A 72,089-nucleotide genomic window follows, 5' to 3' on the forward strand; every position below is an offset into this window, starting at 1 on the left:
GTCAGGACTTCCCTAAGAGATAATCTGTGACAAAGAAATAAGCAAATTATTAACCTCCGAGGATTTTAAATAATAGCTGAATTCATTTGAAGTTTTTGAAAAAGTACCAAATGAGAGCCTTAATGAGAATAATAGAATGCCTCCTTTCATAACTGCTCACCTACGTTTATTACAGTTATGTCTGTGCTCCTATGAGGCAATTAGACGTACAATATTACCCTACTTTCAAATAAGTAGCTTCATAAAATAGTACCTCTCCCCAATCATGCTCTTCCCTTCCCCACTGCCCCAGGGAAGGGGCCACCAAACATTCAGGAAGACAGCTAACTAATTAACTTTTAAACTTGATTTCATCTTCTTACTCGCAGTGAGGCTTGAAACATCCCTCAGCTACCTGGGTGCATGCTGCAGGTTTTAAAGCAATCTTTTAATATATTCACGTGGTTTTAAAGACAAAACCTTCCCTGGAACATTTAACCATGGGCACTTTTTTGAGTGGCTGGCTGCTCCCTGAACTTCTCTGAAGCTGCCGTTAAAGATGGTTGGGATATATTTCCAAATATTCAAGTTCTTTGCTAGGCCATTAAACCTTTGAGGTCCAAGAAAAACCACAAAGGATTGCTGGTGTCAGGACTGAGGGAGGAACAAGCTTTGAAATACAGGAGAGGATAAAAAGCAAAGTCTCAGCGGGTATGTCATTCTCAATCAGATAAAAATACAAACCAAGTGGACAATAAAGGCGGGCTTTGCAAGGCTGCTGCCCACAGGGTGGGAAAGATGGGGAGGGGAGGGTCAGAGAAAAGGGTTTGATAAAAACCCTCCTGGTGCATTTAAACTTGAAGCCTGATGTTTAATTACAGTAGTACCACAAAATTCTTTCGAGCCCATGTTGGTGACCAAAGAAGAACAGAGTGACAGGAGCACACAGGTAGACATTTTAGAGGATCCTGGATATAGAACCTCTGTTCTCTGTTTAGAAAGTTCTCAAAACCCTCAGTTCCAAATCACAGGTTTCACCTGCATGGCTCATCGAAAGATCACAAATTTCAATGTTTCCTCCAGGATGCTGACAAGTACATTTAACCAGAAGTAAGGTCACTGGCAAAGTGATTTAGGGTTTATTGGATTCTTTAGGTTGTTTTCCAGGGATATTTATAAGAGAAATGTAATTTTGGAAGGAAAAATAGGTTGTGAATTGATGGCAATTCTTTCTGGCTTCACATCTTTATTAAGGCAAAAACGTTGCAGCCACACAGAACTTGAATCTCAGCTTTAACTTGTTTTCACATAAAAATGCACCAACCACAGTATTCTGCAGAAAGATCTGGAATTTTTAATTCCTTTAGTTTTGGGGCCTCCTGATTTACATGGGGCATTGTGCATAAATACGCAGCACCCCACTTCCTTGATGAAAATAGGCTTTCCTGGTTTCTGGGCCTGTACTTTGTCCCTCCACAAGGGACAAAATTTATGCTGAGGGCTGATCCAAGGAAAATGGACTTGAAAGAATTTTTCCAAAAGTAGCAGAAGTGCCTGCCTTAATCGTTGTTCCTGGTAGATGAGCTGAGTAGATAAGATTGTGAGATCTATATTAATGACAGTAATATGAACAGTTTTATTAAAAAATCAATTTGGGAAATTATAGATCACAGAGAACACTACCTATTTATCACGACTTTTTATATAGAATTTTCTGTTTCCCTCCACTCAAGAGCTTTGTCATGATTTAAAATGTCTTCAAAAACATAATTTAGGAGATGACCTACACATTTTCCATAGTCTCAGCCTTGCTTTCTAAGTTTGGGCATGCTGAACACAGATCTTTTTTAATGGATAATAATCAGGACCACATGTGGCTTCATTTTGCTCTACTCTGTGTTTCGTTTCAGCTCTTATTATAATTTCTTTGAGTAAGATATTGTTCAAGCTGAAAGTTTTCCATCATACTTCCTTTCCTTTCATCATCCTTCCTTCCTTCCTTGCCCTCTTCCTACTCCTCCTTTTCTCATCCACTTCCTTCTCTTTTAGTCCTGCTATGGAGCGGCTTCTAACGTAATAAAATTCCACACCAAGATACTTCAATCATTTCAAGTCTCAGCGCAGACTTGTGATATAGCAGCAGTGATATGGAGGCTATTAGAGGAGATTTATTCATCAAACAAGAGCTGTAGGCCAGTGTCTGAGGTCAGTAGCTTTGGGAAACATAAAGCAGGCCATCTGCATCCAAAGAATTTACCGACCAGTAGGTTGTAAAGACAGGGTAGTAGGAGACTAGGGGAAATTGTTCAAAATCCTTCAATACTTTCTCCCTTATTTATGAAGAGTTACCTCACCCCACCCACACCCCTAAGGGAGGAGAGTTTAAGGATTTCGATTTTATTTTTGTTCTTGTCTGTTTGAAATTTTTTTTGTTTCTAAACAGAAATTATCTTTCAACATGTAGGAATTTATATTAGAATCATCCTATTCACAATGTGTCAGAAATCTAAAGTATAATCTTCCTAAACCAGTTTGGGAGAAATACTGAAAATCAGACATGTGATGATATGAAAATAGTATTTGAGTAAAAACATCACCATGGAAGACTGGTGGGCATGAGTGTGACATTTCTCATTTGACCAGAGTTGACAGTAGAAGCAAGTTACATTATGTTGGGTCTACGTGGTTCAATTAGAACAACAGTTTAAAAACCAGTTGGATTTCACGCCTTTCTTTTCTTTTTTTAACTGAGTATTGTTGAGCAAACTGACTGGCTGAAAGGGTCAGGGTGGTTGTGTGGTTCACGTAAAACAACTCCAGACCCGTAGTGCGATTTGAGCACGTGGCCCGTGCATTGCCCCCATTTGACTTTGACCCCACTTTTGATTTCCCTTTAGTTCTTTGCAGTGGTTTGGGGTTTTGGTGATACTCTGCATTGGTGAAGCAACTTGGAATATATTTGGCACAGTAAGACCATTTTTCTTAACCAACTTACTTCTCCAACACAGTCTTTTTTTCACGTGCTTAGAGAACCCTACTGTTTTAAAGGCTAATCTCCTGACCTTGGCTTTCAAGGCTTTATACAACTATCTGTGATAAATGTCTGAGGAGGGAGTTGGGTACTCAGCACTCATCCTTATGCCTTTTCTGCTTTATCCTGTGTGGCAGAGTCTACAAGCCTGGGAACTACATTTTCTAGACCACCTTGTCTCTTGTATTTTGGTTGGATTGACCTTTTGCCTAGTAGACTTATTTAGATTTAGCAGATTTAGAAAATAGACAGAAGCTATTTTATTCTTACTCTGACAGTAGACTATGGGCTTTACAGAAATAAGTTTTGTAATGATCTCTGTTTTCATTTGCCATTCACCTGCCACAGGTGTGTGGGTAACTGTGATGTGTTACTGGTTTTCTGCAGGTTCTTACCTCTCTACATGAAATTCTGACTCTCTGGGCCTTTGCATGTGCATAAGCTGTTAATTTCCTGTACTGCTATATTCGTTTCTGTTTTAAATACATTCAAATACAATTTTTTCTTTTTTTCTAACCGAACCCTGATTATGTAATATAAACCCTACTCTAATAAAGTTGCCTAAAACCAAAGGTGGAACATGGACTGACCCCATGCCCTGGTACACTCTTATCTCTCCTTTCCTTCTACCCATTCAAACCCATCTGAGCCTGCTCCCGTGCTGTATTTCCTGCTGCTGAGCCTCCACTAAACCCGTATTTCTTCACTCTTTCAGTGGTAGTAGCCCATAGAGAACAGTTTCTCAGTTTTAATTTTAATTCTCTTTTGTATTGTACTTTTTTAAAATCACATTTATCTCTTTAGCATCCCCTATAAATTCTAAGCTCCAAGAGAACCAATTTTTAAATTTTCTTTCTGATTCCTTTACAGAGGCAACATAGTGTGACACACATGAGGGACTTACTTTAAAAAAAATCCTTTGCAGTTTTGTTTTATGATTGTAAAAGTTATGTATGCTTATTACACACACATACATAAAGAAGGTAATAGATAATATTCATAGTTTCCTAATTCAGAAATGATCATTATTAATGTATCAGTTAATAATCACTTTATTCATAAAAATTTAATATAATTTAAATTGTATATTAGGACTAGGAATAAAGTTTTGTATATCATTTTCCTACTAATATTGTGAAATGAATATTTTGCCATCATTAAAAATTTCATATGAGCATTGAGATTGTTTTATAGCACTTTATTGTACACATGTGCCATCATTTATTTAACTGTTCCTCTACTGCTAAATATTTAGGTTGTTTCTACATTTTTTACTATAAATAATGCTGCAGTGAAAATAATTGCACACAAATCTTAGCATCACAAAAATTTCTCAGTATGTTATTTCAAGTTTAGACATATTTAGAGGTTATCTATTAAAAATAAATATTAGTTTAAGTGACTTGTAAAGAGCTAAGAGAGTGTAGAAGAGAAAGCAAAGAATTCAGTGATAGAGTGGCCCTCCTCAGATACTGATTTAATAAATAAGTGAATGAATAAAAGATTGAATGAGCAAAATAGTACTATTGTAAGTCCATTTCACATAAATAAAATAGATGAATGCTGTATTTAGAAATGTACTTTATATCAGCATGTGTCATTTACACATACACAATTAGTTTTACTCTGTCCTGCATCTGCTACTGATTTTGAAGCTTCTCTTGCATAAAAAGTTGATCAAAGTCTAGTACATATTAGCACTATCAGGTAAAGAATCCAGTCAAGGACATTATTTCACCACTCATTTTAATTTAAGGACAAATCACTTAAGTTCAGCGAAATCAGGCTAGGGAGGATACTGAGGCCCTTTGAAAGACTGAAGGTGGCACTTTGGTGGTGGGGTCTGCCTGAGCAGAGGAGACTGCCTGGAGAAGGGACGGGAGGGGCGCACCGTGGGGCACTGCTGTGGGCCAGCGCAGGTGCTCTGGGCTAGAACAGAATTATTTGGAGGTTTATTCATTTTAGGGGACTGCTTTCTGAACTATATCCTAGATGAGCAGTATGATGAGATCGTTTCTCAACTGAGGGAGTTGCAGTGGGTAAACAAAGATAGCTGTTCCCAAGTTAGCCTCTGGGCAGTCAGTTCCCGGAATTGGCATTTAGCATATCAGACACTGATAGTTTCTTTATACCATATTGGTGCTTTTAAAAATGGAAAGCCACATCAAATATCAGTATAATATGGGGGAAAGTAAAGGTCAAATTTGATACAATAAAGAAAATCAATTTGTTCTGCTGACCATGTCTAGAACTTCAGGGCTCTGGAAGTTCAGAGATAGCTGCATGATGGAAAAACAGCAGAGAAGGAAGCTTCTTAAAAATCACAGCAGATCTGATGAGCAAGATTTCTTTCAAAAAGTGTTTCAGAAGGAAATCCTGAAGGAAGCTAAGCACAGGATAAAATAATGTTGGTGTAGGTAATGGAGAAAAGGTTCACCTTGCAGAAACTTGTGGACAGCCTTCTCTTTGGTTTGGCATGAGTGATTAATAGCTGATCTGCCCATAATTTGTCATCTCGCACTCTGGCACCCTGATGTATGTGCAGCCAGCACAGCTCGTACTCTGGCACTGGATCTTGACAGGGACCGTACACAAACAGAGCATCTAGTACTGTTCTGGGTGACCTAGGAGGAGGGAAATAGTAGATCTTCCAAAAACGCCATGACAGTGGGTCACGAATGAGAAGTTCACTCTTGAGATGATAGTAAGAGATATTTTTAAAGAAGACGTAATATGAATCTGGCACTGTTTTAAGTACTAAATGAGCATGTATTAGCTCATTTAGCCCTCACAACAGCCACAAGAGAGAGGCACTGGTATGATCTCTTACCGATAAGGAAACTCACTTATGAAGGTAGAACTGAAGGAATCTTCCCAAGTCACAGAGCTGAATTTTCTGGAATATAGCACAACATTCTTTTCCTTAAAATCTCTCTGATGACTTCCAATGCATGTGTCAAGTAAATCTTTGTCAGTCTGGCCTCAAACATCTTCTCTGTCTCCTCGCCTGTTACTGCGTAGTACACCCTCCATATTCTAGGTACCCAGATGACTTGCCATTTCCAAAGTTTGCTTTGTCTTACCCTCCCCACATCTGTCTGACATATACTTTACTCCTTCACTGCTTGTCAAATTTCAGCTTAGAAATGTCTCCCATTTCTAAAGTCATCAGGGATGTCCGTGGTAGGAGAGTGTAACAGTTCTCTTCTCCTTTCGCCAATAGCCTTTCTTCCTTGCCCAGATTAGCATTTACCATGTTATATTATTTGTCATTTTGAACATTTTTATCTTTCAAGTGGCATTCTTTCAGAACGGGGGCAGGAGCAGTGTGCCATTCATTTTCTTGTTTTTTAAGAACGTCCTCCATCTGTAGCAGAGTGCATGGCATCATATATGTGCTTAATAGGCCTAGGCTGAATTAATAACGGCAAATAAATGGTTAGTCACATAAGTGATTACCAAATACCAGAAGAGTGGAAACATTATCAGACACATTAGGAATAAATGGTTCTTCTTTACTGAAACTTGAAAGTAGTACCTGGTTCTCGTCTAATTAGATAGTACCTATATTTGTATGTATATATCTGGAATTGGCAAACTGCTAGTACATGCAAAATTGACCCTGAGCCATTCTTCCCAGAAAGCATTCCCCTGATTTTTGCTTAACTTTGCTACCTTCAACTTGTGCTGATGCTTTCAATGATCCCTGTCCCCCTGGTGTAGTCATTTTCCATACTGATCATTGACCATGAGGTCAGAGGAACAGCTGCTGGTGAAGGCTCAGCGTTCAGTCCCCACCCTTGTCTCCCTCACTGGCCTTCGCTTCCCTGTGCAGTTTATTTCAACCTTCCATAAATATTCGTGCACACCTATGAGACATCATTTACGGGTTTGGTAAAGAGATGTGAACAAGATGCAATTCCTGCCTTCATGAGGTTGGGGGAGTGGGCCCTGGAAAAGTGGTCAAATAGCCACTGTTTTCAGGTCTTGGCTTATCCACCTCCACGCCCCTGATTCCACTTACTCAGTTGGTGAGATCTTTTGCCAAGGGTGGAAACTTTGGTTGTGATCAGCAAGTGTGAAGGGGTTAGGAGAGAGTCTAGTATGACCCAGTGTAACAGGTGAAATGGAATGGAAGCAGTGTGTAAAAGTAGAAATTCAGTCAGAATACGGCTGGACTCTCTTCTAAATGAAAATACTCATTACTTTGAAAATAGAGACAAACAAAATGCAGGAAATAAAAATAAAAACAATAACAAAGGGATAGCATTAATCTTATAATACTGTTCTAAGTATTTTTCGTACCTGACCTCATGTAATGTTCATAAAACTGTCATATAAACAATAGTATTATTCCTGTTTTACAGGAGAGAAGACTGAGATACAAAGAAGTGACGTAAGCAAATGAGTGACGAAGGTAGGATTGGCAAATGATCCTTGTTCTGAATTATTAAATGATAATGTCTCTTAACATAATACTTCTTTAAGTACGAACTTAAAGTAAGTTATCTTACTACATTATAGGAAAACCAAGGACATTTTATTTGCCTTCAGAGCTGTTGCAGCTAAATATTAGTTATTATGAGCTGCTTTTCTGGTATAAGGATTATTGAAGTGTTTCAGCTTTGCTTCCTCGCCAATGTCTTTTGCTCTGCTGATACGCCTTGTAGAAAAGAGAACAAAGGAGAAAAACTAATTACACCATTTCACATAGACCTAGCCACTCACTGCTCCTCCATGCCTTGCTACTGGGCAAATTTTAAAAACTAACACCATATATAAAAAACAGTTTTCTGTAGACATTTTGTAGAACTTATTACTAGAATGCTGGATGGTCACTAGGGTGCACTGTGGAGAGAGGGGGGATGTTGGTGAAACTGAAGACAAGATGGCCCTCGTATGGAAAATGGGTGCGGAGGTTGGGACATAGCAGGTGTGGAAGGGAGCTGGGTGGAGTTCCAAAGGCGCTAAGCATAGCAGGCGTTTACTCTGTTATACGTGTGACTACCAAGAAAAATCAGTCTTGATGATGGTTCAGAAATAGGGTCAACAAATGTTCCCTGTAAAGAGCGGTGTGGCAAATATTTTAGGGTTCTGGGACACGTGGTCTCAAGTGTCTGGGGCAACTGCTCGACTCTGCACGGCAGCACACATGCGGCTGAGAAAATGCCTGAGTGAGTGGGTGTGGCTGTGTTCCAGTAAAACTTTATTAAGAGAGATAGTGTACCAGATTGGCTTGTGGGGTTCTTGGTTTAGGACCATAGGAGAACAAAAACATTTGCCAGTGAAGAGTATAATTTTCTCCCCACCCTATACTATGCTTCTCTGAAACAGTGCAGAATAAAAAGATACTGGTAACTCCTAATTTATCCCTCCCCCCTTTCCCATTTGGTAACCATAAGTTTGTTTTCTCTGTCTGTGAGTCTCTTTCTGTTTTGTAAATAAGTCCATTTGTATCATTCTTTCAGATTCCACGTATAAGTGATGTCATATGTAGTTGTCCTTCTCAGGCTGACTTACTTCACTTTATATGATCATCTCTGGGTCTATCCATGATGCTGTAAATGGCATGATTTCATTCTTTTTTATGGCTGAGTAGTATTCCATTGTGTGTGTGTGTGTGTGTGTGTGTGTGTGTGTGTGTGTGTGTGTGTGTGTGTGTGTGTGTGTGTGAGAAAGTGTAAGATGCATAGAAACGGCTTCATGATCCAAGGCCTGAAGACCTGATTCCATGGTACTTAGAAGGAGAAAAAAAGGAGGCTGCTCGGGAAGCCTCCATTGCTAGTTGCAGTGCCACCCCAAGTCTGCTGCAGGAACAAACAGAGATAGGACAGAGGCCAGGAAAACCTGTAGGACATAAGTATCTGGTAAAGTATGAGGCCAGCATAACTTTACCTTATGGTACATATTATCTAGATTCATTGGTTTCTATTTCTTATACATTAGAAAATTCTCTCTTTTTCAGATGTTTTCCTTAGTACTTTTTTTAAGGATTCTTTTGGAAGAACTTCAGGATTTATCTTTCCTGGATATACCTTTGCTTAGTCTCCTTTCTGTCAACCATTACTGCCTACATTCAGGCTCTCAAGTTTCTAGGATGGATTATCTAAACAGATTCCCAGCTGGTCTTGCCTCTGGCCGTAGCCTTGAATGCTGTCCTCCACTCTGAAACCTATCTAACATGTGAAATCTAACCATGTCACTTCTTGCTCCAGGACCCTTCAGGCTCCCCACTATGTACAGAAAAAAAGCTCAACATTCTTAAAGTGAGAGAGAGGCACCTCACTGTTTTGCCCTTGTCTACTTCTCCAGAAGTCCTTTGTCACTCATCACTTTGAACTTCCTATTGGAGCAACATCTAATGGCTTTTACTTTCTTGCCATGCTGAGCTATTTCTTGCCTCTGTACCTTTGGTCATGCCAAGATCCTCACTCCTTGACCTGCTTGCCTGACTCCCATCCATCATCTAAGACTCAGATCCCATTACTTTCTCACAATCTGTAAATATTTCTCTTGTGTTAAAAATATTCTATTTCCTTACCTTCTTCTCCACTGGATTGTGAGCAGGACCCATATTCTCATGTCTGTAGCGTAGGGCCTGGCATATCCTAGATAAGTTTTTCAAATCAGTCACAAATGAATAAATAATCTGTGATAACGAGGTGAACAGAATGTTCTTAGGGATGAGGTTCAAAACAGGGGAAAAGGAAAGAAGCCAAACCTTGGAACACAGAAATTGGATAGAGCTTACATACTAATTGCTTTCAATCTAGGATGGGTTATGGATTAACAACAGATGCAGGGTAAATAAGCCAATAAAATACAAGTCATTCCACCTCGCTCCTTCCTAATTATTTTTTGAAAAAATAGCATTTACCGTAAGAGTTTGTATGCTGCAGTCTAAGGAGATTTTGGCAACTGAATGAACCCTGATCAACACAGGTACTGCTAGGAATGCGCCCATAATTTTTCCCCTGTGTTAACTTTCAATGATAACCTCTGCCCTTGGATGTGCAAACATTAAAAACAATTTGGTTGGGCATTTTAATGTGCAGAAAAAATATGTATGGACACATTTTAAGAAGCCTAATCCTTGAGCCTTTTCTGCTTATCTGTAGCACTTGTCTGTGGCTGTTGCCACACTAGCTCATTACCATGGTGATAAATAGTTGGTGGTGCTTTTCCTAAAGTTCCCTGCATAATTCAATAAAAATATCAATAATGACTATTTTTTATTGGTTGTGCTTGGCATCATGCTAAGCACTTCAAATGCAGTATTCCAATTAATCACAATAGCTCTATGATACAAATTAGGAATCTGAGGCCCAAGGCCACCCAGTGGCAGAGCCAGGATTCTGACTCCCGTGACTGTGTGCTTTATCATCACACTCTGCATTTGCTCTAATTTATTAGTTCCTTTAGGTCTTTTTCTTCCAAAAGCCTTTAGTCAACACAGCCACTGGGATCCGCACATACTGGAAACAGTGTGGTCTGCTAATTCCAACCCTCCAGTGACTGTGTAAGTCAGTTTCTAGTTTCAAGCTCAGGCTCAAAGTGTAGACTCTTTTATGAGATTTCTGGCAGCAAGCAGGTGAAAGGAAGAATTCAAAAAAATCATTTCCTTTGTTGGGAGAGACACATCAAGTAGTTGGGAGGAAACGGGGCTGCCTTTCTGACATAGGTCTGTTCAGCCCACAGTCAAGTCTCTTGGAGAGCAGCACTGAAGTCTTTCCCATAATTGCCTGCCTGGAAGGTGGAAGATGGGATGTGTGATGTCACAGCAAGTGTGGGCGTGCTGAACCCACTATTACACAACAGTGAAATGGCTCACAGATCAGCTAGGCACCCTCAGCCCATTTTCTCATTTAGTTTTTCTTCAGAAGAGTACGGCATAAAATACACAACAATAACCCACGGCTTATTTTAAAATGCTTTCTTCTGACAGCACTTACTAGCACATGATTAGAGTTGAAAACTGAGGAGCTCATCCTTCTTCAGTTGCTGACTTGCAGTGTGAGATGCAGTCAGGTAACTTAGCCCAGTACCAACAAAGCCACAAATTTTATTAAGTATCTGTTAGCTGTCTGGCATGAATTTTTGTGCTTTGGGTACCAACAGAGTATTGAAGACAAGATTTCTGCTTAATCTGAGCAATACTCAAATCAAAATAGTGCATTTCAGTGCTTAAATGGTGGTCTGAACTATGGCAGTTGAGAAGACAAACAGATGAATGACAGCTGAACGGGTTCAGCATAGTGGGCAATTGCTCATACTGCCCACAGTCTACTTATTTTTTTTCTCATAACATGACACAGATTTTTCCCTGAGGAATCATGCATCCCCCACTCTAAGGCCGTTTAGTTTGGGTGATGATTAAGACAGTTAGGGGCACATAACTGACTACAGCCAATGAGGGCTTTTTTTTTGTTTTTGTTTTTTTTAATCCATAGATTGGCTGGAGCCAGCTTTACACATGGACTTTTCAATTAGATGAAACAATATATTCCTTTCCTCTGAAGCCAGTTTGCATTGAGTTGCTTGCTACTTGCCACCAAAAGATTCCTTACTTGAGTCTTTCTTCTTCTAGATAGAGTGTAACAGATTTCCAAGTAGGATACACACATGCGGACAGGGTGATGCTCACACTGCAACAACGTGAAATAAACAGATAAATTACAAAATTCGTATTTCTCTCATATTCCATGAGAGAGCTGCGGAAGTAGCAGAGATGAAATAAACCGTAACTCTTGAGAGTGGAGTAGTCAGAGGACTACCTCTAGCCACTCTTCAACCTGAGTCATCTGTCAGTTTGGGGCATAACCCGAATCTTGCTGAAGCAGCAGGACTCTGCTGAGGGTACGAGTAACCACCTAAACTTTTAGCAGTTAAATGGGGCTGATACCCAGTTTGGAAACTTGAAGGGACCCAAACACTTGTTCTCCCCAGACAAGTTCTGGAGCTACAGGGGAACTAAGCTGAAAGCTTCTAAATTGCACAGTAAAGTATCAAGAGTTTCTTGGTGCTTAGGAACTAAGACCTGCTGGTGAGAGAGCTTTTGCATCCAGAATATTATCTGTCAGGAGTTTAAGACGTTTGCTTGAGGGCAGGATATATTGACTGAACTTGAAGGAATGGAGGTGGAAAACATTTACTGTTCTGGGGCTTACTAGACAGAGCCCTATCAGGGTTCTTTTCAAAAATCAAGGAGGTTTATGCCCTTGAAGCAGTGAAAATCAGAAGTGGACTAAATAACATAAATATTGCAATCTAGTTTTGTCCCTAATGAATTTCTTACTGGGTTGAGATGATCATACCTCACTATATTTACTTAAATATATAGAGAACATTCTATAGTAAAAGATAAAATGATCTGAACCCTCTATGATTCTTCTATTCATTATATCTGGCATACCATAAAAATTAATAGACCTGTGAAGAGGCAGGAGAATACTATAAATAATATATATCAGAACTAAAATGACATGCAGAAAATTCCTGTCATTAAAGTTGATTTAACAAGCAAACAAAAACTCAGTAACGGTATGGAAGATCTGAACAACATGTGTAGAACATTGAAATAAGCCTTGGTAAAATTTAGATCATTTTCATGTGCATATGCCAAAATTCACAATATGCTGAGCCAAAAAAGAAAGCCTCAAAAATTTCAAATAACTAAAATTATTCCATTTCTTCTATGACTATATTGAGATTTCACCAGAAACCAAAAACAAAAGCATAATGAGGAAAACCCTAAGTTCACTGAAACAGCAAACGTTTAAATGATCCATAGGTAAAAGAAGCAATCAAAATGGAAATAAGAAAATACTTCATGTGGAATGACAAAGAATATTAGTATATCAAAACTTTTAGAAACTAAGTCAGGGCTTGCAGGTAACTTCTTAGCATTTTAAAATGCATTTAAAGGAAAGAGGAAAGATAAAATATTTATTTTCGCCTTTCGTTTTAAGACACTAGAGAATGAAGAGCAAATCAAAACTAGGTAAAATAGAACAAAGAAATAATACAGTAAGGGTAGAAATAAATGATACAGAAAAAATCATACATAGGAGAAAATCAACAAAGACAATTTTTTTCAAGATTACTGAAACTGATAAGCCATCAGGCAGGATTAAGGCTGGAGGGAAGGATAGGAAGGGGGTTGGGGGAGCCACAGATTTTATTTTACAAATAAAGAAAATGTTATGAACTTCAGGCAAAATATTCAAAAATTTGAATAAAATGGACAATATCTATGAAAAATACCCCATACCAATGCTAACAGAAGTAGAAATAGAAAATCTGAATAATCTTGTATCTGTTAATGGAATGGAAGTCTGGTATTTAAAAAATCACTTTCCAAAGATGTATATGGCTTCCCCAGTGAATTTTCTGTTCACTCAAGCCCACTCAACAGTGAAGCCCAGCATATGGCCCTTCCTCATTGCTGAACAAAGCCTGCAGCCTCGCCACCCAATTACAGACCATAGCCTGAGGCACCATCAGACCAGGAAATTGAGATAGACCTTGCCTGACTGCAGAGCACAGTATTCAGCCCTGGAGGCCCCATCCAGACAGAGACCACAGCCAACAGCCTACCTGAAAGCGAAGCCCAGACTGCATTTCTCCCCATGCCCCCAACTTTAGGTACAGCCTGTGGCCCCTCCTGAATGTGGAGCATAGCTGGCAGCACCATGGCCTGGGAGCACAGTCTGAGGTCCTACCAGACTAGCAGCAGTTATGGAGCGAAGCACACATCCCTGACCAATTGTGGAATCCAAGCGGTGGTACTGCTCCGGTAGGAAACGTAGCCTGCAACCCCACCTGACTGAAGGTGATTGCAGAGACCAGCTGCTGGCCCCACCTAACCACAGAATATTGTCAGCAACCCTGCTTGAGCAGGGAGCCCACCCAGTGTGCCCACTTGAATGTGGAGCCCAGCCAGCTGGGGATCTAATATACAGCATGGTGACTACAATTAACAATACTATATTGTTTACTTGAAAGTTGCTAAGAGATTAGATCTTAGAAGTTGTCACCACAAAATATACATTTATCAGTTACCATATTGTACACTTAAACAATGCTGTATGTCAATTATATCTTAGTAAAGCTGGGAAGAAAATAAGAAAAAGAGAAAAAAATTACATGGTCCTCTCTATGTAAACTCTGATTAAAAACATTAAAAGAAATCCTAACTTACCCATCAGGGAGATCCTCATGAAGGAATTCTTGATTTGGATCTTGAGCATTAATAAGAGCAATGCCTATTGCCTGAGCTACTAGGATTTTCCACTGGGGATGTTACAGATGAAATTCTTGCATTGGATTCAGGGTCTTACAAGAAGATGACTAATGTGGCTGCAAATTCCCTAATTCATGTTTTCAATAACAAATCAAATTATAACTGTATTAACGTTAAGTAAATTTATACTTCAGAGAAATATTACAGTTAAATATTTATTTGATGGTAGTTACCCCCAAATAACGTGTGATAAGAGACTTTTAAAAACTGATCTATGTATGAGCTTAACATCTATCTGGACTATAATGTCCCTTATTGTTGATTTATCCAAACAATGAAACAACACTGTAGGGCAGTCCTTAAGATTATGAGCTTTGGTATCAACATACTAGTGTTTTGAGTCTTTGCTCTGCTTTGCATTAGTTGTTATCTAAGCTGTTGGATCCTCAAACTATTTTTTTCACTTTTTTAAATTGAAATACAGTTAGTTTACAATGTTGTATCAATTTCTAGTGTACAGCATAATGCTTCAGTCATACATGAACATACATATATTCATTTTCATATTCTTTCTCACCGTAAGTTACTACAACATACTGAATATAGTTCCCTGTGCTATACGGTATAAACTTGTTAATCTATTTCATATACAGTAGTTAGTATCTGCAAATCTTGAACTCCCAATTTAACCCTTCCAACCCCCTCCCCCTTGGTAACCATAAGTTTGTTTTGTATGTCTGTGAGTCTGTTTCTGTTTTGTAAATATGTTCATTTGTCTTTTTTCTTTTTTAGATTCCATGTATAAGTGATGTCATATGGTATTTTTCTTTCTCTTTCTGGCTTACTTCACTTAGAATGACATTCTCCAGGTCCATCCATGTTGCTGCAAATGGCATTATTTATCATTTTTTAATGACTGAGTAGTATTCAATTGTATAAATATACCACAACTTCTTTATCTAGTCATCTGTCAATGGACATTTAGGTTGTTTCCATGTCTCGGCTATTGTGAATAGTGTTACTGTGAACATTGGGGTGCAGGTGTCTTTTTGAATTAAGGTTCCCACTGCATATATGCCCAAGAGTGGGGTTGCTGGATCATATGTTAAGTCTATTTTTAGTCTTCGGAGGAATCGTCATACTGTTCTCCATAATGGCTTCACTAAACTACAATCCCACCAGCAGTGTAGGAGGGTTACCTTTCTCCACAGCCTCTCCAGCATTTATTGTTTGTGGACTTTTGAATGATAGCCATTCTGACTGGTGTGATACCTCATTGTAGTTTTGATTTGCATTTCTCTGATAATTAGCAATACTGAGCATTTTTTCCTGTGCCAATTGGCCATTTGTATGTCTTCATTGGAGAATTGCTTGTTGAGGTCTTCTTCCCATTTTGGAATGGGTTTTTTGTTTTTTTTTCTTGAGTTGTTTGAGCTGTTTATATATTCTGGAAATTAAGGCCTTGTCAGTCTCATCTTTTGTAAGTATTTTCTCCCATTCCATAGATTGTCTTTTTGTTTTGGTTATGGTTTCCTTCGCTGTGCAAAAGACTTTGTTTAATTAGGTCCCATTTATTTATTTGTGCTTTTATTTCTATTGCCTGGGTAGACTGCCCTAGTAGAATGTTGCTGAGATTTATGTCAGATGTTAAGCCTATGTTTTCTCCTTGGAGGTTTATAGTGTCTTTTCTCATGTTTAAGTCTTTAAGCCATTTTGAGTTTATTTTTGTGTATGCTGTGAGGGAGTGTTCTAACTTCATTGATTTACATGCAGCTGTTCAGTTTTCCCAAAACCACTTGCTGAAGAGACTGTCTTTACTCCATTGTATGTTCTTGCCTCTTTTGTCAAAGATTAATTGACCAAAAGTTTGTGGGTTTATTTCTGGGCTTTCTGTTCTGTTCCATTGATCCATATGTCTGTTTTTGTACCAATACCATGCTGTTTTGATTACTGTAGCTCTGTAGTATTGTCTGAAGTCTGGGAGGGTTATTCCTTCAACCTCATACTTTTCTTCAGTATTGCTTTGGCAGTTCTGGGTCTTTTGTGATTCCATATAAATTTCAGGATTATTTGTTCTAGTTCTGTGAAGAATGTCCTGGGTAATGTGATAGGGATGGCATTGAATAAGTAGATTGCTTTGGGTAGGATGGCCATTTTAATAACATTAATTTTTCCAATCCAAGAACATGAGATATCTTAACATTTCTTTAAGTCATCTTTAATTTCCTTAGTCAATGTTTTGTAGTTTTCCACATGCAAGTCTTTCACTTCGTTGGTCAGATTTTTTCCTAAGTTTTTTGTTTTTGTTTTTGTTTTTGATGCAATTTTAAAAGGATTGTTTCTTTACTTTCCTTTTCTGATATTTCATTGTTAGTGTAAAGAAATACCACTGATTTCTGTATGTTACTCTTGTATCCTGCTACCTTGCCAAATTCTTTTATCAGCTCTAGTAGTTTCTGTGTAGAGCCTTTAAGGTTTCAAACTATTTTTGCCTTAGTCATTTTATAAGGGAGATCTGGGCTCTGATGAACTCTATTATCTACAGTGTCTTACAGATCAATGGAATAACTCTCTCCAAAAAATCCCCCAATTATTTTCTCATCTGCAAAATGAGAATCCTAAAAGTAACATACTCATTGAATATTTATGAAAATTAAGAGAGAAAATTCATGTAAACTTTTAACACAAAGGCCACCAAATATATATTATGTGGTTAGTAAATATTAATTTATATAATAATATCCCTATTTTCTTTTTTATGAACAACAAAAGAAGCATAATTTTTGCCATCTCAGAAGTATTGAGGACATTTTTATTTGGTTCTAGTAACCACTGCTTTCTTAACAAAAAAAATTTTTTTTTACACTTAAAGGTCATTTCATCTTGCTGACTACTGTGCCTACTCCAGCCACCAGGCTGTTCTAAAGCACAGTCAGCGACCACGATGGAGAGCTCCCCTTCCACTTAAATCTAGTTGAATTTCTAACAAATGAGGACAAAATTGAAAGGGTGTTAACTAATTTTTATTGTTTTCCCTTGGTATAAATTATTAAAGCATACTGTTCTAGAGGGGAAAAGCAGGCTTCACATGTGGCCTAGAGCTAGGTGGTTGGGAAATCACTGTGGTAGGATTTTATGGAGGTCAGTTTCTCCGTGGGCCGAGAGAATCCCTGGCCCAAAAGGAGGCAAGTGTACACGCGATTCCATATAGAGAAATCTGATGTGGATCCCTTTATGTGTGTTTATTTTCTCTAATCAGTTTCACTTTATGCATCAACATTTATTGTGACTCATGTGCCCAGCATTGGTCCTAAGATAGGGAATATGTTGACTTAAATCTAATCCAGGATATAAATGTCAATCAGCAGCTAATTTCCTGGATCACTTTTTATTTATGGATGGCCCATGGGACCTGACAGTAGAGTACCCTCAAGAGAGGAAACAGTACAGTCCCAGAGGAAACATTTATCATTTGATTTCATCCAGTGTCAGCTGCTGTACTGACTAGAACAATGTTTCTTAAAGTTTGGAGGAGCTTTAAAAATTCACATTTCTGAGTCCCTTGCACATGTACTAAATCAGATCTCTGATGAGAGTAGCAGTGAGGTGGGCAGGACTCACAGTCTGCACTTGTGTCAGTTCCCCTGCGCTCTTTTGCACACTCAAATTTGAGCATCTCTGCCTTAGGGTGTTCACGTTGTTATGCACAGCCATGGAGAGAGAGGAGACAGCAGAGGACTGCTGGGAGTAGGCTCCAGTTCAGCTCTACCTGCCTGCTGGGGTAGGATGCCATTTAGGGGGCTGTACTTGAGCAACTCTTCACTCGTTGCCTCTGCTCTCCTTATTTATAGCTCCCAGCGTGGCTCAATGCAGCCGCCAGCTCCTTCATCATTTTAATATTTTTTTCTGGACTCTTTGCCCACTGATAACATTTTTCTGTTTCAAACTATTTAATTTATTAATGCTTCCCTGATGAATGCAGCAATTGTTATTTGCTTCACCTAGGAAAACACACACACGTACACATGTACACTCACACACACACACACGTACACACACACACACACACACATCCACCCCTCAATGCCACAAGCCACCATGTGAGAGATGTGAGCTAATTAATCCTTGCTACTCCAATCCTATTGGAAAGTCTAGTATTCATGTACGTTAATAAAAATAAGGTGTCACCATCTTCTATCCCCTTTCCATTATGCTTGCAGGTACAGCTGACATTTGCCTGGAAATTTTTCAGTAACAGCCACAGGGTGCTGCTCCCAGGTCCAGCTCTGCTCTTTGCTTTTGTACTAGCTGGTCTGCATGCATTCAGTCCTCAGTTGCCCACAGCACAGCTCTGTGAATCTTCAGTCTTTGTTCTAAGCCTTCCTTTGAAGGCCCTGGGGGAGGGATTCTGAATGACATTTCCGTTTTGCTCCCCAGCTCTTCTCCTTTCCGTCCTCCTCTCTCAGACCATTGCTTTCTCTTTCTTTTTCTCAGTGCTTATCAGCTATAGGGCGTCACCCTGTAATGGACTGAAGCAAACTTTGGGGGAGGTCACTTCAGCTGTGGTGAATCTGGCCTCAGGAATAAACACAGACCTTACATACTAGTCCAAGGGGACGCCACGCCTTTGGCAGAGTCACAGCATGTCACCAGCTGCCAGCCTGGTCACCCCTGCAGCCAGGAGAGCTTTGCAGGCTCACTTGGTGGTCTCCTTGAACCTGCTAGAATCTACAAATCACCTCCTCGGTGCCTCTGATGTGGAGAAGAGCATCCACATAGGGAACCCTTACTCTCTGCCTCGTTCATTAGGCTGTGGAATCGCTGACCAGTTGCACAAATCAGCTGCCCTTACCAGCCCTAGGGCCTGAGAGTCTAAGGGCAAATGGTAAGTGGCCTGGTTCACGCAGGCTTTACAAGGTTTGGAGAAAGAGCAACGTTATAAGCCAGAAGGATGAAAGCAGGTTTCACTTTGTGCACAGACGGCATTTTAAATTGATAAATCTTTTTTCATTATGTAGCTTTTTAAAAGGAGAGTAAGAGGAGGCACATGCAGTGTAATGGATCTTTTGAGAATGTGTATGTGTGAAAGGGACAAAGAACTATAAAAACTGTATTTCTCTCTTTGGCCAGACCAAGGATATCAGCCTTTCCCCAGTTCCATGTGGTCAGGGCAACGGTGTCCTCGACTTCCCCTTGCCCTCCCAGGACAAACTGGGGCCTCGCATCAATTATGTGACATTGACGGTCTGGGGAGATAATTGACTTCCTAAGCAGTGTTTGAGTACAGACCATAACGAAGCTTACTCAGTTCTCACCCATGACTTCAACTAGGAATCTGAAAAGCTTTTAACTTTTCAAGTACCCTCAGAACATCTGGTAGCATTTTTGCTATGGATATCACAGATTTCTTGATCTGCTCCCTGATGTGGAATTTCTTCCTGCCTGTATATAAAACACGTTTGAAGAGATCACATGGTTCAGGTGAAGTTTTAGCCCAGACTGGCCCGATATACTTTTTATACTTAGTTATTTTCACTTGTTTCTGATATCAATTTATAGCATTTTGGGTGTAATTTTTGTTGTTACTGATTTGGTTAAAAAATGCTCCAGGTGCACATGTACATGCAGGACTGATGTGCTGGCTGTTTCCTAGCCAAAAGCACACATGTCACTGAAAACACTTGATCTCTACTTTTAATTGTCCCTTGCCCCTCAGCCTGTACTGGGCCCAGGAGGACAGAGATATCATTGAGAGTGTTTCCAGGGAAAGCAGATTTAGGCTGGTCCCTGGGAAAGATGAAGTGAAAACATAAAATGGAACAACAGAGAGTTTAATAGCCAGGTAAGAGATATGGAGGCCAGAGGAGGCCTGCTCCCAGAACCACAGACAAGAAATGGACGCAAAAGTTAAGAGCAGGAAATGATCGGAGGTAGGGATTGGAGTAAATCTCCTGAGCTATGGATCAGGTGTGGACCTGCTTTAAAGAAGCAGATAACTTTAAGGGGTGATGAAAGGCAGGGATAGAAAGATGTGTTACTATCTTCCAAGTGCATTTGCTGGACAGAGCTGGAGAAAGATGTATGTACACAGAAAAAGTAAGACAAAGATATATGCCTGGTAACCTCAGAGCAAACAGCTCTGGACTGTCAAGAGCTGGCAAATAATCACCATGTGGAAAAAGCGGCCCATCACAGGGAAACATGTCAGACAAAGCAACAGCTCTCTTATTTCATTCTCTGCATCACCTTCAAGCATGACAACTACTGCCAACGCACACAACCCCTTAAGGAGCATCAGTGTCCTTCCTCGAAGCTCCAGGAACTCTGGCTCATCTTGCCAAGTGCTATGGACTGAATGTTTGTGTCATCTTCCAAACTGAGATGTTGAAATCCTAACTTCCAGTTTGCTGGTATTAGGAGGTGGGGCCTTTGAGAGTTAATTAGGTTGGGAGGGTGGGGTCTTCATGAATGAGATTAGTGCTTTTTAATAAGAAGGGACCCAAGAGAGCTCACTCCCTGTCTGTTCTCTCTGACAAGTGAGGATACCATGAGAAGATGTCTGTCTTCAATCAGGAAGCTGGTTCTCAGCTTCCAGAACTGAGAGAAACACGCGTCTGCTGTGTAAGCCACCCAGTCTATGGTAACATGTTGTAACAGCCTGAAATGATTAAGACACCAAGCAAAATAAGTCATTGTAGTTGTTTCTAGGCCCACATCAGAGTCTCTTCAAATGCTAATAAGCTACAGGGCCTTGGGTTGGCAAGCAGGCTGAGAGCAACACCCTTCTATACTAATCAAAAGGCTAGAACTCCCCGGGCTGATTTTGAGTGCTACCTATCAGAGATGGGAGCAGTCACAGTGGCAGGAGAGAAACAGAGTATTCTTATGTAACTGTGCACTATTCATATACATTAGCAATCTGCATAGAAGCCTCTGTAAATATATTGGATCCAGGGTTAATGCTTCAGATTCTCAACATATTTCCCCTTACTATTAGAAAACAAAAAGATCTTCGCTTTTCCAACTAGCATCCAAACTTTCTTCTTTTTCACTACTTAACTGTGAGCCAGTACCTCTGCTTTTTATCCATCGACCACTTCCTTTAACCACCGGAGTCTGATTTTCATCCTCATAACTATACTGAAACTTCTCTTTTGAAAGTGACTGATACAGTCCTCTGCCTTATAATGTACAATTTCCCTTAACTGCACTACTTGACCCTTTGGAATCTGTTTCTTTTGTAAACTTCTTGTCGCCTTGATTTGTATGGCATGATGCTGTCTGGACTCTATTTCTCTTGTGTCTCTTTTCCTGTTCCTTATTCTCCCTTATTGTTTTTATTTTCTTGCCTCTCCTTCCCTGATCCTCAAAGATGGTGGTTCTTCAAAATTCCTGTCTTGCCCTTTGCTTTCGTCTGTTTGAAAGTTTCTCTTTGATTGAGGTCATTTATTTTTGTACCTGTAGCATCTCTGTGAAGATAAGCACTTCAAAACTGGAAATCACCAACATCGGTTTTATGCTACAGCTTAATGTTTGCAAGTTTATAAACATGCCAGCTTACCTTAAAGTCAACATGTTACAATTCTCATCCTGTCTGGTTACATGGAGATTTTTCTTGTAGCTCTGCTTGTATACAATCTTCTGCCAAAGTTTAGTTAGGTATTCTGTGAGAATTGTTCCACAGCTAGATGTATTTTTGATGTATTTGTGGGAGAGGGTGAGCTCCATGTCCTTCTGTTACACCATCTTGAAGCCCCTTCAACATGTTTTAATTCTTGATTCATATCTTTCCCCTTAAATTTTGTTCCCTCTCCCAATTAAAGACTTCAGTTCTCATCTTTCTGGGACTAGTGTCATTTGGACAGGTCTCTGTCTTATGTTCCTTTTGGCCTCTCTGTTTTCAGCTCCTGCCACTCTTTTGATGTGTCCCTGAAATTTGTTCCATACATTTGAATCCCCTTTCCCACTAATCTCATCCAGGGTTTTATTCCTTTTTGTCTAGATTACTGCCAGCCCAGTTCTGAACACATTGCTGGAGACTGTGTATACGTGTGAAATGAGGTGGGAGGATGAAGGCTGACTGCCCTTTCCTTTTCCTATAATGGGCTCGTCCTTTCTCTTCTCGTTTCCCCAAAACTATCTTTGGGCTGAACCTTTGAAGCTGCTGTCATCAAGGCAGCAGTTGGTTATATTGTACCTGAACTGGTTCCAAACCGTAGTAAGAAACAGTTTGCATATGTGGGGAAATTGGAGCTGTGCAAGGGATGTGAATTTCACGACGGCTTGGGGCTTACAAGGCTATGTGAATTAGGGCAAGTCTCAACCTTTCTGTGCCTCACTTTCCTTCTGTAAAAGGGCATATTAATACATGACTCCACGGTGTTGTAGTAAGGATTGACCAAGGTTGCCTTAATGTTTTCCTTTCCTAGACTAAAGTTTAGACATGCTTCTTTCTGCCCTTTGCCCTCTGACCTCTCTCTCACCTAAGCCCTTACAGAATCCAGATGCCCTTTGACTCTCCCCACCCCATCTTTTAAAAACTCTCCCATCTCCCACCCTTTGATTCATTGGAGATAAGCTCAGATTGAGTTCTGAAAAAATTGTGAAAATCCTACCCATACCACGCACATCCCTAATGTGACTGTTATAATCCTTTCAGCAACATACAGACAGAACAGAAAATGTTCAGAGAATTCTTGACTTTTGTCCAACAATAGGAAAAGTTGAGGGTAAGGGAGGGGATGGGTCTTATCCAAAACTATGAGTTACCCAGAATACTAGCAACATATTGTAAGCGGTGAGGTGGGCGGCAAACTAAAAGCACCGAGAGCCCAAGTGCCTTCTAGAGGCAGAGGCCTCAGACTCTCTGAAGAGCAGAGGAAATGCAGGCTGGGTTTTCCTTTAATTGCTGAGAGTGGATCAGTTCTACAGAATTCCTTTAAGGCTGTTGGTCCCCCCCTGCTTTATGCCTTGCATGATTCCCAGTTTTTAGAGCAGAAAGGGAGAGATTAGACATAAAATTCATAGTTGTGGTTAATGTCTCCCTTCCCTTCTCTCGCCCATCATACCAAGAACAAACAGACCCAAACTCAGCCATTTCCATTTTCACCTACTCTGAACTGGGGGCCTGGATCTGGGCCCACAGGGGGGGTCAGTCAGTAATTTTCCTCTCAGTAGCTCTGCTGCTCTCTGCCTCGGGGCTGTGTTCCCCGAGGACAGAGGTTTCTAGGACACCTCAGTCTGGTGCTACCTTCCTTCCTCCGTTGTTGGTTGTCTTGGTCCCCCTCCTCTCCTTGCCAGGAAATAGGAGAACCTAGCTAATACGTTTTTCCCAGCTACAACTACCAGAGGAATGCATGTTCATGGGGAAAGAGAAGCCATGTTACCAGGCTGCGGAGTCTTCCTTCAAAACATTTCATCAATTAACCGGAAACCTGCTTGCTCTGAGATAAGGAGTGTGTAAGAGTGTAGTGATGGAGTGTGTGGGGGCAGGTGGTGGTGAATTTAATGATGGCCATTTCTAAGTCATTCAACAGAAAATACTGGCTGCAAATTATCATTGAAAAGATAACTTGTCACAATATTCAGGACTCCAGAATGTCTGGGAGAGGAATGATCTAGAATGAGAGGCCCAACACAATCCATGACAGACCCCAAATGTAGGCAAAGAGGAGAGGCAGCACTGGGCTCCCCCTGCCCCCTTTGGTGTTGCCCTGGGGTCAGCGTCCTTTGCCTTCTCACCCTCTCTTGTCATACTCAAGTTTAGAGATTTAGCACACAGGGATTCCAGGCTAACAGCTGAATCTTCACTTGGACCTGAGCTTCCTGCCTGGATCTCTTTCTCTTTCTCTGTGATAGACTGGACAACACCAACAGTGACCATTTGAAGACCGTGTGTGTACCTTTAGTGTGCTCTGCCTCACTGTTTCTGTAGGTACATCTGTTTTTGTCAGAGCAGGCCCAGGCGAGCTGGTGCTCCTCCTGCTACTTTAAGCTGTAGGTTTCCAGGAGCCAACTCCCTCTTCTGCCCTCCTTTCTCTCCTCTCAGAACACTTGTACACATGAAATCCTCTGCAAGCGCCTGATCATTTTTATATTTAGAATTATTCTTTATGATCCTGTTGCCATATATATCGCCTCCTACTATCATGAAGCCTATAACTCTTCATTTAGCTGAAGTCAGGCAGTTAAGTTCTTGCTAATGAAAAGTAAGCAAATGTGTTGTGTAGAAATCCTGGGGAGTCTCTTTCTTCCCTTTCACTCTTCTTACACAAATGCTTAAAATGTGGCTGTGATGGCTGGAACTCCCGCAGCCTTTTTGGATTCTGATGATGAGGGCCACATCTTAGTAATTGCAGAAATAGCCTGAGTCTCTGGTGACCATGGAGCTATTATTCCAGCCCAGGCCTGACCACCTCCATACTTCTTTTTCTTACGTGTATGAGAAATAAACTCTTATTAGCCCTTTTACCTCCAGTTGGAAAGTTATTTTTTATCTTGTTTTAACTACATTATCAACATGTGCTAACACACTGGGTTTACTTTTCTCCTGTTGTTATTCTGTGTTAAATTTTTACGGTAGCTCCAAACATCTTTACGTATCTTCCTCTATTTTAAACTTCCCTTGAAATAAACTTTAGTGGAAACCAGTGTACCAGGAACTGTGCCAGGCTACTGAAAAACAAATATTAGTAATACAATACTTCATGGCTATTGAAAAAAATTTAACCTAATAGAGAAGGAGAATAGAGGGACATAAAATAATGAATGTTTACAAGCATCCAGGGAGAGCTAGATTCGTGCTCTTTTTCCTTTTAGGTTTGTTGTTGAAAAATTAATAATCTTCTGGAGGTCTACTGTTAGAATCAGCAGTGACCTCGAAGGGAGCCCAAAACCTTCAAATTGTGCTCCCACTTCCCTTCACTGGTCAGCGCAATCCAAAAGCGAGATGACTATGAATGGCCAGACATCTGCAAAACAGCTTACTTTTCTCTAATTCTTGCAGTTATTTTAATATTTATTTGAAACAAATGTACTTCCAGTCCTTGAGCCCTATTAGAGCGTTCTAAATACCTGAATGAAAGTATGAAAGAGGAAAATTACACTTTCCCCCCTATTTCCTTTAATCTGAAGTTTCTGAGGTTAGTTATAGTGGCCAACATGTCCAGTAAAGTTAAGGCTTCTTTTTTCAGTTGAAGTATAGTTGATTTACAACATTGTGTTAGTTTCAGGTGTACAGCAAAGTGGTTCAGTTATACATATTTTTTTCAGATTATTTTCCATTATAGATTATTACAAGATACTGAATATAGTTCCCTGTGCAATACAGTAAATCCTTGTTGGTTATCTATTTTATATATAGTGGGGTGTATCTGTTAATCCTATACTCCTAATTTATCCCTCCTCACCCCTTTCCCCTTTGGTAACTGTAAGTTTGTCTTCTATGTCTGTGAGTCTGTCTCTATTTTGTAAATAAGTTCATTTGTATAATTTTTTTAGATCCCACATATAAGTGATATCATGTAATATCTGTCTTTCTCTGTCTGACTCACATCACTCATTATTACAATCTCCGAGTCCCTCCCTGTTGCTGCAAATGGTATTACTTCATTCTTTTTTATGGCTGAGTAATATTCTGTTGTGCATATATACCACATCTTTATCCATTCTGGCGTCAATGGACATATGGACATTTAGGTTGCTTCCATGACTGAATCCAAGCATTTGTGATGCTTTTGAATGGGTGCAGAGTGCTAAGCCTATGAGTATTAGTGTGATACTGACTTGTCCCTCGTCCTCTTCTTACTGCTTTGGCTGCTGGCTTTGATCAAGTGTGTGCTGTGTGCTAGGTACTACATGCATTCTGGCTCTACATGAAGGATTTCTTTTAATCCTCACAGCTACTCTGTGAGGTCATATAACCCCGGTTTTACAGATAAGGAAACTGAAGCTTGGAGACATGAAGTAACCTATTCCAGGTCATGCATCCAGCAAACAGTGTAGGCAGGATTTGATTCCAGACAGCCTGCCTCCAGAATGCTTTGTTTTTAATCATAACACTATAGCTTATAAAATTATAATAGCTCATAAGCACACAGAAGGACCGTAAACTTGTCAGGTCAGAGTTAAAGCCCCAGGGAGAGCTGTCTCTCTGCCCTCTTCCTTGTGTCATGCTGATATGGGAGGTACGGTGCTGTACAGAGGGACAACTGGACAAGAAGTTAATTTCAACTTGAAACATGGGAGTCTGTCTCTTTGAGTCGACCTTGGCCTTGATCATGCTGGGATTCCCATGGTGGGCTGTGTTTTATGACCAATAAAAGCACCTAATACTCTGCCTCCTGGATGCCTGAAGGTAATGTTCATTACCTCAGGACTGCCGGGATCATTACTACGAGGAGCAGTGGGAGGCGTGACCTGGCCTGTTGTCATTCTTCCTCTTCTGATGTTTTCTCCTTTCCTTGGAAGCTGAGAAATCGTCCCTGCTGGGTCTCTGTCCTCCACTCTCATGCCTTTGGGACAGCTGAAAGGATAACCCCTCTGAATGGAGGCCACACTGACACATAGTTTTTATGCTGTGGAAGACGATCTGGGTCAGGGATCGGGTTGATCATACTCACAAGTAAATGAAGAGAAGTGATGGCCTTTGTGTTTGCTCTTCTCTCTGCCAGGAATGCTCTTCCCTTAAAATTTAGCTCTCAGTGCAAAAGTTAGTTCCTCATCCAGGCTTGCTCTGGGCAGCCAGTCTTAAATATCCCCCTCCAGTATCATCTTACCATGTTTAATTTTCCTCAGTATTTTTATTGTCTGTAGTCACTCATTATAATCACTAGGTATAATGATATATTGCTAGTTATAATGATACATACTAGTTACACCATTAGGTGTAATATAACTGATGGTATATAATGATATAACTAGTGGTAACTAGTCCTTGAGGACAGGGTTCTTTTGTTCAACACTGTATCCTCAGCTTTTAGAATTAGTGCCTGGCACACAGAGGGCGGTTATTAAACACTGGTTAGAGGGATACATGATTGAGTCCTGTTATTTTCTTTGGATAGGACTAGCAAAGACAGTAAAATGCACCTAGAGTTGACACAATTTATACATGGCTTCAGTACACATTCCCCTTTACAGTGAAGTTCAGATAGTGGGGAGATTCTTTCCTCCAAACTGACCAATATTGTTCTGTATAGTGCGGCCAACAAACTGTCTTGTACTATGTCTGCAAAAGGGACTGTGCACTCTCTCCACCCTTGCCCCCCATTCTGCCAGAGGAACAGTGACAAACTCTTTTTGAGCTAATTGCTCTGTTTGTTGCAATTGCCTTGCCCTTTCTTTGTGTCATTTGTGTGTGTGCACGTGCATAGGCACACGTGTGCTGCAATCTAACACACTATGCGAGAAGGTGCTTTAGAATCTGCCCTACTGCCGGGTGAATCCAGTGCAAGAATGCTTGGGACATGGGCCAGATGCTGGTCATGGTGAGCCAGGAACAGTGCCAAGTAACTCCCTACTGGAACACTTGCTTACTAGACACCACCCACTTATGAGGGGAAGCCCCCTTGCAGACTTCAAAACAGGAGGGCAAAAATAAGACCCCATTCCTTTTGCAACCTAGAATAAACTTTTTTGTATAAGCTCGTGCCAGTTTCCACCTGTCTCCATCTCTAGTGCTACCGGGAGACCTAACCCATGAAGAAACACAGGCATTTCAGGTTCCCAGTTGATTAATCCTACAAACCATCCATTATCCATGGTAGACCTGCAGTGCTCGGCTTCAATTCTACATGCTATAGGGATACAGACAACATGGACTTGCACTCTAGGATTTCATATTCTGAGAGGGAATATGAGACCAACTCCATTTAACACAGAATATAATTAAGGCTAAGTTGGTTTCAGGGCAATATTGTATTATTATAGCATCATTTTAGGTTTGTAAATCTTGTGTCCCAAAAGAGATTGTAGATTACAGGGATAGAGTGATGTACTTCTGTAGTTTTAATGACAGCAACTTGTGCAGTCTTGGATAAAAGATACACCCTCTTGGAAAAAATCATGGCTTGAATATTTTGGAGCCCTTGAAGTTGGTCCAGGCTGCACTTTCACTAATTGAAAGGAACAGGAGGCGGGGCAGAATTTCTGTTCAAATCTCAGGGCACATTTCAAGAAAAGAGTCACAAGAGCCGTATAGAAGAGCCACTGAATTGCTGAAGGAGATTGGCTTCAAGTTGACCCAGAAAAATTCAAGGGGTCCCCAGAAAAGGTGGCAGCTAATGAAACTGTCCAGGTCATGTCTGGGAGACCAAATAGTGCTTTGACACTTGAAGTCCTGGGCTCCCTAATTAGTTACACTGTTGCCACACTCTCAGGAGCCCTCGCTCCGTCAGAGGCCTGGAAAGCTCTGCGTGGCCTCAGTGCTGTTGTCTGCCTGCCTTTGTTGTTGGTATGCCTGCTCTTTCAGTGAGTTTAAGTTTGCCCTTCTTTTGTTCAATTCCTTTTTCTGACCAGCTGCCCTGAACCTCATTCAGATGTCATGTGCATGTTTTTGAAACTTGGCCATTTAATTCACAGAAGAGCCTTGGGGGACTTTTAGGTTTCAGATTGCACAGGGGTCACATTGCTTTGAGTTTCAGCTTCCAATTGATGTTTTAAAAAGACTAAAAGCAGGACTCCAGCTGCACCTTCTGAGTTTCACCAGGTGTGTTAGCAGAAGCCAGCAAGTAAAGGAGGCGGATGGATTGGAATCAGATCACAGTATTTCAAATGGACTTACAGTACTTGTTCTGTGGAATTTAATAGGCGGTTATTACTGTTCATCACAATAAACTGAAACTATAAGAAGAGAGGAATGAAAAAGCCTAGTGGAGATGATGGATCCTGTGTTCCTGGGACCCCAAGCTGAGAACTGGAGAGTTCAAGACTCTTGCAGTCTCTGCCGCGGGCTGTCCTTCCTGCGGAGGCTTTCGTGAGGTCCCCTTGTTTCTGCAGACCTCTACACCCTTATCTGTCTAAAATAAGGAAAGAACCACCTATGTTCCCAGAGTCTTAGGCCTGTGAGTCAGTGACTCAGCAGAGAGGTATTCTGGAAGTTCAGACCATTTCAAATCTCAGTTATAGAAATAAGGAACATCTCAAGAGGTCTCACACCCCCAACCCCCAAGAGCAGGGTTGTAACCCAGTCAACCAGAAAGACAGTCATTTACTGTTTTATTTAGAAAATGTTTCTTAGAAATTAGATCTCTTTGAGTCAAGCCTTGTTTTCTACTACCTCTTGCTATGCACCAGGGCATATGCAGGACAACATAGGCTAGAAGCTAAGAGAAGTGGATGGAATGAGCTTCCCTGAGTTATCATTTCAACCAGAGCCTCACTGGTGCACCCCTGCGGGTTCCTCTTAGTGTTGTCCTCAGGATCTGCTTCTCCAATACAGTCACCCATGATGTGGCCCTGGGGTACAGAGTTGTCACTAAAGAACCACTCAATTGCTGCAAAAGATGTCAAGTACATGAGTGTAAAAAGTTTAAGAGGAGAAGGGTTTTCCCTTTACAATAGAGGAAGCTAGTGATCACGGCACTCAGGTTTGTAGTGAGACATTTTTCCCTTACCTTTTTAGGTCTCTGTTGGTTCACTCTTTTAGATATGTAATCTATACTTCATAATGAACCACTGGAGCTTGAAAACAAGCCATGTCAAGTTGAAAGTATTTTAAGCTCTTCATTTATGTAAAACCTCATCTCAAACACAGAAATTTTATTTCCTCTGAAGGTTTTCAAATTGACTTCTTTTGCAGGGGGAAGAAACCTGTGCATGCATTAAGTTATTTGGACTTTCCTATTTTTATTTCCTAACTGGCATATTGGCATGTCCTCTGTCATACACAATCTGGCCTTCCTGAATTTCTTGCCACGCGATCTCCTCAAGCAGCCCAGCCTCATCAGCCTCTCCTCTGACATTGAGAGATTTTGCCTTTGGCTGAATGTGTTACCATATTCCAGTTCTATGAAAAATTAGAGAGTTTCATATTTTATCTGGTTTGTGCACAGTATTAAACTCCAGGAACATGCTCTCAATAGCTGAGGTCCAAAAAAAATGATCAGATCCAAATTTGGTAGGGACCAAATTTGCCGGCTCTTGACTTCTTCGGTCTGCTTTGTGCTTTGGCGTTTATGCACCTTAGCTGTCCTTTCTTGGGACTTTGATATCTGATCCATCGAGAGAATAAATGCCCTCTCTGTTTAAGTGACTTCATTTATAAAATAGAGAAATTAATAGTACCTACTTCATTGGGTTGGTGGTGGATTAAAACAGATACCACATGTTTTGTATTGAGAACAGTACTTGACATACGGAGACTGCTCCAAAACGTTGAGGTATCATTGTTGTTGCAATAATTATTGGATATGTTATTGAAGTGACATTTGGTTCCAGATATCAGATGTTGAAAATGTTGGGATCAATTATGATAGAAAGACTTTCTGAACATACCCAAGTGATCCTGAGGCCCTCCAGGCATATCCTGCTCACGTCTTGGACTAGTCACCATTATATGGCATTAGTTTGCCTTCCCCAATAAATAATATTTCTTTCTTACTGTTTTTTTTTTTTTCACTTCATGCTCCAAGCATGAGTTCTTACTTAGTCTAATAACATCGTGGTGCCCTAAAAATGCCCTCTGTTTCGTCAACAATTTTCACTAACTAGAACAGCTAGTTTTGTTTGTATCTCAGGATCAAAAGGAGCCTGAGGTCATTTTATCCTCCCTGCCATCAGGCTGATGCTAATTCATTCACCTCAAACAGGAGAGACACTCTTAAAGTACCTCCAGAGAAGGACACTACACATCACCCTTGGTAATTTATGTCAAAATACCAAGTAAAATTTTTGTTTGACAAGTATTTTCGAGTCTTATTAACTTTGCTATTCTTTGCTCTAGTGTGATTCTTTTAAGACACTTAATTTCTCTAAGGAACATCCTGTCTTTTTTTGTTATTTCTATTTTTTCAAGGGGGGGTGGTCTTTAAATGATAGCCCTACTGATTTTTTCCTTAGAGTCCATATTATCTGTTAAACTTAAGTGACAGAAAACTCAATTCAAACCGACTAGGAGATCTGATACATGATTTAACTGAGAAGAGCAGAGCTAGGTTGGCTTCGGAGGCTGTTTAAGCCACAAGGCATCCAGCAGCACCAGAATCTGGTTTCTTTTCTGTGTCATTTCTCTGCTCTCCTCCTGTACCTGCCATCCTCCTCCAGGTTCTGTCTTCATTTCCATAAGAAAATTACAACAGTTCTACACTTGATTTTCAGCTGCAGTGCAGTCCAGAGGGAAAGAGAGAATCTGAGTAAAACAAATTTAGATATTTACAATTATCGTTAAGTACAGAATTGTGATAGAGAATTGGTGATAGGGTGAGTGCTTGAGACAGCGTGGTGGGGAACCAGCTTTTCAGAAGGTGTTTTTTTAAGTTAACCCTAGATGAGAAAACAGCCTGAAAACATCCTGAGAAAGATTTTCAAAGCAGACTAAACATGAAATACAGATGTCCTGAGACAAAAATGGGCTTGACATATTCTAGGGGCAAAAAGAAGGCTGGTGTGGCTAAAATTGTAAACGAGGGGGTTCAGAAGAAGATGAGGTCAGAAGGTGGCAGGGTCACATTTTGTGGATTCCTGTAGACCATGGCACAAAGGAGTTTTGATTTTTATTTTGTAGTAAAATAAAGCCACTGGAATGTTTCCAGCCAGGGATGAATTGCTTTCACTTAGCTTTCAAAAGTGAAATCTGTCTGCTCTGAGGAAGATGGACTATGGTGGGCGTGTTAGCCTGGTGCCCCAATCCTCCCCCGTGCTCCCCAAAGTAGGGATTAAGACAAGAATATGCACATAGTGGATATGAAAGATGATCCTAGGGAGCCTGAGTGAGAGACAAAGTAAAAGAAATAGCTGTATAGAAGCGAGTGCAAGTTCCAGAAATAGGCACTTCATTTCTCACCATCTCTGGTTGAGATACCTGCCCTGCCCTGCAACAGTCACTCACTTAGGGAAATGCTCTAATTGGCACATACTTAACTCTTGAGTCAGCAGCCAAGCCTTTCCCAAAGCACCGGAGCTAGCAGTGCAAAAGGAGTGATGGCTCAGAGGGAAACTGAGGCACAACTATCAGAAAAGTGATGAATGGATATTGGAAAGCATAAACAATACACCCTCTTCACAGTGGTTCTTCTTCCTTAGAATCCACAGAAGGTTGGGTTAAAAAAAATAATAGCATCTGGGTTAGAATTAAAATTTCTTTATTTTATTTTTCTATGATATTGAATGATGGGCCTTTTATTTTTATGTTCTTATATAATACAGAAGAAAAAGCACAGATGCCCAGCATTGATGGTAGAAAAATGTTGAAAATAGGAAACCTGATAGCAAGTTTCAAGAAGATACTCTGTAGGACTTCATTAGGTGGTATATTATAGTAATTTTTGCAGTCTGTTACAGAGCAGGGCATTTATTTAGCATTTTATGCCTCTGTGACAGGAGGCTTATCTCATGAAAGAAGCACTTTAAATATTTCATATATCTCAGTTCATTTGGATCTGAATATGTCATAAAATAATCTTTGAACTAATTTCCATTTCAGATTACTTTTGAAGAACCTACCTCTTATTCTCAAAAAAGAAAAAAAAAGAAGGAAGCTTGGCAAACACAAGAAAAGTCTTGATACTGGAGGGCCTGACATCGTAGTTGAAGGTAAGAGTGACACATCTGTGTGTCTGTGTTTGGGGATCGCTAACAAGGTAAGTCTCAGAAGAGATGTGCTCATCTTCCCATGTAGCAGAGGGTGTGCAAACACAGAGAAAGAACTCAAGCCAGGAAGCATTTAAAAGTATCCTACTAAAAGATTAAAAAGGGAGACCCCAGACTGTGAAAGATAATATTGTTAAGGGTATGAGGAAGCATTCCTAATAAAAGGAAAAAAAGACATAAGAAATAAGGACACCCCAAGCAGAAAGGAATATTATTGCACATGTAACTCAAAGGTCAGGTGGCTGTGTTACATCCACTTGGGGGGCTGATAGAGGACGGAGAAGAAACGACTTGAACTTGGACCAATGCCCACAGGCTGTCCTGCAGGGCTAGCTCTCCCCTGGGAGACTGGTCGATGTTTTTTTTTTTTTTTGTGGAGGCTGATTTTCTAAAAATTAATTACTTTATCCTGGCCTTATTTGCTACTTTCTTTAGTGTCACTATTCAAGGATAAAAAATTGGCATGTTACTGTTGAAAAACAAAATAAAAGAAAAGGGAAAAAAAAAAGGATGCCAAACTACAGGTGGGTTTGACAATATAATTTGTTTTTCAATATAATTCTTACTCTGTGGGGGTCTGTTCAATAAGATCCATTTCTCCAGCCCCTGATCTTCAGTACAGTCTCCAGTTTGAGCCTCAGCATAAAGATGTGATAGAGAAGCAATGAAGGGTAGACACAAAACACAGCTCAGACTCTCAGTGCAACAAAGACTCAGTGCAACAAAAACAAAACAAAACAAACAAAAGAAAATCCTGCATTGATTTTATATTTGTTGAGGGAAAAAAATAACCAGTTGTTGTGACATATAAGTCCTGAAATCTCTGTAATTCAACGAAGTAAAATGATTTTCTTGGTCATCTCAGGCCTGTTCTGGTCAGCATGTGAATAAGTGGGTGGGTAGAGGGGGCAAGTGAGAGGTGACTCTGTTCAACACGACTATTAAGGAGCCAGGTTCCTGTTTCTTGTGCCTCTGTCTTCTGGGACTGCTCAGTCTTCTCCGTTCAGCTGGCAGATGAGGAAGAGAGCAAAGATCTCATCTGAGAGAGAAGTGGGTGGGGAGGACCATCAACCAGGTGGGAAGTGATACACATCACTTCCTCTCTATACTGTTAGCCAGAACTCAGTGCACATGACTATATCTCAGAGCAAGAGAACTATAGTACCGCTGTTTTCCGAGGGAGGGCGCCAGCAACCTCTTAACAGTGTGCTTGGCTGCTCTTACTCCCGCCCATTTACTGTCACTCAACCCATCCTCTAACAGATGGGCTGAGGAGGACTAGCTCTTGATCAGAAGAGCCAATTGCCAAATTTTTAGGAACTTTGAAAACTGATTGTTAAATGCAGCCATTATTAAAACCTATACAAACCTAACTCTTTTAAAATGTTTAAAACCTACTATTTAAAAGTTAACTACTACTTTCAAATTAGAGATAAATAGTGAAAACTCATCACTTTTTAAATTATGTTACTGCTTTTTTGTCTTAACTCTATTCTTGAAGTCATTTATGACTAGTGTATCTGTGTGTTGAAAGTACTGTAGAATAGTGTGCTACTGTGTATCTCTCTGTAAATTCACATTCATTGACTTCACATTGGTAGCTTGAAATCAGCCAGTGAGAATACCTGCACTCTGACAGCAGGCAAATACTTCAGATCAGAGGGTGACTTATTGTTTGGTTGACAGTCTGGACTTAAAAAAGTGATTGAGAAAAATGTTAATTCAGATTAAATTTAAAAGTATATTATGCCTATAGCCTTTACATTGTGGATAGAATATCACCCAACTTGAGGAAATATTCTTCTAGTATTAAACACGGTTATCTAATTCAGCAAGAAGTTGTTCATATTATTGATGAAAGAGTAGAGTTTGAAATATGATAGTACTAAAGCCAAAAGGGGCTTCAGTTTAATGAATCAAATTTGAGTAAGGATGAAAAATAATTTAAAGGTAAAACACACATCAAATTTAGTGGCAATAAATTTATTAGGTAAAGTTAGTGAATTGGGGTGCTACTGTCATTGTCAAATCATGGTTAAATTGAAACTATAAGTTGCTGAAGTATACAAGAATTCAGCAAAAGATTTTTTTTAATTGTGGTATAGTTGATTTACAATATTGTGTTAGTTTCAGGCATATAGCAAAGTGATTCAGTTATATACACTTTTTTCAGATTATTTTCCATTACAGATAATTATTAAATATTGGATATGGTTCCCTATGCTATATAATAAATCCCTGTTGTTTATCTTTTTTATGCATAGCAGTTTATATCTGCTAATCTCAAACTCCTAATTTATCCCTCCCCCTCCCTACCCCTTTTCCCCTTTGGTAACCAAACATTTGTTTTCTGTCAGTGAGTCTCTTTGTGTTTTGTATATAGATTCATTTGTATTATTTTTTAGATTTAACATGTAACTGATATCATACAGTATTTGTCTTTTTCTGTCTGACTTGCTCTCTAAGTATTCTTTAGATCCATCTATGTTGCTGCAAATGGCAATATTTCGTTCTTTATATAGCTGAGTAATACTCCATTGTGTGTGTATATGTATATGTGTGTGTGTGTATTTATGTGTGTGTGTATATATGTGTGTATATATATGTATATATTTGGGCATTTGGGTTATTTCCATGTCTTGGCTATTATAAATAGTGCTGCTATGAATATTGGGGTACATTTATCTATTTGAATTAGACTTTTCATCTTTTCTGGCTATATACCAAGGAGTGGGATTGCTGGATCATATATGGGAGCTCTATTTTTAGTTTTTTTAAGGAACCTCCATACTGTTTTCCATTGTGACTGCACCATTCTACATTCCACACCCTCTCCTTTATTTATTATTTGTAGGCTTTTTGATGGTGGCCATTCTGACTGGTGTGAGGTGATACCTCACTGTAGTCTTGATGTTTTGATTTGCATTTCTCTAATAATCAGTGATGTGGAGTATCTTTTCATGTGCCTATTGGCCATCTGTATGTCTTCTTTGGAGAAATGTCTATTTAGGTATTCTGCCCATTTTTATTGGGTTATTTGTTTGTTTTTGAAATTGAGCTGTTTGAGCTGTTTGCATGTTTTAGATATTAACCCCTTGTTTGTCAAATAATTTGCATATATTTTTTCCCATTCCATAGGTTTTCTTTTTGTTTTGCTGATGGTTTCCTTTACTGTGCAAAAGCTTTTAAGTTTGATTAGGTTCCATTTGTCTATTTTTGCTTTTATGTCTTTTGCCATGGGAGACTGATCTAAGAAAATACTGCTACAATTTATGTCTGAAAATGTTTTGCCTACGTTCTCTTCTAAGAGTTTTACGGTGTCGTGTCTTAAATTTAGATCTTTAAAGCATTTTGAGTTTACTTTTGTGTGTGATGTGAGGGAGTGTTCTAACTTAATTGTTTTACAGGTAGTTGTCCAGCTTTCCCAACACCACTTGCTGGAGAGGCTATCTTATCTCCATTGTATATTCTTGCCTTCTTTTTTGAAGATCAATTGACTGTAGGTGTATGGGTTTATTTCTTGCCTCTCCATTCTATTCCATTGATCTATATGTCTATTTTTATGCCAATATCACACCATTTTGATTACTGTAGCTTTGTATTACTGTCTAAAGTCTCGAAGTGTTATGCCTTCAACTTTGTTCTTTTTTGTCCAGATTGCTTTGGAAATTCTGTGTCTTTTATGATTCCATATAAACTTTAGGATTATTTGTTCCTTCAATTTTAGCATTTTAACAATATTAATTCTTAACTAGACCCAGTCCTCTCCCAGGGCTTAAGCTTCAGTGCTTAGCTGCTGCAGAGTTCTTTTGGCCCCACCAGGGACACGCTGACAGCATCTGCCTCTTTAGACCTGCTGCCCCCGTGCATGTTCTACAGAGGTCTTTGAGCTTCAGCCTGGATCACATCCTGGATGCCAGGTTTGTCTCTGGGCAGCTAGACTGACTCTGCCCTGATCTCATGCCAAGGGCAGTATGGAGGAAGCAGGGTTGGGGCACTCGCCCCTTTGATTTGGGAAGCATGGAAGGCTGTAGCTGCCAGCACAGGTCTCTCTCCTCCCTGACTGTTAGCAAGCCAGCAAGTGTGCACTCCTTGTGAGGAGAGTCTAGGCTTCTGCAGCCCCTCTGACTGTCCCAGCAGATTTCTCAGCAGGCATGGGGGCTCCCCAGGGCAAGCGTCTGCCTGTGTGGACCTTTTCCCCATTTCAGATCCCTTCCAGGGGTGGCTGTCCCCTCCTGGTGCCATTTTTTTTCTGTCCTACCCAGGTACATGGAGATCTCTCTTGTAGCTTTGGTTGTGTAGGAGATCTGCCAGTTTTCAGTTGGTTTTCTGTGATAATTATTTCACCTGTGGCTGTAACACACTTCTTTTCACTCCTAAGTGACTTTCCGTTGTGACTCTACCTCAATTTATCCATCCTCTGCTTGTACACATGTAGGTTGTTTCCAGTTTGTGTCACTATTAAAAACATTTACCTATCAGAAACTTGAACATTGTGACGTGAGTTTTCTGTAGTTTTCATGTGAGTGAACAATTAAACTTTGTAAGATAACACCAAGTCACCTTTCATAATGATTCTATTAATGAATTCTGCTCTATGTGCCTTCATATTGATCCACCCTCACTCCTATGCTTTGACCATTTTTCTATCAGATTTTCTTTTTCCTATTGTTTTTATTGGGTTTTAAAGCTTCCATTTTCATTTTCTTTATGGTATATTTTGATAACTAGAACTTTGTAATTTTAATCAGCCTAATTTGTGGCTTATGTACTTTAAGAAATTCTTTCCACTTTTGGCTTATAAAGGTATTATTTTATATTTCTTCTGAAGGTTTTTAAAGCAATGCTTTTCCCCTCTAAGTCTAATCTAGTTTTTGATGACTAATTCTTTCCTCAGTTGCATTATCAAAAATTCTATTTCTAACCTGATCCATCATATATCATGTTTCAGTACATGCATGGGTCTGTTTCATGGCTCTGTATTCTGGTGCATCATTTTTTCTCTCTCTCTGCACTAATGTCATGTTATCATAATCCTAATAATTTAAAAAAATATATATTTTGAAAGAGATGTTTCTATATTATTATTATCTTAATTATTTAGGGTCATTTTTTTTCCTATATCTAATTAAAATAACCTCGTGAAGTTTCATGAAGTGCTTCATTGATAACTGATAGGACTTGCACTTAATCTTTAGTATAATTGTAAGAAAAGTGACATCTTTACATTATTAAATCTTTTCCTACATGAATATAACGCTCCTCCCTTTTTCTCTTTTCCTCTCTCCCTCCTCTTTCTCCCATCTCATCTGTGCTTCTGTAGCTCTCTCACTTTTATTTAGCATCTTTTCATAAACTTTGATTATTTTCCCCATTAAGATCTTACAAATTTTGTTAGATTTCTACCTAAAAACTTCATATCATTGTGATTACTGTAAACAGTAACTTTTAAAAATCACATTTTTCACTGTTTGTGTATGTGCATGTGTCTGAATGTGGATGTGTTGTATTAGATTGTGCAGAGCTAGCTGCCATAGCAAAACCACTAGAGCAGCATGAGGGCCGTTCACATAACAGTATTTGGCAGGTGCGCAGGATTGGGAAAGGGCCCTGCCATTCCTGGGACCCAACATGATTTCAGAGTTGCCCTGGGGAATGAAGTTCGTGGCACCCAGCCAGAAGGCAGGAAGAGCCTCGCTGCTGGGAGGTTTGGTCAGGTCTGTGTGTACATACATCACGTTTGCTTTTATCCTATTGGACAGAACTCAGACACAAGGCAGCCTTAACCGCTGGAGCAGGGGATTTGGGAACTAAGTCTGGGCACAGAAAGCCAGGTCCCAGAGAGAAATCTACATTCTTGAAGTTAGGACATACAATTCTGGTGGAGAGCTACCTGCCTCTGCCAGTTGGTCTCCGATTATACTTTTACACCTTGTTTCCACAAACAGACCACTTTCTTTCCCTAAGTCCGAAATGGTTACCCCATCCAGCTCAAAGCCCAGAGTTATCTGGGTAGTGCACTGTGCTCTCTGTAAGGTTTTTCACGGCCCTCATGGTCCTTTAACCCCACATCTGAAAGACAATTCCTCTCCTATGGGAAATGTTGGGATGATTCTTTTTGACCTCCATTCCCAATTATAAAATTGGATGCTGGCAGTGCTGGTGGCTGGCAGCCCTCAGTTGCCTTGCTCAAGATCATGACACCTTCCCAGGTCTAGTAACTGTTCAGTGTGGGAATAAAAGGCCCCATTCTTTCAGCCCATCTCAGGAGAGTGCTGAAGGCACATCCTATCTTAGGATCCCCCACTGAGTGGCTGAAGCTGTTAGTAAGACTGAAATAGATTGAGAGCTACCTCTTCATCTTCTCAATCTACTTCTTAGCTTTTCTCCCAAGAGCATGCTCTAGTAAACCTCCTGGTGCTGACCTGTGCCAGAGTCTGCTTCCTGCAGAAGTCGAGCTCTGACATTCCCCAAAAGCAGAATTAGGGTCTAACTTAAGAACTTCTTCCACTGCCAGGAGGAGGGGGGCCTCAGAAGACCACCCTGTAGAGTCACTTCGTTGCTATGGATTAATATCTGTGGTGTTTCTCTTTCTCCCTTTTTCTGAGTGGAACTGTGTGTGGCTATTAGCCTTCCCCCACTGCTCCACTGTAGAGTGGGCTGGCTTTGATGGTGCAGAGGAGGGTGTGACCATAAAAGGGTGGCATGAGGAAGTTTCTTCTGGTAAATGAAACAATCCTGCATCCTGATTGCGGGGAGAGTTATGTGAATCTACACATGTGATGACATTTCATAAATCTAACCTTTATTTCACAAAAAAAAAAGTGAAATGCACAATCTGAATAAGGTCAATAGCCTAGTTAATAGAATTATACTAAAGTCAACTTCCTAGTTTTGATCATTTTACTGTAATTATATAAAGTGTTATCATTTGAGGAAGCTGGGGAAAGGGTATACAGGGACCCTGTACTGTTTTTGCAAATTCTGTGTAAGTTTAAAATGATATCAGAATCAAAAGTTCTTTTTTAGAAAAGTTTTCTTTTACTCATGGCTTTTAAACTCAGGTTCATGATAAATATTAATTTTAAAATTATAGAAAGCTTTTAAGGACAGTGAGAGAACTGTCTTTTTCCATCCTCTCAGCTGCAGTGAAAGGAGGTACAGACCGACGTGTGAGCCTCTGTCAGTCAGTTATCATGATAGGACATTCAGTGCATGTCAAACACTGCACTTTGCTTCCAGTTCCTCTATGTTTGACCCCCAGGCCTTCCTAGCTTCCTAGATTTCCTAGCTCTGCAATTCCCAGAGGCCACAGGTGTGGGGACAAGTGGGAGTGGGAGACAGGTACAGGAGGGAAACCTATCCTGTTCCCAAACTTACCATCTTGTTTGAAAAGTAGAAGATGGCCATGTAAAAGGGTTTGACAGTCTTAAGGTATCACATGATATAATTATAAATGAGAGATAAGTAAATAAATGTGGAAAAGGTTGTAAGAGTGGTGAGGAGGAACTAAGATGGAAGGACATAATTCTGACCAAATTAGCTTCAATGCTTACACAAGGCCAGTTTGGTTTTGTGGTGGATTTAAGATGACTAAAAATTCTTTGGCATCCCTCCCATGAAGAGCTTGGGTCTCTTTCTTGTCCCCTTCAACCAGTTGGTTTGTGACTGCCTTGCCCATTGATGTACAGTGTAAATGACATAATGCCAGCTCCAGGTTAGCCTTTAAGAGGACTGGCAGCTTCCCGTACACTTGAAGCCCTGAACCTCTTTGTTAGAAGTTCAGATACCCTGTGGAAGAGACCACATGGTGACGTAAACGGCGTGAGTGTAGTTCAGCTTTCCAGGTGCCCCTGCCAAAGTGCCATGAATGTGACTGAAGCTGTTCTGGACCCTGAAGACCAGTCCAGCTACCAGCTGAGTGCCACCCAGTGACCCAGGCAGCACTCGAGGGCAGGAGAGTCGTCTAGCTGAGCTCTGCCCTAGTGGTTCCTGACTCTAAGAATTGTGAGATGGGTTTGATCAGGGAATGGAAGACCTAAAGTAAGTGATTTATGACAGAGTTGAACAATACTGTGATAGAAGCTGGGGAGGTAAGTCTGGAAGGGATGGTTAAAGGGTCAGAGAAGTCACAAAGCAGGGAACACGAAGGGAAAGAAGTCTAAGAGTCTTGTTTGTTCGCAGGCTGCTGTAACACAATCCCACAGAACAGGTGCTTATGAAAACAGACATCTGTTTCTCATAGTCCTGGAGACGGGAAAGTCCGAGATCAGGGCACCGGCATGGCTCCCTTCTGGGGAGGCCCCTCTCGCTGGTTCATGGCTGGGGCTTTCTTGCTGTGGCCTCCCATGGTGGGGGAATCTGTCCTGGCTTCTTTTTATAACGGCACTAAATGCTAATGGAGGCCCTCGTGGCCTTATTGTCTCCCAAAGACCTGACCTCCTGATACCAACAACTTTGGAGGTTAGGATTCCAACATATCAGTGTGGTGGGGGGACACAAACACTGAGACCACAGCACTAAGGAAGGTTCTTGCTTCTGCATCTGGAATAGGCTGTGATCACTGTTGGTCCCCAGAATAGGCTGTGTGAAAGAAAAGGTCGATGTAAAGCAGGGACAGACTGGAGCCTGCTGGGACAAATGGAACCCATGAGGACAAACTGCAGCTCACGTTTAGTCTCGCCCTACATCTGACCTTAATGATGGAGAAGCTCTGCAGAAGGACCTGGCGCCCTTCACTGCAGCGCTGCATGTGTGCCTGGAAAACGTGGAGGAGCTTTGGTGGGAGCGGAAGGGCTGCAGTGCCAAGTTGCTGCCGCCTAACGCAGTGAGGGAAACCGTCATATCAGCGGCAGAGGGCGGAGTTTTACAGACTCCTTTTGAACTTAGCGGCTGCTGGCACACTCCACCTCCAGATCTCAGGCACGTTCTTCTGTGGCGGCACTAACAGGAACCACTCAAGGAAGGGAGACCTAAGAAACATACTTCCAGCTTAGCTAAAACACCAGCTTCATGTTTAGGTTTTCTACCTACTATTTAGAGGCTTAATGATGGTCAGAACAGGGCAGCCCGAGTCTCTTGGAAGTACTGGGTGACTTGGGAACCTCCACAGAAATACACATTTTAGAACTGAATAAATGGGAAATCAAGACAAGCAGAATGAGTTGGTTGCTCTTGGACGGTGTAATGAGCCAGAAGTAAAAATGGAAACGAAAACTAGGATCCTTGGCTCTGAGTCCACCTCCCTCCTCTGTACCAAGTTAAGGAAATAGCAAATTCATTCATCTCACTGTGTCTTATTTCATAGATGCTACAGAAGCTCAAAATTATTTAAATGCCTTCTTTTTCTCCTCAGAGGAAGGTTCGTTGAAGGTTCTGTCTCCTTCCTGGCAGGACGGAAAGTTGCCCCATTAGCAGATACCGCTATTTTTATTTCTCCTCAGGGGGCTTGATGGGTTGGAACTTAAGCATGAGTGTTCAGCGGTGACCGTACCCTGTGATTTGGGTTAATTATGACGAAATTCCATAAATCCTCAGCCCCTTCATACCAATGAAGTGTTATCACATGCAGAAGGCTTTTCTTGGCTTTCTAGGATTTGCTGTGACCTCACCATCTTCACACTTCACTTTTCTTTCGAGGACAAACTTGAGCTCTCCTCTCTTGCTGTTTTCATGTCTAATGAATGTGTTTTTCTTGAGAGGCTTTGGTGTCAAGTTACTTCTCACCCAGAGCCACACTTCAGCGTGTTGTCTGCGGAGTGCAACTACCAGAGCTTTCCGGTGCCACTAAGGTAGGTAGGCGTGGGGGCTGCCCCAGCAGAAGAAGGCTGAAGTCTTTTCATTTTACTATTAGAGTCCCCATTGCAAAAGGAAATGGGTTGTTTCTAATTTTTATTTGGTCTCTGTTCTTAGAAAGAAAGGAGAGTAGATTTTCCACTTGCATTGTGCCGTTATGGGATTTCAAGTTATATACTGTACAAAGGTGATTACAGTTGATTTTAGTCTTTGTGAGAACTCGGCTACCAGGGCTTGGTCTCTCTAAAGAGGCTGGGCTGCACAGAGAACAGGAGAAATGACTGGTTTCAGAATGGGGTGGAAATAATAACGTCAAGGAAGACAACTCCTCCCTTTTTTCCCTTAAGGCTTTGGGAGACGACTCCAGCACAGTTCTTAAGTTATTCCTCGTACCTGTGGGATGACTGAAACAGACTTCCAGTTCTAGGGATTTCTGAGCTCCTGCAGGTTAAAGAGCACCTAGGCTAATAGCTCTATTGAGAATTCAGTTTAGAGTTTTATGTAAGGTAATATCCACTGTCCATGGGAATAAATACCTTGTATCCACACACAGGGTTTGGCTCTTAGGATTAAAACAAAGCCATCTATTGGATAATTTCTTTTGAAATTTCTTGTCCAAACTAAAACACCAGCAAAGTCCATTCCAGCCTTATGATGATGACAGTGATCATTAATGCCTTCACTTTTCTCTCAGTTCAGAATAGCATATTCTTTAGAGAAACCGTAAACTGATTTGTGTCTGAGCACAGGACTATCATAAATGCTAAAAGAAATGCTACTCTGCATTAACGAATGCATTACATTAGAGTCAGCGAGTAGTCTCTTGGCAATAGAAATGTTACTGGATGTCGTTATATTTGGATTTGGCTTTTGTGACCTTTAGAGGCTAGCTAACATGGAGGAGGAGAGACATATCTTACTGCGCAGACAATGCACAGTGTAAGACGGTTTGCAAAAAGCTACTGCTTTCAACACATAAATCTCTTTGCCTCAGAGAGGTTGGAAAAATCTTAGTGATTCATGGGCACAAACTGTAATTTACTATTTTTCCTGGGTGTCACTGTAGGATGGTAGGAAGAAGAAGCCTTATTACAGGGAGCATTGTTCTTCTGTTGGGAAAAAAAAGATGTAAAGAGAGGATTCACGGGCTGTTGTCATCATGCATTTGCTTGTTATCAAGAAGACTGAATACAATTCCTCTGCGCATAATTGTATCAGAAGTCCTGCAGCATCATTAATTTTCTTTTGGACCACACATACACGGCGAGGCAGTAGGCTGGTGTTTTGAATGGTTAAGTTCTCTGTTATGTTAGGATAAACTGAAGAAAATTATTTTCACGGGGATATCGTTTTATGAGAACCCGTTTTTGTGAAGTATCTTTTGAAGTAATGCGTGCGATAGATGAAATGAATTTGAGAATCTAGTGAGAGACAAAAATGAGCTGAGATGTATCCTGTACCCTCCTTTTTCTGTGGGTGTTCGTCACGATTTTGGAGGAAGAAATTTCAAAATATGAAAACTAGGTGGAAAAAAACCACCTCTTTGGATGATGATCTCGCCCCTGTTTGCAATGTGCTAAAAAAAAAAAAAAAAAAAGAGGCCTGAGGCATCCAGACTGTGGCTTTGTTTCTGATCATGCTGGATGGTCCCATTTCCCAGTGCTGTGGTGGGGCCTTTTTATTATTATTACACCTGGCTTTGTTTCGGGTGCAACAGAAGTCATCTCTGGCAGAGAGCAAACCCAAAGCGCAAACACTGTAACACCTCATTCCACACTTGAGAGAGCAGCAGCAGACGTTCGAAGGCACGGGACGTCCTTTGGGAAAGTGGTTTCTCGGTGTTCACAGCACCGCTACAGTTCCTCACACCTGCCGTTAATAGGTGTCCCTGGCACTGTTTTGTACATCAAGAGCCTCCTTTCACAAGGTCCTTCCTAAAGAGAGGCTCTTGAGGCTACGCTCTACCACCAGCGTAAACTTTAGAGTGCACCCAGGATCTCAAGAGCACAAATCACGTTGGCAAATAACGTTTAACATATAAATCGAGTAACATGTTCATTATCTCCAAGGACCTTGAAATTAGCACCGGGAATTAAGTTTAGTTTCAGGCTGCCTCTGTTCTGCTTTGAGGAAAACAGCAGGGAATTGGAAATATTTTCACGGACACCAGTAATACTGTGGTTGGGAATATAACCCCTAGTGAAACTGGTGATTTATATGTCTTGAAAACAGCAGTGATGATTAAAACAAAGGAGAACTGTTTCTCTTTCTTCAATAGTCACAATTGAACAGATCAATTACATTCACAGAACTTAGACCATGAAGAAAGTTCCCTCATGTGCTATTTTTTCATGGCACAGCAGGAGGAATATTCTAGATTCAATGCCCGTCCTCCCTCAGGGGCCGAATACTCGGTACAGCCCATAGTCGGTAGAAAAAGTGGGGACATGCTATAAACCAGGCTCATTTGCCATTTTCCACTTCCATTTGAATATTATTAAATTGTTCTATACCCATAAGCATTGTATTTGTGTGAGAGGGTAGTGTATGAAAATATTGATTTTAAAAATTTTTTCTGAAGTTTTTTCCAAGTCGGTAGACGGCTTTTTAGTGTTTTCCTGCTTCAGGGTGTTTTTTTTTTTTTTTTTTTTTTTCGGAGCCCAAAGCAGAAGCCGCCTAAAGTCAGTGGTTGTCTCTGTCCCTTTCTGAGTGGCCTAAGTTCTTTGGAGGATGTTGTGTCTCAGAGGGAAGAGGGAGAAAATGGGCCTCCTAGGAGGAACCGGTGCAAACCTCCTGGACGCTGCAGCAGAGCACGTGATGTTTGCAAAATCCTAGGGCAACGAGGAGCCACAGGAAGAACTGCAGGGGAACTCAGGACTGGATTTCAATCTATTTTAAAAGAATACATTTAATATTTCCTCCACACTAGTTTATAAAATAAGATTCATATCATCTCATTTTTCTGTGTTCTAGCAATTATGTGGTATCCTGTATAGTAGTTTGCATAAGTCGTTCTGCTAGATTGTGAGCTGCAAAGGTATGCTCATTAGCGAGCCTCTGTCTCAGCCTCAGAGGTACCCCTTTATTCTCTGGTTTATGCTGAGACTCTGCAGTCATCCATCTGCTTCGCCCTACCGCCTCTGCCATTAGGGAAGCTGGGGGAAGCTGGAAGGCTGGAAAAGAAGGCACACTCAGCTTCTCCTTGCTTTGTGTTCCTGCCTGCATCACCCTAGGAGCGCCTCTGTGGCTCAGCTGTGGTGGGTCAGTTTTGTAGGAGCATTTGATTTACTTTTGCAGCTTTCCAACTCCCAGAACCTGTGGCATTGTGTCCTCTCAGAGATCCAGCCCCACTCAGCCAGGTTTCCCTCTGCAGAGGGCTGGTCTCCAGCCTTACACAGCCTTTCTCTGAGTTGTGACACTAGCACCTGCTAGCACAGGTCTGAGTGGCAAATCTGTGGATCCCCATCTTCAAAATTTGAAGTTTGAAAAATTCTAAACTCTTCTCTCTGATCCTTCAGTTCCAGAGGCAGAATATGTGTCCTACTACATTTGTGACACTCAAGCATTTTTTTTTACTATGCACGTTCTATACATTCTGTATGCGACATCCTCTCTGTTGAAGTAACCGGTGTACTTTCTGTTTCTCGACAGAACCAACATGCACAAAGGGAATTTTTCTTGCATGTGCCGCTTTGGCCCTGTTGCCAAGAATGGTGTCTCTTACTTACACGCTCAGTAATCGTGCCTTGGTCTGATTTAATTCGCTGCCATAATATAGCGAGAGGGTTACTTTTAAACAGAGTAGTAAAGACCAGGAGTTTTGGAATTTGACAGAGATAGGTTTAAGTCAGTTCTACAACTTAATAGCTGTATTATTTTAAGCAAACTATTTCATCCTTCTAAACCTTAATCTTTTCATCTGTGAAATGAACATAATACAGTGTCCACATCATCGTGTTGCTATGAACATCAAATGGGCCATTGAATGCAGAATTCTGAGCAACTAGTAAGTGTTCGATATATGATAGTTATTATTATCTGTACAAAAGAGGTGAAATTCAGAGGAGAAATGAGTTTGCAAAGTATATAGTCTTTGGAGGAAGGTGAAATAAGGGAAGAAATAAGACAAAGTTAGGTAAACTAAAGAGAGCCTAGTGCATGCTGGGGGAGGGGGAGGGGGATAGGTGATAAAACAGGGAAGAAAGTGTAAATATGTGAAGCTGCCTGAACTGATTTTTAGCAAAATATATCATCTTATAATTAAGGGCCCAAAGTGTGCTTCATTTTGTCCTTCGTCCACTTAAAAAATCATGACAGGTCACAATGGTATTTAATTTATTCAGCTTAAGACAACTGAATTTCTGAATATCAAAAATTTCTTCATGTTTAACTGCTTATGTTAGAAATCTTTCTAAAGGAGGTTACATACTTCATTACCTTCTTTCATTCTTTCACCTGACTTATATACTTTAGTAGAGAAATGTTACTTCATACCTTGATAACATGTCAAATGTTTCTTCTTATCGTTCCCTGAAACTGCTCTTTTTCTCCCCTGTTGAATTTAAGAGTCTATGTCCTTAAACATGGATCTTGTATCAATTTTGTCACATTCTTAAATTGTACTGTGAAAGAAGACAATTCTTATTTGCTCAAGCTGATGCTTGGAATCATCTCCATTCTGTGCAATGACAGGTTGTAGTTTGCATCCAGGTTCACAAACCAATAATTGGGCTGAGCTCGTGACATAGGACCTTTCTCATGGTACCTTTAATATGTGTATGTTATGCTGGATGCCAGGTACAAATTCATCTGCCCACGCAAAGCTTGCTGGTAAGTTGACAGCAGCATTTCATGTCTTCAGAGGAGGTCTATTTCCTTCACTTTTTTCTTTTCTTGTTTTTCAAGTGTTCATGGTCTCCTTTCTCCCTATTTGCGCATCAACCCTTTGTGTTATTATCCTTGTTGTCCCTTACTGGAAGCGAAACGAAAGTGTGTTGACTGCTCTTGGTCCTATGAAACTAAAGCCAAAGATGGGACTTTCTCTTACCTGCAGTCCTAGTGCCAGTATAAGGAAAGGAAGCACCCAAATGTGTGTGTACGTGTGTGTGTGTGTGTGTGTGTGTGTGTGTGTGTGTGTGTTTGAAAGACAGACAGACAGACAGAGATTTAACGGACAGGCCAGAAGACTGTTAGTGGCACCAGGGCAGCTAGAGATAGGTGTCAGGATGGACAGAGCCAGTAGATTAGAAACAGTGAGCTGAATGCAGTCTGGTTAAATATAAGTGACTGTTGATGACTTTAGCTGGTCATTTATATACAAAGGATAAGTTTGTGTTAATGGATGTGAACAATTTAAAGGACCTAGGACAAAGCAGGGTGCATTTGCCTGTCTGCTTTTTCCTAGAAGACCCTCAAGTTATCTTTCCCTACAGTTTTCTGCTTTTAGTCTGCCAGGGATTAGAGATCTACTTAATGAAATTGTTAGACTTCCGTTCACATCAAAGATAAAATAGTTGTGGATGAGATTATGTTTGTAGAATTGCATAGGATTTAACCCACAGGTGGTCTGTAAGTCCTGTGGGTTCTCAGAGGTCATTATTTTATGTTTTTTCAGGAGAGTAAGGATTTTTACTTATGTAACTGTCATTTATGGAAATAGTAAATTATTATATATTATTAGTTAATTCGTTGAACAAGCCTGAGTTGAGAATGTGGAGAATTATGAAGCTTTTACAACACGAATAAAATGTAATTTCACAATTATGTGAAAATTTTACACTCAAAAAGTTATAAAGTAATGGTAATGAGACATTTCATTAAGAATGTATATAACCATATGAAGAAAAAGTACATTTAAAATAGTAGCCTTTATTAAGAATTTTATGTATAAATTATAGCAAACATACAACTAAATATTTAATTAGAATTAAATAAAAATATTATAAATACACTGTAAAAGTGCTGCACTGAGCAATAGGTTAAAATTCAGTATGTCAGTTTAAAAAATCAAAGAGTAAATATTGCACATAGATGAAAATTATTAGGAATGCATTTCTGATTAAGGAGTCTTTGAGTCCTTACTCTGAATATCACCTTCTCATTCCCTCTGGTCCTACCCAAACCGCACTTAATACATTTCACTTCTTTGTTATTTCATTCACACAACATTACTGAAGCATTCCACCATATGCCAGAACTATTCTAGCCACAGGTGATAGAACTGTGAACAAGGTATGTGTGGCCTCTGTCCTCCTGGAGTTAACATTCTAGTGGAGAAGGCAGAAAATAATGTAGTAATCCTAGAAGTATATCATATGTTTCCAAAAGGAAAGCTCAGAAAAAATAAAGTAGAAAAAGGAAATGGAGAGGGAACATACAGGGGCTGGTGTGTTATATATTAGATATGGTGGTGAGCAAAGGCCTCCTTAAGGAGGTGGTAGTTGATTAATGTCTTGCATGCAGTAAGGAAGTGAACCACCAAGCCATCAAAGCTTCTCAGGTAGAGGGAACCCAGTCAAAGGACCCGAGGCAAAAATAAGCCTGTCATGGTCAAGGAAGAGGAAGAAAATCTTAGGTAAAGGTGGAATGAGGGAAGGGAAGATGGTAGGAGATAAGGTTGGGGAGATGTATCAGTTATCTAGTGCTATCTATTACACATACTTGGTCTCCTGGAACGGCAGCCATTTGGCCACAGTTCTGCAGTGTGGGCTGGGTTTAGCTGAGTGGTTCTTCTGTGGACCATGTCTAGGGCTACAGTCAGCTAGTGGCTCAACTGGGGCTGCTGGTCTGAGATGGTCTTACTCACATATCTGAAGGTTGGTGAGTTGTGTGTCCTCAGTCAGAGTTTCCTTACATGGTAATGACAGTGTTCTGAGGATATAAACTCCAGTTCCCAAGCACTTAAACAAGCCTCTGCTTGCATCGTGTTATCATGTTTGTAGATGTCCCAAAGACCAAGGGAAATCATGTGGTCAAGCATAGAGTCAAGGTGGAAGGAGCGTCGGCAGGGTTTGGATACTTGGAGGCATAATTCACTGGAGCTATGAGTGTGAAAATTTACCACAGAGAAGGTGGGTGAGTGCATTAAGGGATCGGGTGACTTTATTCCTTCCTATACTGTGACTCTTCCACTCCTTTTTCTTCATGTTTATGCTGTAGACTGCATTATGGTTTTCCCAAGAATTTAGATGAAGTTCCTGCCACTCCTGAGCAATTAAAAATTATCCCAACGCTGTCTACATAATGCCACACACAAACTGTGATAATATTTCAAGGGCTACTAGAGTAATTAGATGAGAGTTTGCTGCTAGAAGTGACCAGCCCTGGTCTCTGGGAGCAGTGACAGCCTATGGCCCGTGTGTGGCACTCTAGTTTACTCTGGCATGCTACTTGGGAAGTCCTGACTTACAGTATTTGAACCAAAATTCTCCTTCCAATATCTTACTTACTTAAGTCCCACCATTTTTAGATAGTAATAATAGCTAGCATTTATTTGGAATAACACTTTATTCCTACCCAATGTTCATTGTCCTCTTCTCTCCTGCTTAATAGAACACAGATGTTGTTAGGGACAGCAATGTGCTGTTACCAACCCATGAATCCTGATAGATCTTAGTCAGTCATAGGGATGGTTTCCTTTGCTTTCTCAGGGTTTGTTTGAACTGGGAACATTTCCTATCACTGATCTAGCTGAGGAAGAAATAAGGGAAGCCTGCTAGAGGGAGTTCACTTAGTGGAGAGCTGTAGCTTTACTAATTAAAGAGACAAATGGTGTTCGTGACATTCTTTATCTATGATTTCTTCTTGGATATGGACATGATGCCTGAAGATGTGACAGTCATCTTGACAGAAAGAAGTCTGAGAGACTGCCAGAGATGGCCTTCAAACCTACATTAGTTTCTTAAAGCTGCTGCAACAAATTTTCCACGGACTTGGTGGCTTGCAACAACAGAAATTTATTCTCTCATAGTTCTAAAGGGCACAAGTCTGAAATTAATGTTTCAGCAGAGTCATGTTCCCACTAAAGGCTTTAAAGGGAATGCTTCCTTGTCTATTTCAGCTTCTGGTGGCTCTGGGCAGTCTTTGGCACTCCTTGCCTTGTACATGTCACTCCAATCTCTGCCTCCATCTTCATGTCACCACTGGCGTTTGGCAGTCTATCTTCTGTTCTCCTGCTAGGTGTTGTGGAAGCATGTGTTGATATAAAGGTGCCATAAGATCAAAAGGGCTGAAATGCTGAGTTGACACCCGGGGGATAGCTCCTCAGAAACTTGTCTGTAGAGATCTTGTCTGCAGAGAACTTAGCACAAAGGGGCTGCATGAGAGTTGGTTGTTTTGTCATAGAAAACCTAACCTGTCTTGACTCATATGCTATGTCTGATAGGTAAAGGAGGGGGAGAGATTCTAAATATTTATATGTTAAATCTTCACACATGTATCTTCTCATTTAATCATCAAAACAACCCTATAGGTAAATGCCACTTGTATATCTGTTTGATAGACAAGGAGATGACGGCTCAGAGAAGTGAAGCTCAGCAAGGGCACACAGCCGCTAAGGTAACAGGGCTGGGGCTTAAACTCAGGCCAGAGTCTGTGCTCCTGGAGTTCACACCCCACTGCCTCCACCAGTGTTCTTTCACTCACCTAGTGAGGCACTGAACTCTTGCTTCACCAACATCACAATCCTTCTATATCTCGTTAGTACTAGTTAGTACTAGTCACTCATCCCAGATGGCTGTATACCAAATTCAGCCATAGAAGAGGTGGTTTTTCCTGATTTTAGGGAACTTTTATTTTTCTGCTGGTTACAGTGATGTGAGAAAACTCATTAAAAGAGCAACCAGCCTGTAACTAACAGTCCTGTGTTGTACACTGAAAAAATTGATAGAAGAGTAGATCTCAAGTTAAATGCTCCTACTACAATAAAAACAAAAACAAATAAGAGAAGTTGGCTTTCTCACAAAATATACACTGATACACAAACGCACACAAGAAGATTGTCAGAGTCCAACTGCTCTATCAAGTACTGACTAGATACAATATTTACTTCAGTTATTTATAATGTATATTGTTTTTATTTCTAAACTAACAGTGAGTGGCCACCTTATTCATGGATTAAATACATTTCAGTGATGTACACATAACTAATCTATGGAAGGCATGCATAATGAGATTAGTACACATGGAGTGAGATGCATTCAAATGACCCATATCATTGCAGTTGTCTTTCCATGTTGGTTGGTTTTAGCAGAAATTTTCTTTTGTCCAAACTACTCCAGTGATCCATTCTGCTGACCTCTCTCTCAGTTGCCTTTAGAAGTCAAGTTTCCCTTCAAACTACTCCAACTCTTGTAGTAACCACACTTCACAAAGCTTTATGTAACCTGAAGTTCTTGTTCCTGAAATAAAAGTCTAGTTACATTCCTCGTGAATGCCTTCCTTCAGCTGGGCAGAATTGAAACTTTTCTGTTTTCATCTGTTCAAATAAATACAGGTCACACAGATGCCGCAAAGGAAGCAACAGAAATACTTGCTGCTCAACACTTCAGTGGCTCTAGCCGTCACCATTAGAAAGTAAATTGAATGCATTTCCTGGCAAAGCTACCTGCTTTTTAATTTTTCCAATGCTTTCCGTATTCAGGAAGCTGTGATTCAAGAAATAAATGCAATTTCCATGTTTATATTAAAAGTTTGCTCTAGATATTCTCACTGAATGTTTTATCTTCTCTAAAGTGTATGAGTTTCAGATATAGATAAATAGGACTAGTCCATGACCCCTGGTCTCTAGACTTGCTTGCATTTGATAAAAATTAAAGCAGTCAGATCTGTAGCAGTCAGATTTGATTGTAGTTCCTGATAAAGTAAGCCTTTATCAGTTTAAATCCTACTTTGAAGGACATCAGGGCAACCAACTAGAATTTGTAAAAATTATTAATGTTCTGAAGTTCTTACAAAGCAAGAAAAAGAAACACTTTCCACATTTCTTGGTGCTTTCACTCTAACGTAGGCTCCTTGGGTTGCACTTAAAATTAAAGGTATTGACTGATCATTGAAGACATCTGATTACTGGTTTAGGAGTGATAAGCATGAAATTAAAAGTCAGCAGAAAGCAGGAATGATGACTGCCTACTACTAGGAGAAATTCAAGCGGCTTTACATTACAGCCCTGCACCAACAGTCTTCTGGTTGTGCATTTCCACAGGGTGTGGGTTTGGCTTTATCCCTTTGTTAAGTGAAGTGAGTAAGGATGATGGCCGCAGTTGCCTCTAAAAAGTTAAAGGATTCCTTCTAGATTCATGTAGTGCTATGTCCTTGTTTTGCCTATGCTGCCACAGAAAGAGCCCAAAACTAAGTGTGGAACATTTTGGTCCTAGAATTCTAGCGAAAAATATATGTACACACTTTATAGCAGAAGCCATGTACTTACTTCATCAATACATTATGAAATTGGCATTGTTTATATATTTGAACATCTCAAAGCTCCTAAAGAGTCTAGTTTATAAGAAAGATGACAAATCATAGGACATCTGCTATTCATAGAAGTAGAATTATTCTTTATATGATGTTAACAAGAGGTCTTAATATGATTCCCTTTAAAAAAAAATAGACTTTGATGTATGTTTTGGTACTTGATTGCTGAAAAAAAAAACACTACAAAAATTAAGTTATTTAAAACAAAGACAAATGGAATAGGAGAAAATATTTGTAAACCATGTATCTGATGAGGGGTTAACACCCAAAGTATATAATGTACTTACATAACTCAAAAGCAAGAAAGTAAATACTATAGTACATGTGAAATATTATTCAGCCTTAGAAAACAATGAGTGCTGTCATTTGAGACAACATGGATGAAACTGGAGACATTATATTAAGTGAAATAAGTCAGACACAAGGAGACATATATTGTATGATTTCACTTATACGTGGAATCTAAAAAAATTTGACGTTATAGGAGCAGAGAGTAAAATGGTGGTTACCAGAGGGTGAGGACATGGGAAGATGTTAGTCAAAGGGTGCAAAGTTTCAGATATGCAGGGTGAATAAGTCCTGGAGATGTAATGTTAGCACAATGGCTATAATTAATAACATTGTATCCCATGATTAAAATTTTTAAAGAGTAGATCTTTTTTCTTTTTTATATTAAAGTATAGTTGATTTATAATATTGTGCTTGTTTCAGATATATAACAAAGTGATCCTGTTATATATATTTTTTCAGATTATCTTCCATTATAGATTATTACAAGATACTGAATATAATTCCATGTGCTATGCAGCAAATCCTTATTGTTTATCTATTTTATGTATAGTAGTTTTATCTGTTAATCTCATACTTCTAATTGTTCCCCCTCCTTTCCCTTTTGGTAACCATGAATTTGTTTCCTATGTCTGTGAGTCTATTGCTGTTTCATAAATAAGTTCATTTGTGTAATATTTTAGATTCCACATATAAGTGATATAATACAGTTTTTTTCTCTTTCTAACTTCACTTCACTTAATATGTAATCTCTAGGTCTGTCCATGTTGATGCAAATGGCATTATTTCATCCTTTTTTATGTCTGAGTAGTATTCCATTGTGTGTGTGTGTGTGTGTGTGTGTGTGTGTGTGTGTATTTATATACACTACATCTTTATCATCTGTTGATGGACATTTAAGATGCGTCCATATCTTGCTATCATAAATAGTATAACACATTTTCTTAAGCCAGTCTTCTGTTGATGGGCACTTGGGTTGTTTCCATGCCTTGGCTATTATAAACAGTACTTCTATGAACATTGAGTTGCATGTATCTATTTGAATTAGAATTTTCATCTTTTCCAAATGTATACCAAGAGTGGGATTGCTGGATCATATGGTAGCTCTATTTTTAGGTTTTTTTAAGGAACCTCCGTACTGTTTTCCATAATGGCTGCATTAATTTACATTCCCACCAACAGTGTAGGAGGATTCCCTTTTCTCCACACCCTCTCCAGCTTTTTTTATGTTAGACTTTTTGATGATAGCTGTTCTGACCTGTGTAAGGTGATACCTCATTGTGGTACACTTCTCTAATAATTAGCAACGTGGAACACCTTTTCATGTGCCTGTTGGCCATCTGTATGTCTTCTTTGGAGAAATGTCTGTTTAGGTCTTCTATTTTTTTATTGGGTTGTTTGCTTTTTCAATATTGAATTGTATGAACTGTTTGTATATTTTGAATATTAACCCCTTGTCAGTCACAATGTTTGCAAACATTTTCTCCCGTTACGTAGGTTGTCTTTTTGTTTTATTTGTGGTTTTCCTTGCTGTGCAAAAGCTTTTCAGTTTTATTAGATCTCATTTGTCTATTTTTGTTTCTATTCCTTTTGTCTTTGGAGACAGAGCTAAGAAAATGTTGCTGTGATTTATGTCCGAGAATGTTTTGCCTGTGTTCTCTTCTGGTAGTTTTATTAGGTCATAAAAGACCTTATATTTAGGTCTTTAAACCAGTTGGGGTTTATTTTTGTTGTGGTATGTGGTAGTTTTCTAATTTCATTGACTTACATGTAGCTGTCCAGCTTTCCCAACACCACTTGTTGAAGAGACTGTCTCTTCTCCCTTGAATATTCTTACCACTTTTGTCAAAGATTAATTGATCGTAGGTGTGTGGGTTTATTTATGGGCTCTCTACTCTGTTCCACAGATCCATATGTCTATTTTTATACAATTCCACGCTATTTTGATTACTGTAGCTTTGTAGTATTGTCCAAAATCTGAAAGGGTTTTGCCTCCAGCTTTGATCTTTTTCGTTAGAATTGCTTTTGCAATTCTGGGACTTTATGGTTCCATGTAAATTTCAGGATTTTTTTTCTTGTTCTGTAAAAACTGTCATGAGTATTTTGATAGAGATTTCATTACATCTGTAGATTGCTTTGGGTAGTATGGCTATTTTTAACAATATTAATTCTTCCCATCCACGATGTGGAATACCTTTCCATTGCTTTGAACCATCTTTGGTTTCCTTAATCAATGTTTTGTAATTTTCAGTGTATATGTCTTTTTACCTCCTTGGTTATGTTTACTCCTAGTTCCCCCCCACCCTCCGTGACATTAAACAGGATTTTTTAAAACTTTCTCCAAGAGAGTAAATCTTAATTGTTCTCACCAAAGGTTACAGGCAGAGAGGATGTGGACAGATAACTATGTGAGGTGATGGATATGTTAATTACCTTGATTGTGATAATCATTTCACAATGTATACATATATTTAAATGTCCTTTAATATGTGCAATTCTTGTCAAAGTTCCAGATATACCTTAATGGAGCTCAACAAAAAGTAAAAATATAACAAAACAACCATCTATTTATGAATTTTAATCAGAGAGGATTAGGTGTGGTTAGTTTGCCTCTGTTCTATGTGGTATCAGCTAGGGTAGCCTCAGTGAGGTTGATAGATTCATTTCCAAGTTGGCTTACTCCCATGGTGAACAAAGTGTTTATTACTGTCAGCTGGTAGATATATAGACTATATTAAACAGCTAGGGCTGTTGGCTAGAGGCCTCGAGTCTTGTTCATACGGACCTATCTGTGTAGCTACCTGGGCTCTTTCAGAGCACGGGGGCTGGGTTCTAAGAGGGAGAGAGCTGAAACCACTGATTTTCTTAAAGTCTTGGCCCCAGCCTGGCACAACTTCATTTCTGCAGTATTTTAAATAGTCAAAGCAATCCCAGGCCAGCCAAAATTCAAGAGGGTGAAGGAGCAGACTCCACTTGATAACAGAGCGACATGCATGGAAAGGAAAAGAATACATTAATAGTGGCCATCTTTGCATATGAGCCCCCACACTGCAATTAACAGAGGACAGTAGGTTTGAAAGTAGAAATGATTAACATTAGACATTGATCCCTGGTGATTGCAGTCCCCTGTATTCATTTCAGGAGATCTTAGAAACTCCTTTTCAATTGTTGACTAATCAGTTTCTCCTTTGTAAATATTAGCTACCAGTGTTTATTTGAAAGATAGAGAAAACTGATATCCATCACAGAAGTCTATCAGACACAGAGAACACAACTAGTTTGAAGATGGGGTACTTGAAACCACAATATGGCTCTCCATTAATACCTTCTGATTTGATAGTACTCAGAAATACCTGAAAATCTGACTAGCTTCTTGTATTTCTCAATGTGATCTAATATTGGGTACTTTTTTTGCTAGAGATTGAAAAAGAATATTTAGAAATCAAGGTGTGAAATAGAGATATATGAAACTTAAAAGAGCTGAGTTTGCTGGATTTTTAACTCAGACTACAGGAATAAATGCCTCCATCCACAGAAGTAATATTTTTGCCTAATGGCTTTAGAGAATTGCATCTGAGACGATGGTTTCTCTCTAGGCAAAACTAAAATAAACATTTTGTGGTGAGGCTACTGCTCTCAACGTCAACTTGGGTATTTCAAGCTTGATATAATATGGTTAGTAGTCTTGAGAGCATCATATCAGGGTTTTTCAACCTTGCAGTGTTGACATTTTAGGCTGGATAACGTTAATGTTATGAGGGGCTGACTGAGCACTGTAGGATGATTAGCAGCATCCATGGCCTCTACCCACTAGATGCTAACAGTTTTCACCAATTGTGACGACCAAAAATGTCTCCAGACACTGCCAAATGTTCCCTGGGGTAAAACTGCCCCCTTTTAAGATCACTAGGTTTTAATAAATTTATAATTTAAAAAGTATCTTTCCTCAGGCAGAAGTGTTCTTCTCTGTCTGCCCTTTCGTAGTTGGCATCTTCATGACCTTGATTTGTCTTCCACTTAAATGAAAAAAAGCCTTCTTCAATTTAAAATTTGAATTGATATTTCAAGAAATATAAATGGATGTGTTTGTTTATTTTTTTACGTATTTTACCACAGTCCTATTTGTGGATGTCCCTAATAAGTGACTTTCTAATTTGAGAATTTGAAGAAAGAAATTTATAAAATAGACAACATAAGCAAGACTTCATGTGTTGCAGTGCTGAAAAGAACCTTCACTATCACCTGTCATAGACTCACATGACAGTAGAACCAGAAGAGCCTTAGAGAGCATGTTGTTCAAACTTCTTTCTTACATATAAAAAAAATCGAGGCTTAGAAAGGTCATTTGATTTGGTCGTATCTTCAAACTTAATCACAGGTAGAATTAAAAGTAAAGCTTAAGTATCTCAATTTTGAGCCCAGCTTTCTTTTCACTCTCCAATGGTGCTTTTCAAGGGAGCCCTCCCTTACTATCTTCATGGTGCAGTATTTTTACATAAACATATGCTGCAGTATTTTTAGGCAGGACCCTATAGCACTGCGGGTGTACTATTGAAAAGCTGCAGGAAGGGAAGAACTAGCAAGGAATGCTTATTTTAAGAAAATTTCATGTCTGTGGAGTCTGTTATGATGAAGTTTAACTGTACTAATAAACACTTAGATATGCATTTTCTATTTCTAGTGTTTGGCTGTAGTTTTATCTACATATGAAACTCTCTCTTCCTCTGCTCTCCCACTCCCAGTAGCCCTGAGAGATTATTTAACATTGACACCATGCTTGGGAGTATAATTTACCTACCTATTTAAGAAACAGGCAAGTCTAGTTCCAAAGTTATTCCCTAGGGTGCTATTCACTCTGTAGCTTGAATATATTTTGACTGGTTTCCCAGAGCAACTAGGCCTGAGGAGCAAGGTCAAAGGAGGAGCTAGCAGCAGCCTCCCTTGCAGTGATGGGGAGAAGAGTCCACAGAAAAGGCTGCCTTGAAGAAGTCTCAGAGCCAGGGCTTTCTTCTGCAAGGTTCTACCGTCTCTACTTTCTAGATTCCTCCCAAACCTCTCTGACCCTGGGCTGCCCTTTTGCTATCCCTGATGCCAGAAAAATTTCTTCTTTTAGTTCATTCAACCCACTTTGCAGCTGGCCTTTAAAACTTAGGATAACTCTTCTAAACAGCCATTTCTGGAGAGGCAATTTACTGTTCCTAGCAAGTGACTCAGGATGGGTATCCTCTAAAGAAAGGTAAGACATATTCATCTTATTCTAAAGATGGGGAAATACAGTCACAAGAAATAAAGGATGTGTCTGAAGACTCAAACACCTTAAGCAACAACACTGTTGTTTCAGTGCTTTCCACCAGACCCTACCTTTCCAATACTTTTTAATGCATTATCCTCAAGATGAACTAGAGAGGAGTAACACAGTCAGCATCTTGTCTGCTTAAAAAGAGAAAATCTGAGATGTGGAGTCAAAATTAAATGTTTATAGTGTGAAAGGAAGGAGCGGGTATTCTCCACTATCTTTCACCCTCCTCTCTTCAAACAGTATTGGAAAAATCATTTATTTTTAAAATAGAAGGATTAAATGAAACTATCACTGTTATTCTGGAACTTGATTCAGAAGTATTGGTCATGGTCAGTGCTCTAGTAGAGAGAGTGGTATTCATGAATTTTCACCAAGACAGTTTGTGAAACATCTGGCAAGTGAACCACTTCAAATTATTTTGGATACAAGGAATATATGCATGGATGGGGAGATAAATGGATAGGTGGATAGATAAACAGATGAACCATAGATAGACAGAAAACTTAGGATTCCTACCACATTATTTACTGTATAAATCTAGCTTTTGACTGATTGGAACATTCTTCTGAGGTTATACATTCCTTTTCTTATTCCTGTTTCATCATTGGTACGGTCTCTTTCCCCCTTCTATTTCTGCTTGGGAAGGGATGAAGACTTTAGTTTCTGAAGTCCTTCCTTCTAAAATCCAAAGAATCATGCTGAGCTCTGAAAAGGAGCAAAGGAAGACCACACACACAAAAAGAAGAAGGTACAGATTTCTCTGTTTTAACCACTGGTAATTTTTAGCGAGTCATAGCAACCAGGAACTTAAAATTGCTTAATGATTGCAAAAAGTTTAAATGGATAATAAAGTCTACCTTACTGACATAGTAATATCACTGATCTTATTCTCACTTGGTGTCCATTATTTATGTTAAGTTTAACAGCTGATCAATTTATTGATTTAAATGTAAGTATGTAAGCCCAAAGCATAAAAACTTCTTTTTTCCAGTAATGTTGAAGAATCGGTAGTTAATATCCTCTCTGTAAAAGACTTGGATATGGTTGGTACCAAGAGGTTCCCAAACATTAGTTCTCTATGCACAATTTCCATTTTTAATTTTGTCTACTCTTAAGAGCAGAATCCTTCTGTTTAGGCCATATAGAATGATCTGCTCCATTTTTTAACAGTTTACATAAGAAGAAATTTGTTATTAGTTGTCAGAATGCAACAAAATTGTTTTTCTTCTGAAATGATGGGGAAAACATTTTTAAAGACTAAAGTACACAGATATTTATCATAGCCTTATATATAGAGGGAAAAAGTGGGAATAATTAGTACTCCAACATGGTAGATTAAAGTATAGTACATCCAAACAATGGGACAGTGTACCATGAAAAAGCAAGCCTTCAAAGATTTCATTAATTGAAAAAATGCTCGGCCAAAATGGCATATGTTAACCCCTGGGGTGAAGAGGGATGTGTATATAAAGATTATTCTCTGCCCTTGGGAAAAGTGTTTTCACATGGGACAAGGACACTACTAGTCCACTGGCTGTTCTGCTGGAGGGTGAAGTTTAGGGTATTGCCAAAGAAAGAGGCAATAATTCTGGTGTCTCCATAGAAGGCTTCCTTGAATTTCCACATTTGTTCTTGAAACTGTTGTTTCTCTAGATCCTCCCTCTTAAAAGTACATGATGCAGGGAGAGGGAAATAGCTCAGTGGTAGAGTGCATGCTTAGCCTGCGAGAGATCCTGGGTTCCTCAGTACCTCCATTAAAAAAAAAAAAAAAAAAAAAACTACATGGTGAGTGTAAGGGTCCAGAAGAAAGGGAACAACAAGCCTGTTAGTCTAATTCAAAACCAGAGGGACTGACAGAGCCCCTTGTTGCCTATTAGATATAGTCAGATTCCCTGGAGATGGGATTATACAAATAAACTTAAAGCTAAAGCCTGATAGTAGTAACAGGAGTAGCTGCTTTGGGGTTTTGAGAGTTTATGATCCCTATTGCCTCTGAATCTCACGCATGATATATTCTTACATAAAAAATTCAGTCTACCAAATGGCATGCATGACACATATGAAGCATATCAATGATACGATGGATATAACATAACGTTAAGGATGATTATCTCTGAATGGAGGAAGCATGGGTAATTTTTTATTACTTTTCTTGAAGCTTTTCTATATTTTCTATAATGATTTTTTCAGCACAATCTCACATATGCAGACTCTTACACACAAACGCACATGCCCATGGAATAAGAAAGAAGTAAAAGTAAAATTCTGTGAGTGAAATTCACCCAAATTCTGTGGGTATAAGTTTCAAGGCAAGATCAAAAAGCATAGCTCAAATATGTCCATTGCTTATCCGAGAAAATAACAGTATGATTCTGTTTGAATATTCATGTAGATCTGTGTTCATCTAGGTTTAATTCTAGGCAGAGGGTCTATATCCTTAGATTTTCTACACAAAGCAAAGTTCATTGTTTAGGGTCTGCCCAACACTGCACCCACGCTTAAAAAGATTTCATCCTGCTCAAGGCAGGAAAGAGCAGCTCACTGAGCAAAGATAAAGATCTGTTTGCTTGGCTCCATTCTCTCAGAGCCAATGATACAGGAACTGGAAGCCAAAATGTCAGGAGAGCCAGCATTTTCCCCAGTTTCTCACCTTGATGAAGCCAAATGAGTTTTTTTCAGTTTGATTTGGAGGGGCACAATCACAGGAGGTGGCAGCCACACACAGTGAGAGCAGATTCGTCTAGCCGTGGTGGGTAACAGGTAATTGTCCTGCAACACTGCCTTCAGGGCCTGGAGGCATTTGTGGCCAGAGTCTTAGCATGCACAGCTGTCCATCCCCAAACCCCTGCCCAATAACTGTCCTTCCTCTTCAAAGACGTCTCAGTTGAGCTACCAATGTTATTCTGCACAAAATTCTAACCCTTTCAGTGTCCTGATGAGAAGCTGAGAAGTGAAAGAATGAGAAGAATCAGACCTTTTCGTGTCTCACCCCTGAAAATTTCCGATCTCTTCCCCAAAATGCGTATCTATTAGCATCAGACACTTCCGGGTACTTAGTGATTGTTCACTTTGGTGTTCAGAAATTCTGGTGATGGTAAGTTGTTTCCAGATCAGTGATGTTTCTGAGGCATTTATGGGAGTTTGGAGACAACAGGTGTTGCTTCACACATTCTGACCCCTCTCCAGCCTCCCCAGGAACCTCTGAATCATCACTGATCTGGAGATGGTCTTGTCTCAGTCAGTACTGAGGCTAATGCCGGCCTGTAAAAGCAGCCTCAGGGGCACACTTTGTTAACCCAGAAGACCTTTAATTTAGTGAGAATCTGTGGATGGTCATATGGACTTGAATTCTGGACTTTACAGTTGGAAAGCACGTTGGAATAGACAGAATTCTGAGATGACCCCCCAAGATTCCAGCACTTCCTGGTGTACATGCCTTGTATAAGTCTCTTCCCTGAGCGTGCACAGAAAGTGTGAACATAATGCAATATCATTTCCATGATGAAGTTATAAATCAGTTGGTTTGGAGAAAATCAAAGAGGAAATTATCTGGATGCGGCTGGCCTATTCAAGTTAGATTCAAAAGGTCAGGGCCTTTCCGAAAGAGAATTTGAAGTGTGCGAACGTGACAGGGTGTAAAGTGGGTCCGATGGCAAGGACTTGAGTAATAACTTATATTGGCCAATAACCAGCAAGAAAATGAGGACTTAGTCCAAGAGAGTTGCAAGGAACTGAATTCTGCCAACAGCCTCAATGTGTTTGGAAGAGGACCTCAGGCATTAGCTGAGACCCCAGAACTACTTGACTCCTTTCTTTTAACCTGGTGAGACCCAGCTAACTCATACCCAGACTCCTGACCCATGCAAACTGTGAGAGAATAAATTTGTGTTGTTTTAAGCTGCTAGCTTTGTGGTAACTTATTGCAGAGCAGTAGAAATCTCATATACACCTCAGAGTTTATTTAGTTTACGACATGAAAACCATACTGATAAAACATCTGTGAAAGTGATCACGTAGCTTCTCCCTACTTGCTTTCAGTTCAGGGAACTCACTCTCTTCAAAACAGCTTATTTAATTGTTGGAAAGCTTTTAACTGTCAGGTCTTGGAGTCTTCTTCACATTGAGTTGAAACTTGCTCTGTAATTTTATTCATTGATCTTGGATGTATATTCTGGAATGATATAAAAAAAAATCCCCAGTTCTTCTATCTCATGCTAGTCTTTCAGTTATCTGAGGATTGCTGTCATGATCTAACTAGGTCTAATGTACTCTGTTTAACTCGTGGACTGCCCCTATCTGTTACTTTTCTAGGTATTTCATCAACCCATGTACTTGAACTTGTCAGACACTCTCAGAACACGAGACCCAGAACATCGCCCAAGCTGTGGTCTTTTAAGTGCCGATCCTGTGCTTTAATCACCTCTCTAATTTGGGTTTGAAGCAACTACGGATGTGATCAAAATGTATTTTAAGTTGGATGCTCTAGGAGACAGACCCTGACACAGTTTCACTTGTCAGGCATTTAGTGGGGAGTGCTCTTGGGCACAACAGGACTGGGGTGCTGAGGGAAGCAGCACTAAGCAGAGGAAGTGTGGGGACTGCAGAGCTCTGGCTCTCTGATGACCTTGTAGAAATGGCCTAAACTGAGGCGAGGGGGCTGCACCTTATACCTTGACATCAGCCAGTCATTGGATGTAGCTGGCTCCTGGGGACGAGGTAAATGTCACTACCTTTCACTGAGGCCAGTTTCCGGGAGGAACTAACCTTTGGGCTTTTGGCTGCCAACAACCCTGGCAGCTGGGGAAGGAGTATCCCAGGGGATTTGAGTGGCAACCAGCAAGAGCCATTACATCCACTTGTGCTACTCAGATCCACTTGCTTCATATAAAAATTTCACCCCAGCGGGAGATAGCATTTGCAGGATGCTGGTTGATTTCACTTCCTGGGGAACTAAAGGGAGGAAGTCGAGTGGCCTTCTACCACTGATACTCATCTCAGGATGCAATTCATACTCATTTTTGGTCCTATGTTGCTCAGTTTAGATTGTCCTCACCCTCAGCTAGCATCTTTGCTGGTCTGAGTTGATTATTTGATAAAATGATTCAAACCCTAATCACTGAAAGATTGGAGCCCCTGGTCAACCGTGCCTTTTTCGGAGCAAGTTTGCTGCAGTTGTCCATTTACTGATCCAGTTGGGCCTAGAGTAAAAGGAGATGCTCCAGTGAATCACCTGGATGTCGGGGTGTTCTTCCTTTCCCCCAGCTGTGAAACAGCTAACCTACTTCATCCTTATGAGTAGGGTCAATTGGCCCTGACAGGATATCAGCTTTCCCTAGCTTACTTGTCTCTTGGCATGAGGAACCTGAAATAATCAGGTGGCAGACATAGCTTAAAGTTTCACTTGACTCTTTCTCTGTCTCCTGGTGGAAGTATTTCCTCTTGGGAATGAGGACCTGAGACATAGAGCCTAGAATTTTGGGGGGAAACACTAAAATTTTCCAAGTGGGTCACTGAATAATGCTAAGCAGTACTATTACTTCTATCTCTTGGTTCCTGGACCTAGGAATTTCACATAGTGAGGGCACAGTACTTTATAATGGCACCTGATTTCAGGGCATACATTCTGTTCTGATGGATGGGTATCACAGGGTATTATAACCAAGGTGGCACTTCAGCTGTGTCTTCAAGAGGCCATTTGATTCCTCTGTCATATGGGCAGCTTCTGGGAGTTGTTGTATATGGTAGGATTAGTGGCTCCGGTAGTTACATGCCCACTGCCATACTTCTTTTGCTGTAAAGCAGGACTCTTAGGCAGATGCTGTGTTATACATGATTCTGCTTCAGTGAATCAGAACTCTGTAAATCCTCAGATAAGCTAGCTAGCTAAGACCCTATGAACAGAAAAGGCAACTCATTGCCCAGAATATGTGTCAGTTCTAGTCAAGATGAAATGCTGACTCTTCAGTGATTCCACCAGAACGATAGGAGTTCAATGCAGTGAACTTGCCACCGGTGACTGGTTGGGCTTCTTGAAGGGTGGCGCCTTATCAGGGATACGACATTAGTCTCTGTTTTTGGCAGGTTGGACACTTGGCAGTGGCAGAAATTAGACTGGGTTTTGTGAATGGGAGTTCCGTGCATAGCCAACATTCCTGCCACCAAAGTAACTGTATTAACATACCTGGGGTATAGGTACTGAAGCAGCTGGTAGTGGAGACAGGTGAGAATCGACTGGCTAAGTCGTTCTGTCTAGCTCACTGGTTAGTCCCTTCCATAGTGGGTAAACTCTGGTGGCCATTAACATGTGATTGGGGGGTCTTCACCCTTTGTGCTTGTTTCCATAGGCCTCTTTTATTCACATGCCTCTTTTAAGATTTCCTTGTTGCAATTTTTTAACCTTTCTCCATCCAGTGCCCAAATTAATGAACCAAGCCATTCACCACTGTCAATGATTTAATATATGTTATTGTATCAGGCTACTTTTTTTTATCTATATAAAGTGGGTGACCAAGTTCACTACTTGAAGCGTTGCCCCCGTGGAGAGGATTCTTCTCACTCCTGCCTTTTTAGCAACATACTATAGTAGGGCAGTAGTGCAACCGCAGTTCATTTTTGGTTCATTTTGGTTTGTACCAACATGCACATCCAACCTTTCCATGAACCAGTTTTACATGGAACCCCCCTTGCCCCCCAAAGCTGGTTGAAAGGATTCCTATCCAGAGGAGAGGGATAGAGACAGAGCATCAGTGGTAGATGTCATAGGGGTTTATAATACCTGCATTTACAGCTAACTTCTGCCCTCTGGCCTTGTTCACGCCAGTTTTCAAATATGCTGCATCTATTTTTGGATGAATTACTGTTGGGCCCACCCAGATGTATGACTTGGTGGATCTGAGAGAAACCAGCTCGTGTAGTCCAGCTGCATGGTCACTTGTGACTCATGTTGTTGCCCTGCTTCTCCCAGGTGTGGCTACCATGCCTCAAGCTATTTTTTAAATGGTGACACCCTGGCATCACCTTTCTTCAAACCACAAGGTTTGTGTTGTGATTCTGCTACTGGGGCTTGTCATAAATGTCAAAGGGCATCTTCTACCATAAATGCCTCAAATGCCACTGGATCTACTGAGTTGCACAGGCAAAGCCACTGGGATACTTGCCACACAGGCAGGACCTACATCCAGAAGCATTTCCTGGCCTGGACCCTAAAGCTGGCAGCCATCTGTACCTCTCAAAATGGTTAGAGAAGTATTCCTAAGAGTGAGATAGGCTGGCTCCAGAACTTAAAGAGGCCAGCCAGTAATGAGAGTCTTTAAATGCAATAATTTGTCTTTCACTTTGGATGGTGAAGACCTAGTACACACCTTAATACTGAGCCCCTAAAAAGTTAACTGATATGACAGGACTGGCTTTGCCAAGTTTATCTCCTGCCATCTGGAGCACGTGTGTCTAGCTAAGGCTTTCATCATTCTGCCACTTCTTACTCACCAACTTTGATTAGTGTGATGTCACAGATACATGGACCAATGTAATTTTCTGCTGTACATCCAGATAGTATATGTCCCTTAGAACTACATCGCGCAGAGGACAAGAGATTTAACACAGGCTAAGGTGAGGGTGTAAACACATACTTTTGTAAGTCTCACGTGAAGCAAACTTCTTTAGGTTCTCCCTCCTGACTGGGACGGAAAATGACTCCTTTGCCGTATCAGTGGTCATATACCAGGTACCCAAAGCCATGCTCATTTGCTCTGCTGGAGACACTACAACACGTGCAGCAGCAGCAGCTGAGGTTACAGCGTGGGCGAATTTCTCATGGTCTGCTGTCTTCCTCCAGGGTGTTTCTTACGTAGGTCACACTGGTGAAGTAAATGGATACACGATGTGGCCACCACCTGGGCTGTCCCGAAGGCCACTAAGAGTGGCATTAGTTTCTGTCATTCACCCCATATGCACTGCTGTTTTGAACTTAACTCTCTTGGTTGGGGATGTGGAGTCAGGGGTAGCTTCAGAGTCTTCCAATTAGCCTTGCTCCGTGCTAGCTCTTACCCTACAGGCCAGGGGGAAATATAGCAAGCTGTCGACTACCAAGTGTGCCATGATACATTCAGGGACTTGGAAAATGACCATGGAGAGGGTTTATGGACCCACTGTACCCACTGTGAGCGGTACCAGCCCAAGACTCCATATATTTCCCTACCCCATAAAACCCACTGTAACAGGGGGTCTATAATGACACTTTGAGTCCCCAGGTATAAATATCAACTTGGTACCTGTTAAGACTGTACTGAACATTTCCTTTCACTGATGTATTATCTTAGTTTAGGCTGCTCTAGCAAAATACCATAAACTGGGTGGCTTATACACAAAAGAAATCTGCTTTTTACAGTTTTAGAGGCTGGAAGTCAGAGATCAAGTTGCCAGTGTGGTCTGCTTCTGGTGAGAGCCCTCCCCCAGGTTTTAGGTGGCTGCCTTTTCACCCAGCAGAGGGGGGGGGGGCAAGCTCCCTAGTGACCCTTATTAGGCACTAACACCATTCATGAAGGCTCCACTTCTATGATATCATTTCATTCTAATTACCTTCCCACCTTCTAATACCATCACACTGGGGGATAGGGTAACAGCATATTAATTTGGGGGAACAATAACATTCAGTCCGTAACATGTATGGTGAGCAAACTCAACAGCCATTGATTCCTTTGAGGAAGAATTTGGTAAATCATAGTCATTACTGTGATGTTACACATCTTGCTTCCTAGGGACCCATTCTCCTTTTCAGCCAGTGGATTCTGGGTCTAAAATGGACTCACATCCAGAATTTGGACAAAGGACACGAGTTCTCATTGAAGTGACTGTTTTCAACTTTCTAATCTGCCACTTTTGTTTTCTTTTGAATGTATAAATTAAATGATAAACTTGTTGGCTACCATCTGTTTTGCTCCTAACAACTCCACATTCCATACACCTTTGTGTCAGGTTACGCTGGATGTCACTCAGAGCATGCCCTTCATTTAAATAATTGTCTCTACCTTGCTTGTGATGGAGTATCATCATTTGACTTCTCTTATTTTGCAATCCCTTTTTCCCTATTGCTATCAAGGAGTAAATAGCTTTTTGTACCATCCATTCTGAACCACAGGAGAAAGGCACAGCTGAATTTAGCAATGACTTCCATTCCTTATTGTTTTTGTAAACAGGCTGGATTTGGGATATATTTTTAGGTATAACCAAAAGGAATTGCTGATGAATTATATGTGGGGAATGAGAAAAAGAGAGAAATAATGATGAATACTAGTTTTTTTTTTGGCTCAAACAATGAGATTAAGATGTAGCTATTTACCGCCACACTGAAAACTGCAAGAGGAGCAGGCTTGGTGGAAGGGGAAATTGGAGGAGCATGGAAACTTGTGTAGCTGAGATTTTTTTTTTTTGACTTGAAGATAAGGTTTTGCATATAGCCCTGCTACATTTCAGCAACTTATTCTTGGCCCGCCTGGATTGCCTGGCATATTAGGAAAATAATCATCTGTCTCTAATTGGAGCTTGCTTACTAGGAAGCTCCAATTGATTCTGACTCAGAATCAAACCAACGTCTGGGGTGGTAAAACATGAGGTAAAGGAACAAGTCATGGTGCTCGGCACTCTTCCTGTTCTTACTTCTCAAAGTTCCATCTGTCTCTGTTTCTTGGGCTGCTGGAAGCAGCTGCCTTTCAGGATTTAACATCTGCATGGGGAATCATTTTGAGAAGGAGATGGAGGAAGGAGGTACCACCATTGCCATTATAAATCATGGGTTTTCAAGGAAATTAGATAAGACACATCCTGAAGAGCACACTCAAATGGAAATGGCTCTAATACTATTCAGGGGCTAAGAAAATCTGACCTTCTCTGCTTGACTCATTAATGGCGTAGATGGTTCTCCTTACTGTACTGTTACAGCTTCCTTGGAAGAATTTACCATCAGATTGAAATGCTAGTTTGTCAGCAAGCTTTTCTCACACTCTGATTATGGGGGAGACTAAGCCAGATGCCTCATTAAGAGCCTGGCTTTTAGACAGAGTGGATTATGTCAGAGAGCATGAAATGGTTACACCATTTACAAATGGGAAAATGAGAGAGTGAGGGGAAGTTTTGATTTTTCTAAATTCATATTGAAAAATGCCAAAACTGTATAAGACGGGCACTGGCCAATTGTGGGACCAGTTACAGGGAACTCTGCCCTGTGACACAGAAAAATATAGCAAAGGGATTGACTCTCGCAGCACCTGTGTTCATTGGCACACAGATAAAATGATTGCAGTCGGATTGAAAATAAGATCCTACAGGCAGAAGTAGGTTTTAATGGTCTGGCTCTCTACTTCTGAAAGGTTCATTTTAGCCCATTTATAAAGGATTACACAGGAAAGAGGCTGGAAGCCCTTCCAGCCTCCTTCAGCCTCTCCTCTGATAAATGTTGAGGCAACTTCTGACATCTGTTCAGGATGCACTGATTTTATTTTATTTTTTCTGTTGTTTATTAAAGCTCTCTTTTCTGGGGCACTGGAGATTTGCATCTCAAATTTCTCTGACACTTTGAATTCTCCTGCACTGGGTGGTTTCTTGCATCATATGATGATATTTTCTAATTTAGAGAAATTCAAAATATGAAAGAAATTCTCCAAAGCAGTCAAACTCAGATCCTTAAGTTATCTGACATGGTTAGTTTAAAAGTGCCATTCTCAGGATAAAGACCTCAGTGGTTAATACATTGGGAGGAAGAAATGTAGATGGCAGCTAAACATTGGGAATTGGGCAATTAGTATTAGAAGTCTTTCCTCATTGTGTGCAGTGCTATTTACATACATTTTATAAGTCCTACATTAAATAAATAAAGAGCAACTAAGAAGCAATTAGGTCAAGAAATATGCTCCTAGAAATGGTTTATTCCTTTGACTTTGTGGTAGGAAGAATAATAGTTGCCCAAAGATGTCCACGTCCCAATCTCCAGAATCTGCGAATATGTGACTTTACCTGGCAAAGGAATATTGCAGATGTAGTTAAGATTGAGGATTTTGAGATGGGGAGATTACCCTGGATTATCTGGGTAGATCCAGTCTAATCACGTGAGTCCTTAAAGGGAAAACCTTCTGGCTGGGTCAGACAGGGTTGTGACAATAGACGAAGGTCAGGGAGATGTTATTTTGCTAGCTTTGAAGATGAAAGAAAGAGCTAGGAGCCAAGGAATGCAAATGGCATCTATAATCTGGAAAAGGCAAGGAAATGGATTCTCCCCCAGAGTTTCCAGAAAGAAACACAGCCTTGTAGATATCCAGTGAGACTGTGTTGGATTGCTAACCTCCAGAACTGTAAGATGATAAATGTGTACTGTTTAAGCTGGTACATTTATGGCAATTTGTTACAGTGGTAATAAGAAAAATAATGCTGAAGGTTACATCTTTGATAAACTTTATTATAAATAAAAATCTTTGACATGTAAATACATGACATATAGTAAATACACTATAATCTTCAAGAGGTGAAGTACAAGAATGTGGGCAGATGGCCATGGGGAAGCCATTTTCTTTTGAAAAATAAATCTATACATTGTGTTTTATTTCTGATTCTAGAAATAACTTCAACATAGAAATTCTGGAAAATAAAGAAAATATAAATGAAAGAAGAAAATATAATTTAAAACCTTAACATTCTTTGTCACTGCTATCAGTGTTATAATCCTATTTAAACTCTTTCCTAAGTATATGTGGCTATATGTGTACATACACATACATATACATTTGTATATATAGATACATGTATGTGTATATACATAAACACATGACATATGCACACATACAGAATAATTTGGATTTTATGCGCGCACACACACACACACACACACACACACACACACACACACACACACCTATTTAGAATCCTTACTCTGCTCCAAGAGGGTGGATCCAATTAATTGTAAAGCTTTGTCTTCCTGAGCCCTTAAAGGATTAGTGAAGGTACTTGCATACAATCTATATAGTTACCAAGCTAGAAACTTGGCAGGCATCCTAGACATCTCTTTCCCCCTCATTCCTCATCCTTCATCCACCATCAACCTCTGCCAGTGTTATTGTCTTAAAACATTAGATCTATTTCTTTCCTTCTCTATTGCTACAACCTTTGCCTAAGTTACCATCACCATCTACCTGGACTGTATCATTAGCCTTTGATGTTGTCTCATTCTAAATCTCAAAAATATATCTTCACATGCATCCAGAGTGATATTTCCAAAATGCATACCAAATATCATCATGAGTAAAATATTGCAGTGGTTTTCCATTACTATTAGGATCAGACCAAAATATCCTTAATTGGACCAAAAATGTTTCACATCATATGCTTTCTTCCAACTTCTCCAATGTTTTCTTGTGTGGATGAATGCTTTGGGAGAAATTTAAAGAAGTTTTGAGATTTTGGCCTCAATCACTGTATATAGTGAGGAGAAATGCAAGAAAAAGTTGCTGTGAATTAACTTTGAGGAGCCTTTGGACAGAGATGCTCCTGCTGAAAATTGGGTTCTATGTAGTTTGTATTTCTCCTTTTTAACTAAATATTATACGGTAAACATTTCTTCTGTGTCATTAGAAGCTTTTTCAGATGCAGTAGAGGAAAGTAAGGTAGACTTTGGATGTGGTACGGTCCAAGGAATTGCCCATACGAGAGAGTAAATCACTATGGAGTCTGTTGACCTTGTCAAAACAAACCCTGGGATTCTGCCGTTGCTGCAGCTGCTGGGGTGCATGGTAACCATTTCACTCACTGATCTCATGGAAGTGTCTCCTCTGCCTTCCTCAACAGAGGGAAGGAAAATAAGCTGACATTCATTAAAAGCTTGTGCTGTGCCAAGTATTGTGATGTTTAGAGACTGACATATACAAGAAAAGCCAGGCAACTCTAATCTTGGTCATTCTGCAGAAGAGGAAGAAGGTCTGTTATTAGACATTCCTCTGAACAGAAAAGTTCATGGAGAAGCCATGGAGCTAGGGGAAGATTACTAGGGCAGAACTGAGTGCCCATCTGCTTTAGAAGCAGATGGAATGAGAAGTAAAGGGATGAAAAACAAAGAACAAATTATTCAGAGTCTTAAACAGATGGTCTTCAGTCCGTTTGCTGATAACACATTAATCTGGTAGGCATGGCTCTTATTA

The sequence above is a fragment of the Camelus dromedarius genome, chromosome 3 (genome assembly GCF_036321535.1).
Source record: "Camelus dromedarius isolate mCamDro1 chromosome 3, mCamDro1.pat, whole genome shotgun sequence".
In the NCBI taxonomy this organism is placed as follows: domain Eukaryota; kingdom Metazoa; phylum Chordata; class Mammalia; order Artiodactyla; family Camelidae; genus Camelus; species Camelus dromedarius.